Genomic DNA, 66,287 nt, shown 5'->3' on the forward strand with positions numbered 1-66,287 from the left:
GAGTGGCAGCGCTGACTTTTGGAGAACTCGGGAAGAATAGGCATTGCACATTCTGGACAAACAAGCTTTATTTCCTTGGACTTGAATTATTGAAATTGTTCGTGCGCGTTTTGCTTCTGACTATACAAAATTTAGTGATTGGATGAAATAAAACTGAGTAGGGCGGCAAAGCCAGCAAAACACGAACTACGAGATGAATTTTGGACTTGAAGCAGATAGATAACGTGTATGCTCACAAGTTGCCCACCAACTTGTGGTCTGCTTTCACATGTCCAGATAATTTTGAATTTTTTCCCTCTGAGCAACTTATAAAGTTCTTGTTAGTGAAGTTCTGAAAAACGTAGTAACGGAATATGAACACAACAATATCCAGAATGTATTCAATGCAGCACGTAGCTTTCGCGGAACAAAAACGAGCATTGAATATTGATATTGAGTGTTGATGCAGTGGATTGCACAGAGCGTTAAAACTTCTTTGAAAACACAAAGTGTTGAAATAGTTCAAATTCTAATGCAAGCGCATTGCACACTTCACAGCACCTTGCATACATGACTTTACAAATATAACATTAATATTGCATAAACTAAAAGCAATAAAGAAAAAGGGATGAACTGCACTGGGCGTTGATCAACCCATCTGGGGATGTGACTAGAAATGTGAAAGCGAAACAGTGCTTTCAATTTCAATTCACTATCCAGAATTAATTGAGGTTTATGAACACACATACAATCTTACAATGAATCGCGGTGACGAGGCGATGTGGCAGGTCGCTGTTTTTATCCTCCAGGACAAGCTTGTTACTAAATGGGTAAAAAACATGGTTGGCACTAGAGCGGCTCCGACCTGTCCATCAGTCTCCGCCGAACCTTTTACAGACTGCGCAACGCTCGCCGTACTACTATGCACTGCTATAGATAAAATATTAAATTAGTTATATATTAATATAAACAACACCCACACACAGCAAATATTAAACACGTTTCGATTCTAGAAAGTACCAGTACTAGATCCGATTTCGTTGGGTTGCATGAGCACCTTGCCTAAGTGGACTAGCTGCAGTATAGAGAGTTCGCACAGCGTCCTGCAGCAGAATCAAATCTCGTGAGGGTTTTGATCTTGCAGAGAATATGTATATATATATATATATAAAGTATGAATTTTCTGGCATTAATCAATCCGTTGGGGATTCGCCCCGATGTTCACATCATTTCCGAATCGTTTGAGGTTTGCGTGAACGTGTAACTGGAAACGACTTGCGGTGGCTAGCCGATGTGTGAAGTCAGTGTTTTTATCTTCCTAGAAAAGTCCGGTACCAATGTAACGACCGTGCAGGAAGCGGAACCTCTAACAGCTACACTACCACTATATATATATATATATAAACATAAACATAAGAAAAGTGGGGCTGCGTACACGAGTTTGATTGCTACTTGCACGTGGTGGCCCTGCTTAAACTAAACGCAATCAGGCGTTCGAGTGTGCGTATTGGGAACGTACGAGCTATATAACCCGCAATGTTATATGGCGAAAGATTCCTATACATTGCGAAAAGGTGCTGTCGTCTAGCACCCATAACCTGAAAGGTCAACTCCATGAACGGAGCATGGAATCTTTGGCAACAATCACGCTGAACTGTCGAAAACTATTGAGTGAACTCCAACAAGCCATCCTGTCTAGGCTTCTGCGATATCTCTGTGTGCCTCCTGCTGCACTGCAAGAAACACGTCGGCCTGTCATCGAAAATTACACCATATACAGCGGCGATGCTGATGAGAACAAAGTAGGTGGCTGCGCAACAACTGTGAGGAACGATTACAGGGATTACCTGGTGGAGGATTTTGGTTCAAGGCAGCGTAGAGGCGCCTTTGCACGACTGCGGGATCGCAAAGGACCTAAACTCTGGATCGTAAGTGCTCATGCACCCCCGGAAACCACTGAGAACGGCAATAAGGACGCCTTCTATGATGAACTCAATGGGTTGATGTCTAAAATACGAAGCCAGCAGGTGGTCATTGTCGGAATCGACGCAAATGTGAAGATGGGACTCGAACAGCAATCCGATGTGCTAGGAAAATGGTATTATCCAGCGAAGCGCATGTCGGATAGCGGTGACTGTCTGGTCGACTTATGACAGACGGACCTCACCATCGCTTGCACGTTTAAGAAGAATCATCGACGCCATCAGCTCACATGGCCCTTTTATCGCGTGAAGAGCAGCGCAAGCGGAAGATCAGTATTCTTAAAATTCAGCTCGACTACATTTTGGCGAGGAATATTCCTCAGTCGGATATTCGAAAATCTAGTGCTGTTTGGGACGTCGACACGGCAGGTCTGAAAGACGAAGAATGCTGGACGAAATTCCGCCAACGTGTGTCAATTTCATGTTGGAGTACGGACGAAGAAGAAGCTTAGCGGTGCGGATTCTTTCACAAAGTGGATCCAGGACGCTGCAAGGAAACGCTTCCGGTTCTATTGCCGCGGAAGAAGTTTGCCTTTGCATCTGTGGAAACAAAATGCAGGTACAATTGTATGTGTCGCGCTAAGCAGTGGTGACTTCAACCAAGAAAAGTGTCTTACAAGGAAGCCGCGTCGTCAACTGCAACAAGACCGCGATAACGAGTGGACGTCTAGAGCGATGGAGTTTGAGAAGGCGTGGGAGGTGAGGAACCCGCGGAAAGCCTACGCTCTACTAAAACAGTATAGCGGCAAAATGAAAAGATGTTCTCCTGTCCTTATCACTGCCAATGGTGTAGCTGTCGGTGAAGCAACCATTCCAATTTGGAGGGATCACTTCAAGACCTTGCTGAACCGGCAAACACCTCAGCTCCTGAACTCGAGCATGTTCGTAGGCCGACACATGCGGTTGACGAGGAGCCATCGACCGAAAGGAGGTTCTAGTTTGTATTCAAAAAATGAAGAATGGAAAATCTGTTGGAGACGACGGGATTAGCGCAGAAATGCTGAAATATCTTCCTGAGATTTGTGAGATGACAAAGATCATCTTTACAAAATGGATAGACGAGAGGATGCCTAACTCGTGGGGCACGCTATCATTATTACTCCCAGAGGAATTTGTCCGTCACGGACCCTAGAAATTACCGTGGATTCTCTTTGCTGCGTGTTATATACAAAGTATTGGAGCGGATTATTCTGGACCGACTCATCAAACATCGCGAAGAAACAACGCGCGACGAGCAAGCTGGTTTTCTTCCTGGCCGATCTACGATTGACCAGGTGTTCATCGTCAGGAAAGTGATTGAAATCTGGCAGCGGTGTTCAAGGCCAATGCAATTAGCATTTCTGGACTTTGAAGCCGTTTTCGACTCTCCGAGGCCATTTTTCCAGTGCGCTCCGCGCCGATGGAGTACCAGGAAGGTTTGTTGGCTTGCTTGATGACATGAATCAACGAACAACTGCTGCAGTTCGAACACCAGCCGGATGTACATCACCATTTGAGGTGGTAACTGGAGTAAGACAAGGGGCTGGGGCAGGACCCTTTCTGTTCAATTTCGCCGACATTTCGACATTATGCGAAGAACAGTTGATCAGCGCCCTGTCGATATCATCCTGGCAGGATGCCCCTTGACCGATCTCGAGTACACAGACGATGTTGTTATATTCGCGGGAAGCAATACGAAACTTCAACATGTTATCAACCTTTTATCGACACTGGCTGCAGCCTATGGACTACGTCTACGCCTGATAAATGCAAGCAGATGTGGATCTTTTCAAGACCTCGAACGGGAATCAGCGTGGACGGACAACCGGTAGAACTCGTCGATGAGTTCTGTTACCTGGGCTGTAGTACGCTGAAGAACAACGGCAGGCATAGGTGCGATAAGGAGAAGCCGGACCCTCCTCAGGTGAAGGGGGTTTAGCTCGTTGGGTGCAGCTTAAGTGAAGGGAGTCCTTTCGACAGCCGTCCAAAAGTGAAGGGGTTAATTTCGCCAACCATTTAAAAGTGAAAGAGGTCTTTTCCCCTACCGTTCAAAAGTGAAGGGGTCAGCATATAACTCCTTAACGAAATGCCTGTGGTCGACCCCCATCACCAACGAAGTCAAGCTGCGAGTCACCTATCCGCACTACCTATCCGCACTTCGATCCGTACATCATGATGTACGGATCGGAGACTTGGGCAGCACCATCTACAGTGGTGAAGAGGCTTGATTGCACGGAACGAAGGCTGCTTAGGCTACTTGGCTACTTTTGGCCTAGGGTATACCACAATGAAGATCTTTACGCAGAAATTGATGTGGTATACCGGCGGATGACACGTGGAAGATATGAACATCTTGCACCGCCATCGAAAGTGGCTGAAGTAAATCGTCTTCGTTTCTTTGGTCATATATTAAAGAGACTGGCAGATCGCCTTGTTAAACGAAGGAGGAGTTTGTCGTGTTCGAGGTAAAAGAAACCACCCTGCCGAAAACGGAAGTTCTGGACTGAGGTGGTGAAAGAGGACCCGAGGACACTCGGCGTGAATAGGCAGTTCAGGCGAGACGTAAGGTTTCGCAGAATATGGAATAGCGAGGAATGGATTGATTCTGTGCAAGTCCTCGCAGAAGGTCGAAAAGGACGGGCAGAGCTGTGTTCAAGGACGGCACACCTCGGCGAATCGCGTAAGGCGATGACATCAGCTCGCCGATTAAGTCAAGTAATTCATTTAAGAGAAGTGAGACAAAAATAAGAAAAAACATCACTCATCGATAATTTATAGCCCTTCACCGTTATGCAATGCATTTTCGCAATAAAATATAGCAGATATTTTGACTCAGCATTTGTGAGCCGAAATAGTTGAAGCAGAGCTATACAACGTGTGTTACTCGACCAGCAGTTTAAATGAAGCTGCCAGGTAAGACAGAGAACGAATTCCAGCGAAAATTGAAGAGTGTTGTTTTAAGTAGGAGGAGACCGAACTCTAGCTCTTATCGTCGAAATTAACAAATTCCTGTAGATGCGCCGGAACATCAAACCCGACAGCTTATTTATTTACTGATAATTGCATAAACTAACGAAGCCGCTATGTTCCCAGAAAACTTGTATGCATCCGCTCGGTTCAACATACTACTCAAACACTGCAATGAGAGAGGAATCGTTTGTTGGTGCGTAGACAAGGAGGAATCCAGATCCAGAGCAGATACACTTTTCTTATATAGTGTCATAAATTCCCGCCCTTAATTCACTGAGAATCACAAAGTGTTTTGCTTGTCTCACTCTCACATCCTCTCCTCTGGAAGGTATTTCCTGTAAAAAATGTTGGTATTTTTTACAAATTTTTTTCATAACCTCGCCAGCAGTTTGGAGAAACGAAAGTAGGATACATAGAGTGATATTCATGTTCGATTCCGTTATAGTTAAGGAAAACGCATTTGAGAGATGATGGTAGATGTATGATACCAAGATAAATCTCCGACTCGATTAACCCGTTCACATTACACATCATCGCATTGCCCAAAGAAAAATTTCCAAAAAATTACCACTCTAAAAATTTTGGACAACGGCTAACACGAATAGTAATAGATAAGTTAGAATTAGTAGAATAGAAATGGGTAAAGAAAAGAATTGGTATGTCTCCACCCATGGACTCACTGTAGATTTAGGTAGTGTATGAACCTCTTACTGCACTCATCGGAAAAAATAGGTCGAACTACCGTACAACGAAGCCTAATAATTTTTTGTAACTAGCGATTGCGTAAGTGAGTAATTTGAAAAACGCTATTAGCCTTTCGGTCGCTATAAACGAAGCAGCCAGAAATACTGATGCACATATGTATGTAGCTGCGAAAGCACAAGAAAAATTGCATTACTGATCTGTGACTGATAGGCACCAAAGGAAACGTCTGCGATAGGTAGTAAAATTAAGGACGGGGCAAAAAGAACATGCTTGGTATCGTTAAAAAATGGGCGGATGTGACACCTGTCGACAGCGCGAGAATTGAGCCAACACGGGAGAGCAACATAACAGGTTCCAACACTCAAACAAAGACTAACACTAAAAGCTGAGGATGTTCTTCTGTAATCCTGAAGAAATAACAGAGAAATGTGATGCGGCTGACTGCACTATACACATCTCAATTATGTACAATTATCTAGAATAATGAAAAGACTCTCGGATAAAGGAAAAGTGCATCACATCTAGAAAACAAATAATTGCCTAGAATAGAATATCTAGAAGATGCATTGAATGCTCAACTCTTGTTGAATATTGTCATAATTGGAGTTAACTCAGGATCGAATGCAATATTTTGGCGGGAGTTTACAAACAGTCTTTTTGGTAGTATCACAAACCATTTTCATGGTTTCCCATTATTTTTTTTAAGTGGGAAATTAAAGCAAAGGAGAACAGCAAGAAAACATCGGACGAAAATGAACTTTCCCTTTTCAACAGGAAATATGCCCCCAATCAGCAGTAAATCATTTGGGAAGAGATTTATTAATGTATTCGTTCCTTTCCTCGACGTTCCTGTAATCACAAGACTGCTATTAATCCGGCGCTTCGGCTTCTTAGATAGTCTGTGGAATACCCCAGTATTAAAGTGCAAAATCAATCTTACTGTACGAGGTACTGTAGCATTTTGGAGCTACAACATGCTTGCTATTAGATGCCACGTAAATGAAACACTAATTAGCTTTTCGAGGAAACCAACTCGCTGTCGGCGCAGATCGCAAGGATTTCTCTCGTTTAGACTGGAAAGGTGTCGCAAAAACCAGTGAGCTTTGACAATTATGCAAATATGATCGAAAATAGACTTATTAAAATAAGTTAAACAAAACATAAAAATAAAGATAAGAACGACGTGGTACAGAATTGCCGCAGAATCACAATCAACAACATCTTCAACGCAAGTGTTTTGTTATTTCACAGCAGAAAATCAAAGACATTTTTGGCGAAAAGAAAAGTATGGAAAGAAAGTCACGTATTCTCTGTAAAAAGGAAGAGAAAACGTATTCTCTGTAAAAATGAGAGTAGAAGAAAACGCCATATGCACATGTTTCTGGTCGCGATATGATCTGAGAGAGACCATCAGTAATTCCTTTTTACAGAGAATACGTGACCTTTTGAATGAGAGCAATCGCAAGCAGGTGCGAATCTGCTCAGTCTTGTGTTCCTGCCCGACAATTTTCATTCATAACACGTCGAGTATCAACGGTTCTAATCATGGCTTGCTCACGCAAGTGATTGAAGGGCTGCACGCGATTTCATGAACCTCAAACGATTCTGAATTGAAGTCGAACGAGCAGGCTCACCCTCATAGGGTATCGCGTCCTTTAACGTCACGTACATCACTAGGCAGCCAACTATCTAAGCCAGGTATTCCACTGTTTAGTGGTCTCCGGGCTTACAGTCGTTACAACACGACAGTGTTCATCAACGCAATGATCTGAGGATCAGTTCGGGTTGGAGACAAGTCATCCGTATGTCCAACGACAATATTCCTGTACCAGAGCATCAGCTTTCTGATCACCCTCTTTCTCTGCTTACTTTATGCCATATATGTGCATATTAATTTATTCACTTTCTACTTCATATAGGTTATAACTTATGCCCTAAGTTAAGTTATAAGTCAGCAGAGGAGGAGTGTGATAAGATAATGAAGGGTGTAGTTCAGAAACACATAGCACTGCGTTTAGATGTGACAGATTTACTCACGGTTATGGTGAAAGAAATAAGAGAGTCAGTGTATTCAACAAACACTGAGTGAAATGATTCGGGTCAAGATGAGGATAAGGGTCACCTGAGTTTTTGTATATGATTACTACCGCTGGTGAGAGCTACAACTCTTGTGGCTCGACTGCTTCGTTGAGAGATTGCCAAAAGAATCACAACGCAGTGAGGAGAACGCATAGTTAAGTAGCACATTCGTGAATTCTAGTTGGAATTCAACAAATATGATTAAGATGTATTTTTTTGGACATTCTAGAAGAAAGTCAGCGAAAATATGATTGGTGGAGCGGAACAAGGATGTCGAGGACGCGAGGAACGCGTTGAATAATAGTCGACGAGTATATGAAAGGCAAACTCGGTAAACTTTCGTGTTTTCGAGGAGCCAGCGGCTGCGGCGGAGCCTACTCCAGTAGCACAATGCGACGATTCTCAGAGTTAGAAATGTGATCAGGGAAGAGCAAATCCTGAGTGAAACAGCATTCCAAAATGCCCTTGGAACTATCTTTCAGAACTCTTTTTCCGGTTCGGAAAAGGAATCGACGAGTTCAGAATACGTTGATATTACGACTACATTACGACTGCAGGCCGTAGAAGAGAAGGTTAAGCCTATCTTATACCCGGCAAATGCAGGTAAACTAACAACACTCAGATCCTTCAGAAATTTTTAATTCACTTTCCATCAGGAATAGCAATAATCAGAAATAACACTCGAAATCTTTGAAATTATTTCAGTTCTGGTCCCTTCTCGGTCATGCGCACATCCTAATCAGAAAGAAGATTTGAGAAATACTTTTGAGAACTGACGTCGGAGATACCAATGTGCTAAATCTCCACCCGACGCGTTATTTCTGCCGAAAGGTCCAAGATCAACTGAGTTGTTGTTGGCGTATTCGTTATTTTTTAAAAATCAGTGTTAGCTTAATGATGAAAAAGAAAACGCTGCATTCAAACGAAGGCGAGCGTGAAAGAAGGCATCGTAAGAAGAAAGAAGATATTTGATTGACATCTGATATGGCCATATATCAGATTGCCATATATTCTTGCTTAGTTTTCTTGAAGTAGATAAAAATTTAGAATTTCGGATGGGTCGTAAGCGAAAGCTTCCAACAAACCAGAAAGCCGATGGACCTTTCAACGAGCTACTAGATAAACGAAGTTGTTGCTGATCTCGAAATTGTATAGTGTGTTGACAGCTTTCTGCAGTAACATGATAGCGGATGAACTTCGGAATGTTCGGGATCAACAGCCCTTCTGGTTGCGGGACGTGAGTGCTTGCTTTTTGTTATCGCCAGTATTCACTTTTTTACAGGCAAAAACGAACAATGAAACCCTACCGCCATCGATGGTTTTTGGATCCAGTTTTCGCAAAAGTAGCCTGAGAAATAACCTGGAAAATAATCCAAATAAGCAATAAAATGATCTCTGGATTTTTCTATTGTAACTTTCAGCCGTAATATTCTACAAATCCGCATTCTGAATCTATAATGCATATTGGTTCTGAAACAAATTATATGGAAAAAAGTCTTATATGGAAGACATCAAAATGAACTTTTCTGGTCATGTCTTCCAGACAAACACTGCTGTAAAATATTGATGTTGGCGCTGCTTTCGCTCGTAAATTAATGGATTGAGGGCTCATCCATGGCCGCCTTTTTTCAGCTTAAAAATTCCTAAAGAAGTAAAAAGAACTAATAAAATATTGCAAACCACCTGAAAGAACATTCTTCGTTCTATAACAGGACACAGTTTCGATTTTTTAAAAGAATCTGGTTGTTGTTTCACTAAGTCATTAAAATTGAGCAGACAAAACGGAGCATTTTCGACACCAATTGTTTTCTCGCATCCCACCTAGACGATAAGGACGCTGAAGCCGAGATTAGTGCTGTTTATGGAGAAGGAGCGATGCTCGAAAATACCGCCCGTGCTTTTTCTTCATGCTTCGAAGATGGAATTTCTACCTTAAAGCCTAAGCGAAGTAGTTGCTAGCAAACTCTGCGTTGTTATACCTACTCTCGTTCTTAGTGTCCCTCATCCACCGTAGAATAGGTTTTTTAACGCCTTATACTCTTTATGTGACTTTTGTTGTTCTTTTTCTTCTTGAGATTCCCCCCCCCCCCCTCCCCTGATTTAATACCATCAGTGAAAAGCACACGAGCTGCTTTGGCGCCTTTAATGATTCAGTCACATGTAAAGAGTGGAGCGTGTCGAAGATACTTCGTTTTTTTCGTTCTACTCGCAATTTTAAAGATCCGAAAAAACATGCTGATACCAAACGTCTCAAATCAATACCCAAAGTTGGTTCAACACTACTTATATTATAACATCTCGGCTAGAATTTTGCATTCTTTAACAACACCACTGGCACACGATTGCTATTCGATAGAGTGAAACAATCAGCAACAAATGTCAGTCAAGCGCAACGAACGCCGAAAAATTTCGACAAAACATGGGAAGAGTATTCTATAAGGAACAAATGGATCTTCATTCACGCTCCGGGTAGCAAATACATCCCGCTTACATATTGTGGTACCTATTTCAGAAATACGACTCGACTTCATAGCTAAACAGGAGAAGGTGAAGTACTGGAAAAGCATCCTATAAGTCGAGCTGGGAAAAACGCCAAAGAACATTCACATTTTAATCCAGGAGAATAATGAACACAAAGAACAAGACTTCCGAACCCCTTTAACACTACAGTTTTTAGAGGAAATGTGAACAGCAAACGTAAAATCAAAATAGTAAACTTTAAATATCTGGTTTCACGGGAAGAAAAGGGCTGAGAGTTTTATCCCTCCTCAAAACATGGATGTATTCGCTACTGAAAGTAAATGTCAGTCGATTTGATATGACTTGCGTAAAAGAAAACGGCTGAGCAATATACCAGAAAGGGGCTGGAAATCACGGAAGATTCGCTCACTGTGTGTTTCAAAGGAAGACGTGATGCTCTTCTTTTCTCTTCAGTCAGCAGAACATCGAAGTAACTTTCGAGTGTAACAGAAGTAACAGAGCAGAAGCGTCCGCTCTGAAAGACTGAAGAAGAAACGGAGTGCAGGTGGCGGTTGACGGAGAGAAGTGCATTCAAGAAATGCAGCCCGTGACTGAAGGAAAAACTTAAAACAATAAGCGAGATCTGCTGAGGTTTGACTTTTACTAGGAATGAGATCACTTCAGTAAAAGACAGCGCTCGAGAGAATTTTTGAGGTTGAGGTCTCTTCCGTATTTAGAAGCAGACACATGGACTACAAATATCACAACAAAAACAACAAAAATTCGAAAGATCGAGAGCACTTCGAGCCATGCGACGCTCACGAAAAACACGTCCGAAAAGATGATTCACCTGCTCACATAAAATGACACTATGAACGCTGCCTTTAAAGGCATAACCCTACGAATCTGGGGTGGTGCGGGTTTCAGTTGGGTTACGCCTATACGGTGTCGTAGATTATGGAGAGGAGAGTGATCCCGCCCATTTCTTCCTAATTGCCGTAAAAAACGGCTTGGAAAATACGGCTTCGAGCGATCCGGCGCGCTATTTTCTACGAGTTCGATTGGAGCGCGCCAGCCTTGTGCACGCGCTGCATCTTCCGGGCCGTTTTTCACGGCAATTAGAAAGAAGTGGACGGAATCACCCTCCTCTCGATAATCTGCGACCCTGTATAGGAACTCTTCACCTGATATCCGTACCACATCAGATTCGTGAGGTGACACCTTCAAGAGTACTGCCCAGAAGGATTGTATGTAGCAAGGATTGTATTTTTCTGGCAGGAAACATCACTTTGTGGACTCATTTTTTAAGGCGTGTTTTCGCAAACGTCGTAGTGCTCCGTTGCATGTGTAGATTGCGCGTTTTCACTGTGATATTCGTAAAGGATTTTGCAGCCCCGATCTAGAGATCCAAAGCCTGAGTGGTGGCGGAGAGATCACACCTTCAAAAAAGTTCTCCAAACCCTGCCTTTTAATAGTTAATTGTTAATTTCTATATTATGTATTTTATGTTTAGATTATAACACAAACGCTTTTTAATAAACACTGGTCACAACAGTTCTAATCACGTCAAAGTCAACTGGGCATTTTTATAAGATAGATAAATAAAACATGAATTATAATGGATGTATTCAAAAAACCGACACCGGAGCAATCATTGGAAGGCCACATTCTGTTCTTACCAGGCGTAATTTATGGATGGAGAACTTCTCACGTCGAACGAGCGTTCAATATTGTGAAAGGATGAAATTGAAACAGTTAAAGAAAAAGGACATGTTTGCTCGGACAGCTTTTCCTCAAGACAAGAGCTCTCGAAGTTCCTCGTTGGGAATCTCCGTCACGAACAGCTTCTAGTCCCGTAGGGCATATAGCGCTTTATCACTATGTAGAACCATTTCGAACCTTATATATATATATATATTTATTTATTTATTTATAAAAAGCTCGAAATAGAATATATACCTTATATATATACCTTTTATTTTTATACTTACATATTCGTAAAATAGGTATATACAGTTTGAAGTGTGTGAGGGTAAACATCAACCTTCAACCGTAGAGTTAGTAAATATTATTGGACTTATATTCTTGGATTTTTTCTTGAATTTTTTATTAATTTTTTTGAATTTCTGTATGTCAGTGGTTATTTATTTCTTACATTTTCTTGGCAGATGTGAGCCTCTAAGGTTAGCGGCAGGTTACACCAAAGCATATCATTTTTTAGATCCCCTTTTAATTCTTGCACATTCTTATGGCTCTTAGTTTTGTAAGGAGGAAAAAGAAGCCATGCAATGAGTGATGACAGGAAAGCAATACTCTCAAATTACAGCTCGTGATAGAGAGAAGTGACCCCTCAAAGAATTCGGTTTATAAAGTTCCTACAGAAAATTCTCCAAGAATTCCGCTCAGAAAGTGCTTGGTGCTTGCATCCCAAACAATCCCGATATCATTTTCTTCGGTACGTAATTATGCTCCGAAACAAAGAAAAACGTCAGCTCAGATGGATGATCGATCTGATTATTTGGTTGCAATACTAATTGGAAATTGAATGAAATCAGAAAAGCTCTAAAAACTCGGGAAACAATTCGTAGGAATCCAAGAGAGAAGAAATTCGAGTGCGTGAGAAGTCCAAATGCAGGCTACATATTATATTATAGTAAGCGAGGATGCCTAAGTGTGGAGTGGATGTGTTGTGACATGGACGGAATCGTAGTTTTAATTGGAAACGGCACACCAACAAACGGATAGGATGCTCTCGTTCAATATCTGCTCGAAGCTCTCAAGCATCCCACCTGATACCCCAAATTAACAAGTTATTGTCGTCACCCGAATCGTATGCGCAGAGATATACGTTGTGGAGATGGAATCATTCTTCATTGGAAACATCAGGATCGTGAGTGTGTGCCACTTCTGAGGTAACTGGAAGCAGAGCAACACTGACTCTTTAGGTATCCACCCACAGTGAGCCAGACTTGAAGGAACAAGATTTAGTACACGATGTATAGCTCCAATGTAGATGTCACAGCGAGGTTGTAGAAGAAATCAAAGGCTCGAGAACTGGAGGTGAAGGATCGCACCTGTTGATTCTTGTGTTCCGTTAATGTTCAAGTTGCCCATCACTTCAAAACCACCTTTTCAGTTACGGATTATCAATTTATTCCTCAAAGTTTTCTAAACGCTATCAAACTTAGCTTATAGAACAATATATGAGGTATTAGAGAAACAGTAGTGGCTAATTGGCAATAAAAAAAAACTAAGTAAAAAGCAAGAATGTATCTCATAAGAAAGGACAGAAAAGGATTGAGGCGCTTTCAGAAATCGACAGTGTTAACACTGGTTTCCCAAGACTACGAGACATTTTTTTGTATGAAATCCGATCGGAAAGAGTAATTATGCTGAAATAATAACTAATTCAAAACTTTTTTAAAAAAATTTTGGTTAGATAATCATAATTGCGAAATAATACTGGTAATTCTCTCGCCTGGGTCTTCTATTAGGTTTGAATTCAATTTTCACTTATGCTCAGCTTCCTAAAATTTTGAAATATCAAAATATTCTGAATAAAACATTGAGTAGATATACTAGAGTCTTTAGAAAAAGAAGTTGTGGCATTACGGATATCCTAGCAGGCAGAAGCCTAATAGTCCTTGATGTAGCGTCGATGCTGCCGAAATTTAACACTATTCACACACACGAGGTCACACGGCCCGTGCAGAAGCTAATGTCATAATTCATCTCTTTCACCGCCGAGAAAATGTGTTTCGGAATGGCAGTTAGGAAAGATTTGATCTAGCTTAGAATCATCTGTCCTATACATCCTTTAATGATCATGCATAAATCAAATATATGAATTAGATGGTGATTTCTATCTATTTAAAAAAATACATTTCGCACGTTTATCTTCCCGGAGTGGAGGAACTGTCGAATAGGCTTAGAACAGCTGTTGTACAGCGATTACCTACCAGTAAATAGAAAAGTTATGAGTAGCGGTTGCTTACAGAGCAAAGTCCGACTTTTCTCTCTTATTTCTCCGTTTTGAAATTTTCAGTCTTTTTTTCGTATTACAACGCGATTTTCTTACATTTTCCGGTAATGACAAATACTATAAGTGCTCGTGCACTCGAGATAATATGTACTGGTTTGTTACGAAGAACAAAGTCAGTACATCTATCTAGAGACGATGGTCCTTTCTTTTTCTTAGCGTCCTTGAGAATTTAACATGACACATGTAAATCCAAAGTTGCAAAATGCTCTTCATGGAAGAAAATTCAGGAAATAACTGCCAGAGTATCTCAGAAAACATCTCTTCAAAACGACTGGAAAATGAAGCATGCTTCTAGTTCACATCACTAGACATGTTCATTGACCCTGCTCACTGAAAAACTTCCTCGCTCGAGAAGTAATTTGAAGGCATTCAGCCGATCCTCTTCGTGACGCTTAAGAAGCATTCAATTCGGATTACTCGGACACTTGATTTCTAACCACGGAAAAAGAGTAGAGGATTTGTTTTCACGAGTATTTCACCCCAGAACCAGACAAATATTTCAAAAAAAAAAACGAAAAAGTTTGCAAATCTCCCCATAACTCTAATATGTTTGTCTGGATTTGTGTAATACCAATACTCATTGCGTGGAGTTCTCCAAACGTTGATATTTTTATTATGGATAGGCGAAGCATAGTTCAACCGTTCAGAAAAGGCCAACTTTGGAGTGTAAAGTTTGAAAGGAATTCCAGTATCCTCTATTCTTTCTGGTTTTTGTTAACGATACACCTGGTATCTTCAAGTTAGTAAATAAGCAGAAATCGTTACTGCTATAATCAGTAGTCCAGATCCTACATGGATCTGCAATCAGTAATATCGCAACAATCTGTAGATATTGCTCAGTTAGTCTGATTTATTGTTTTTTTTTGTTTGAGATTCTCAAACAAAAAAAAATATAAAGGAATGGAATGAACTTCTGACAGCATACATAAATTTCAATGTGGTGACCCATTTGGTTGACTGATCAAAAACAGGTGTTATTAAAGCAACTTAACATTCTCAAAAACTTGACGGAATAAAAAAAAATTAATCGACTGCGATGTGTACAGCATATGTGCTCAATATTAGAAAGAATTCTGCACTTTGATATTACTTTGAATGAAATAATTCTCTTCTAAAAATACCGAATAAATGTTTCAACTGGATGTTTTTGTTAGTGTGTCATAAGAAGTGTTTATACTTCGTTAATTCTACAACTGAAAATTTCCAAATGGAGCTCTTTTAATACCACTTTTGTAGACTTAAGATGGTTTCTTAAAAGCGTAGCTTTTTGTCGAAAGTCTTTGGGTGATTTTTAATCTACATTTCATGACAATTTCAAAGATAAACTCATGTATAATAGTTGGGGACATGTAAGAATCGTAACTGAGGCAACAGAGGAAGAGGAAAACGAATGAGACCGTTTAGCTAAAGGCTTCTAATCTGATCAGAAAAATGAAGCTATAAGAGAAGTTTGACCAAAATTCGCTGTTACTCGAAAGGACGTGTCTCTAAAGAATTGTCCATTATCGCACACCCACTCAATTTGCGAACATCAGCTGTGACCCCTCGCCCAAGGGCAAAGGCTGTCCACAAGCTGCACACACGATCAATGGACAACTCGAATCGAAGTGTTGGAGATGTATGCAACTATTAGTTTACCAAGTTCTAACTAAGGTGGTGAGGATTTTATTCTGTCTCTTCTCTTTATTCATTAGTCAACTTGCTGTGACGACATTTGTCACATTTTTATGGATGTCAGTTCACTTCCGCAAGTCAAAATGTGGTATTTGTACAGAACAACTCTTATTTGTTACGCCTTTTCCTCTCCTCGCTTCACTGTGAAGAAGATTATAACTGCAAAATTCTGTGGCTTGAAGCCTACAGAAGTTCAACAGTAAAATAATGTTTCCGTTTTTTGACAATTCCTTGTAAAACACACAAATAGTAGCTCAATAAGTTGACCGCCATTAATTCCCACATGAACCACTTGCAGGTGCTGATGTCATAATTCTTCTCTCTTACTGTGGAGAAAATGTGTTTCGGAAAGTTAGGGAAAATATGCTGTAACCCGTACTCTCCTTTGACAAAAGGTTTGGAAGAAGAGCTGAAGGAAAAACCTGCTGGTCTTTTCGTAATCTGCGTTAATCCAGTGCCCAGTCTTGCAACTATTTTTATTCCACACTACGACCTGAAGACAATGTAGACGAGAAAATGGAACTATTTTCGAGCGCTACTGCAACCTTTAGAGAAAGCTCCAAAAAAGCTTTATTGAACGGAGAGTGAATAGAGTCGCCTCGCTTCTGAAAGCGAGGCATCTCACTCGAGTTCTGTAAAAAAAAACGCTGTTGTTAATTATCTTACACACCCGGGAACTTCCAAGCCTTACTCTGTTTGTATGGAGTGAATAAAAACATACTTATCTTGGAAATTTTACTTGGGTTCATATTTCTAGCCTCAGTACTTATTTCATTTGATGAGATATAGCTGTTATAACGAAATGCATGAAAATCGGTGGTGTAAAGCATTGGTCCTTTTGCTTAACTATTTCAGCCGTCTTCAGTATCGATCCTCAAGCTCCGATAACATGCATGTACACCCACAAACTGGCTCATTCAAGACAAATACACAAGTTGTAGAGTGTGTGATGTTCGGTAAAGCGGATAAGTCGAGAAAATAGGGCAGCGGATGTAGTTCTCTCTAACTTCCAATGATTACTATCCATCACCAGAGACTTTATCTCTATTCTACTTGTGTTAATCAATCTTTTTGAGATGCGCCAATGCGTTCGCTTCAATTAAGCATCGTTTGAAGTTTGTTAATGCGTGTTGGCCTGTTCAGTGAGTTGCAGGACCCAGCTGATGTGTCAAGTAAGTCAAACAAGTCTGGTACTCCTGAAGAATAAAAGGTTTCGTTGTAGGCGTCTTTAATCAACTCTGGAAATTGCTGCCATGATTCGCCACCGGTACGGTTCTTCAAATAAGATCAGAATCTTTATAGCACTTGTAGGTTACGAGCGAGATGGTGGGCCACTACGGTGGGCCACTGCTGGTATGGTAGATATTACTCACGATTAACGTTTGATAAGAGGCTAGCACTTCTGCGAAAAAATATCAAAGCTAGAGGATTGCAGTATACGTAGTTTCAAAAAAAAAATCGAATCAAAGGAACAATCACAGAAGGGAATTACCTCAGCGGATTTCATAACCATAAGAAACAACAATTTTGCCAGCCAAAGCTTACGATTCCCCTCTTTGTTCAGGTCCGCTGTAAACGGCGTTTACCGGTTAGTAACAGCTTTTCATTTGAGATGAAAGAGCAACGAAAGAGAAATGAAAAAGAGAAAACCAAGATGTTCACGTACTAGGCCATAGCATTTCGTATACCATTTCGTTTGGTACGTACCATTCGAATTCCTAACGTGGACATTTAAATAGGATGACAATTGCTTTCTGGTTTCTCTCCAGTGAGTTTTATTCGTTCGGGCTGTCGATTCAAACAGTAAATCCATTTGTCCATCTCCGCTTCGTTGGCATAGATGACAAAGCAATAGTCGATGTACCGAGAGTAGAACAAAAGACGGAATTTCAGAGCAGATGTTCCAAGTTTGGTCATAAAGAAAATAGCTAAGGTGTAAGCCATTCTCTGCCCCATAAATGAAAATCGGGACTGGACACCATTAGGCGCCCATAAGATACGAAAAACTCGATAATTGCTGGCTGTATCTTGAATCCACCCCAAAAACTCTGAAATAAGTACCATGGTAAACGTCTTTCGATTACGCGGGACCTCGTGCCATATCTCGGAAGACTCACTTCAGTTAAAGGCATCACTCCACGAATATGAGGTGGTACGGATTTCAGGTGGAGCATTCGTATACGAGACCGTAGATTGTGGAGAGGTGGATGATTCCGTCCATTTCTTCCTAATTGCAGTAAAAAACGGCCCTGAAGATGCGGCTTCGGGCGTTCCGGCGCGCTATTTCCCACCAGAAGTTCGATTGTAGCGATTCGGAAGATGCAGCACGTGCACAAGGCTGGCGCGCTACAATCGAACTTCTGGTGGAAAATAGCGTAGCGAAAATAGCGGAACGCCCGAAGCCGCATCTTCAGGGCCGTTTTTTACGGCAATTAGGAAGAAATGGACGGAATCACCTCGCCATAATCTACTATCCCGTATACGAATACTCAACCTGAAATCCATACCACCTCATATTCGTGGAGTGATGCCTTTAAATACGTAGCGGCTACACTAAATGCTCATCTCGGATGGAAGAAGTCTAGCAGTGACTGCTGACCGATCGATTACGAGAACGAATATTTCGAAGGTCCCGTGTAAGGGCTCTTCTGATTTGAATGAGACCTTCGAAACATTCGGCCTCGCAATCGATCACTACTGGACTTCTTTTATGGAACGTGAGCATTTAGTGTGGTCGCTATGTAATTGACTGAAAAAGTGGGCTTAGAGTTTTTCTGCTCAGTTGTCGAGAGATTTGACAGTTTAGATTGTGAACTGGACAGTCCATTTAAGCTCTGAAGTAGGCGTTCGCCAGAAAGGAGCCAGTTATATCAATAAACATTCCCTTGTGTAACTCATAAGAAATCACTACGGTATGTTACCATGCCTAGGTTCGTTGAACGTCGAAAATTCCTATGAAGTAATGTTTGACTGTTGGAATAGAATGTTAGAATTTCCACCTGTTGGACATCTCGGCAGTGGTATAGGAGGACACTACTTTTTGCAGGGCCTTTTCGACTGCTCAACTGCTATCATTGTCGAAACGCAATTCAGAAATAATTGCATGGACAAATCGCGTTCAGGTTAAGAAGATAACAAAATAGAACTAGGAGAAAATTGGGCAAGATGTAGGAATGAAAAAATGTGCAATATCAGATACAGTGACCTTCATCTTTTAATTTTCAGAGAGTTCTATACAACTGTTGCCTTACTATGCTGAAAACAAAGCCAAATGTGCGAAAGATTTTTCCTTGAATTTTAGACAATTTAAGTAGAAAAACTACAATTATTTGCGTTTTTGAAGTATCTCTCTATCTTACCACTGCTTAAACCCTATTAAAAAACGTGATGTGGAAGAAATTGGGTATTCATAGAAATAGAAGCACTCGAATATTGGTACAAATGCATTTGAAATGGAGAAGCCACCGTAGAAAAACTGTTCCTATTTTTTCAGTCAAATGTTTTTGTGATTACAAATCAGTACAAAACAAACAAACGAGAACAACTAAAATGACTATCCGATACAACGTTAAAGTTCCGGTTCAGCGTAACGTTGAAGAAGAAATATCGTATTACTATAATAGCGGGTATTTCCTATGAGAAATCTTAATAAAATTTCACAATAGACATTTGAACCACTTGTTTTCTTCTGGAAAGATTAGCAAGAACTAGTAATCCATTTAATTGAGACGCCTTTCTACTTTTTCTTCTTATTCGTGTTCTCTTCCATTCTAATCTTTTGCAGTAATCTCCATTCTTCAATTGAGATCAATTAATGAAAGTTTGTTTGCTAGACTATTATCAGAATTATCGTTTCCCTACAATCGGGATTTGCACCTAGTGCATCTTACTCTCCACACTATTTTTCTGCACACACCCATCAGCGTTTTGCAGTCAGGTCCGGATTTGTCAAGTGTCGGTGTCAGAACAAATGTGTGAATTGTCGGGATTACAAACTTCCTTTGAATTACAATATCATGATGAAAAAAAAAGAAAAAAGAAAAAGAATAACTCAGGCTTAAAGCTCCGGATTTTAGCTTTTCCCTTATGACTTTAACTCTTTATGACTTTAGTTATCTTTGAGTGAAGAGTTTGAGTTTAAGTGAAATGGAGGAGAAGCTTGCAAATGAACCGTAACACAACATTTAGCAGATAGCTGTCGGACTCACGCAATTTCAGTGAAGATCACAAAAGTTTGCTATGCCTTCCCAATAAGATCAAACTGACCGCTGACAACATAGGAGTGCTGTCCAACTTTGAAACGGAGTCGCTTGTTTTGTGCTGATTCCTCGCTTAAACCTAAGATTCGTGGGTGACGATTTTCTCGGGATTTGTGGATTTAAAATAGCGACCAGTCGACTCACTCGTGTTGATTACTGGATTCATTGCGCATGGCAGACCGACGGACGACGAGCAGCAACTAATGCTTTGAGGCGGGAGTGAAGCATATAGATGGATGCTGACAACGCCTTGCTCATCATCTCTGCTGCTTCCGCCTGTCCGACTATGATTCTCCCATAAATGTCATCCAGAAGAGAGATGGTTGATTGACCTCAATGGCTGGAGCGATGAGCGAGTGAAGCTCTTAATCTACTCACATCATTTGGAACAAACCACAATTACAGCAAACATAAACTTCCGCATTTTAACACACATTCTGTTGACCAAATAATGTCATATTCCATTGACACTTAATGCATCATTCTATTCTGACGTTCTCTCGCTTCATGTTTGCTTCTAGCATGGCTTCTTGGAACACTTTACTACACGCAAACACGTAAGGGTGAGTGGAGAAAAATTCTGAGGAATTTTAATTCCTTCTAATGAATCAGAATAACTTGATAAGAACTTCCAGAGAATGTTGTCTATGATAGTTTTAATAAAACGTGGACATATGAATAGTGTTCGCTATTATATCACCATTTCTATAGATTTCAATAATGATTCACTACGAACACAATATTGTAGGTGTTATGCGAAGTAAAACTGCAAAATAGCACGCAAGATACGATGCACTTAGCAGCTCTATTTTTAGAGCAAAACATAAGAAATTCTTAGAAAATTGCATTTTGCCCTTATTACCACATGACATCCATTTTATTGCTTGGTGGAACGAGAGGGAAAAGATGAAAGATTACAAAAAAGCGATGTCGTTGTCCTCATAAAATTCTGATTCAGCTGGGCAAACAAAACTCATGACAACAGAGACCAATCTCCAATATTTGTTGCAAACAACTATTGTCCAAACAAACTCTTCAATGATGAGATCATGAGCTCGAATCCATAGACTGCCTGTTTCACTCCATGGTCCCTGCATTTTATAAAGAAAATAAAGTTTACTATGATGAAATGAAACCAACTATGTGGTTAATTAAGCGTTTAAGAAATTATTTGAGAGGAGATTCAAGTGCTACTTTGACAGCAAAGAACGCGACGATATGTTCAGAAATTCTGAGTCTGTACTAATGTTCCATAAACGAAGCACAGTTTGGACCGAAACGGGACAGAAATCACGGCATGTACACATACGAAACTTCACAAACTAGTCAACACACTTCTTCCGAAGTGAAAAAACACTTCCCAGGAAAACCGCGCGCAAATTGTGATAGCCTCATCAAGAAAAAGTGATAAAAGAATCAAAAAACTGGACGTGAAATGGATTGATAATGCCTGAATTGGGTGTACAAATTTGGAGGAATATCAACGACAATGAATAAGTGGGTCTAACTCAACTAGAAATCGGTGTAATGTTCTTAGCCAGCGGCCATCTATAGCTCACTTAATTCTGGTCGCTACTGGAGTACACTAGATTCCCCAACATTTGAATTCATCATCATCCATCTACTCAGAACTAGTACTTCTTTTAGTACCATTAAACATGCTCGTTTTTCTGGCAGCGATCGTTCATCGTCCAAATGTTGCTGGATGCTACAGGGTGTCGCTCGTAGCTAGTTTATTAACAGTGGCACAGTACCAGCACAGAAAGCTCATTTTATTGTTGGAGCGTCTGGCGAAAGCCCAACTGGTAATGAAAGAACAACCGTTAGAGGCGGCCATACTTATATTTCTTTCTCATCAGATTCATATTCATTATGAAGTCCCTGCCACGCCATTTTCTCGTTTTCTGAGCAGCTTTGCGGCAATGTTCGTGGGTCTAGTCAAAATGTAGATTAACCATAGAGTGAGAAGAACGAAACAAACTTATCTATTCTCTAGGAGCAGCCGTCTATTTTCTCAATTGGCGAATGAACGGAACGCCTCTATAAGACTTTAATCAACCCTCGTACAACAGACATGTCTCCACTAGCTGGCTTTCATAATCCCATCAGAAGGGCGCAAATGGACCCTTACGAGAATCCACTCAGAAAAAAAAAACGCTCGTACATCCAAAACTGAAGGATGTGCGAAATGAAATAGCATGCGTGCCGCCTGTTATTCACGCTTACGTGCACGCGATTTTAATTCGTCGTAGAGAAGCATTTGTAAAAACTAAAAGCTAATCGTTTTGATGACCAACGTGGACATGCCAGCAAAGCTATAATCTCATTCCTCACAATATATATGGCACTAGATCTGACCCAGTGGAAGAAAGTATGTTTTCTTAGATGGGAACCAACATCTCCAGTGCAAGTGCTATGAATTTTTCCTAGTATTTGATCACCTTTACCTTGATCACCTTGACTCCCGCTGATCTTTGAACTGGTCGAGCAGGCGCCAGTAATTCTTCCAATTGTCCCGATAACGTGCCAGAGTCGCCCAGTGGTTCTTCCTTTCGCGTGGGACACGAAAAGAATCATAATTCTCTTTGAAGGACCTCGTGAAGAAATCTGACCATCGGGTCGGCGGCCTTCCTGTAGTGCGCTTAATATCGCGGGGAAACCAGTCGTCGTCGGTCCAACGGTTGTCGTTAAAGCGTATCACGTGTCCTGCCCACCTTATATTACTTTCCTTGGCAAACGCGGCGGCGTCTCTAATCTTCGATCGCTGACGTAGGGGAGAACTTCGAATCCTGTCCCTCACTTGCGTGAAACGAGATACTCCTAGCATCACTCTCTAAATTGTGCGTTCAATGACGCTCACCGCGTTTTCTTCCTGCTTGCGAAATGCCCAAGTTTCCGATGCATGGGTCAAAGCAGGAAGTACGGTGGTGTTGAAGAGGTGAGCACGGACCTGGGTGTTCCTGGCCTTCTTCACTACATCCTCGAGGCTCTTATACGCTCCACAAGCCGCTCGTCCCCTCCTGCCCACTTCGGGGGTCATGTTGTTCATTATGTTCAATTCCCGACCCAGATAAACGTAGCTGGTGCATTCAGATGTGTTTGTTCCGTTGAGCGTGGATGGGGCATCCGAGACCCATCCGTTGCGCATGAACATGAACGTCCTTTGCAGATTCAGCTGAAGACCGATGCATCCACATGTTTCGTCGAACTCGGTCAGCATTCGTTCCGCTTCGCTGATGCTAGGTGTTATCAGTACGTCATCAGCAAAGCGCAGATGATTTAGTACCACCAACCTTCACTCCCATGTCGTCCCATTCCAACTTTCGCACTGCGTTCTCGAAGGGGGCCGTGAATATTTTGGATGAGATTGTATCACCCTGTCGGATCCTCCTCTTCACGTCAATAATGATATTCTTGTAGAATGGCGAAATTTCAGTCGTGAAGTTACTGTACAACTCTCGAAGTATCTTTACGTACTGTGTAGGGACGTCTTGGTTGTCCAAAGCTTCCATGGCAACTGAGTCGAAGGCCTTCTTCAAGTCGATGAAGGTGAGACAGAGCGGCATCTTGTACTCTCGTGATACCTCGATGAGTTTCGAAGCAGTGTGAATGTGGTCAATCGTGCTGAATCCTTTTCGAAACCCTGCTTGCTCGCATGGCTGTCCCTCATCCAAGACTTTTTCAATCCTATCAAGGATCACTCTTGTAAAGAGCTTGTAGATGACGGACAGTAAGCAGATTGGGCGATAGTTGCCGATGTCATGTGGATCTCCCTTTTTATACAACAACACGGTCTTGCTGTTCTTCCACTGTTTAGGAACCTTGCATTCCGACAGATAACGTGTAAAGAGCCTCGCCAGAGTGTTGATGAGTACTGACGGCAGGTTCTTCAGGTGTTCCGGTTTTATTCTGTCGGAGTGAAGTACGATTTCTTACCGACATGATAGCATGTCGTATTTTGGACGGGAGAACGTCTGGAATGACATGTCGTTCTCCCTCAGATGGTGAGGAGGCAAGTGGACATGGCTGTGGAAGAGATCAGAGTAGAAGTCGTAGGTGATTTTCTCCATCCCTCTTCTCGATGCACTGGTTGTTCCCTTCGGGTTCCGAAGAGCAGTCATCCTCTTCTTGCGACTGGCGAAGTCTCGAAGGGCGTGGCGGATGCTTTTCCCCGCCTCTGCAGCTTCAGCCAGCACTTCTGCTCTTCTCCCTTTAAGGTCTTTCTTAATCGCATCTCTGCAAAGCTCGGACGTGAGTTCTTGGTTCCCTGCGGCTCCTGCTGCTCCAGGCTCAGCCCTCTCAGCTTAAGAGCTTCAAGAGACAAGCGTCTCGTGGTGGTTTTAAAACTCTCAGCCTTCTTTGTGCAGTCGTGAAGGTGTTCAACGAGCCGGTCATAATCCTCGTCGATATTGTCCATTGCGGAATCTTCCCAAAAGCCGGCTAGCATATCGAAGAGATCCCATTTGATGGTAGTTCTGGGATTTCTCTCTCTGAATCTGGCGTCTTTCTCTTCTCTCCTTATGAAGGGTAATCTTCCTCGGAGGAGGAACCTTTTGTTATGATTTATATATAAGGCGTTGAGAGAGTGACGTCGTCTCGTCTCGGTCAGTCCGATGACGTCGTACTTGATTTTCTTTGCTTGCATCATTAGATCTTCGATGGCCGCTTCCGATGCAAGCGTACAAGCGTTATAAGTACAGATCATCATCCTAGTCCTTTTCCGTTTTGGTGGCCTACATGACTCTTGCAATCCCGCCCTTCCTGCTGCTACCGTACCAGACTTTCCTCCGGAATCAGGAGACTCTTTTCTATTTGGTCCGCGATTAGCCCCCTGTCCGTCACCCGGGGACGCGCCACGTAACCTCGCGACTAACCGGCTGTGATCCCTCTAGTAAGGGAGATCCGTGGCGTAAATGGTATACTTATTTGTTCTTTCATATTCTTGCATGACATATCACAAGCGGCTCCTACTATTGCCAGAAAACGTGCACACTTGACCATCTCGTATAAAAACATTTACAGTAATTATTGAAAATATACAATCAAAGGAACAATTTTTTCCAACAAAAGATCCTTAGTCATTTCCCTCATAAAACTAAATTAATCTGAGAATCGCTGAAGTTTTTTTCATTAAGCAGCAGAGAAGTGTTATTAACAACATTTTTGTAACGATAAAGCATCAACATTTGCACAGATAAACATTATTGCAACAATAGAGACTTTGCAGACAGTGGAGTCAAAACGACCTGAAGCCTAATGCAGTTGCATAGGCGGCTCGATCACAATCGCTAGCTTGCTCGGGGATTATAATTATATGATTTGAAGGACTAGCATCATGAGCATCATCAACAAATTTAATAATTTGCAAGCAAACATAGATCCTTGCCTTGTAATCAAGCGAAAGAAAAATTTGACCTATACAGCGTAGTATACTTCCTGCTCCTGTCCTATTAGGTGCAGCGCCCTGAACTGGTACTATTTTTCTCTGGGAGGATAAAAACACTGACTTGACACATCGGTAACCCCCCAATTCCTTGTATAAGCCAGCCGTCAAACTTCAAACGATTCTGGATTGAAGTGAACGCGGAGGCGCAACTCTAGCGGACTGATTAACGAAGGACACTTTAGACACACTAAATTAGCTGAGGGCCCTCAAAACTGCTCTAATCGAACTACATTTAGGGCACAAAAACCGTTGTTAACTGTATAGCCGCTTTACCAATTGAGAAGAGAATTATTCGGAGAATAGTTTCAATCGACAGTTGATCAGTGGAAATGAATAGCTGAGTCAGTCGAGGCCCTAAATCCTAAGCATTAGTCTTCGAGGATCCATGACATGTAATCTAATGCTACTAACGGGAAAAAAGGAAGATAGAGCTGGAACTGCTAATGCTTAAACGTCACCAAGCACTGCAAATGGGCTTACTGGAAGTGAATAGTTAAGTGATATCATGTAGTAGTTCCAACAAAAAAAGAACCGAATACAACCTGAGAAATGACTCCTAAACAATCTGCATTTGACAACTAAGAACGACATTTGCACTCCGAAGTACAGAGTCCGATTAGTGCAGAGTATGAGTGTCCACCCAACCACTTTTTGCCCAACTGAATTCCACTGCTGCAAAACAACGGCATCAACTCAGTACGAAATCGTTTCTCCTACCATACTTCACCAGAAATGTGTTGTGTGATTTGAATTCTCACAAATAACTGTAGTAGGTCGACCCTGTGACACTGGAGTGCGTTATCAGTCAGTTTGGGGAAATCCTGTCTTCACATTCATGTGTTTCTACAATATTGAACATTTCATAAACCGTATCCTCACAGCTATTGACCGTTTGAAATAAGTAAATTTGTGATAGCTTGCGAATCTCGTGATGATGATGTGGTATTTGGCGATACACAAGTATTCACATAAGGCGATTTATCCTTATGGTTAGGTGGATAGTGGTTCTGGCTTGTAACTGGTAGATGGTTAGCGGTTAGGGCCCCGTGGTGAGCAGCCAGTAGTGATGTGGTTGAAAGTGATTAATAGTGTGTGCGTGAACACCTTTAACTACATTAACCGAGAATATGGAAATATCAAAATAAGACGTCTATCGCACACCAAAATAGAAAAAAAGAAAATGCACGCGCCGGCTGGGGGACTTGTGCCAGATACGACACCGTAAACTGCTGAAAATGACCGCTGAAAGGGACAGAGGCCTGATGAAGTAGGCACCAAGTAGAACCGCGAAGGGCTAGGCGCAAGCCGAAAGAGCGTCATCTACGAGGGAGACGTACACTCTACGGGTGATCCTAGCTGTAGTTTATGGTTACCTAGAACTACCAGAACGATAGGTGTGCGCCCGTGGGCAAAGGTCCTGCTTGATTATGACAACGCAGCCAACGGTGTCTGAAACATGAAGATTGAAGCATTTACCTAGACTGGCCAGTGTGAGGGCGTTATGGAAGCATTTGGTGTTCTGTGGTTTTCTAGAGGAGGATTGTCCCATATCAAAAAGTTGTAGTGAAATAAACGACGGAGGTTATTGATCCCTGTCCAGTAAGATATAATTGCGGTAGTGGATAGTGATGATGGTAAAGATACCGACATGACCATTAGTACTGCAGCGGTAATAGGTTGAGATGAAGGTCCCCATGTAATTGGTCAGCTTATATGTTAAAATGGTGTACGATATTTATTGTAAAACGATTGATCGATTGTAAAATGGTGTAAGGCTCATGGCAAGATGGTGTACGATTTAAGACGGATCTGGGGTAAGATGGTGCATTATGCGGTAGAGTGGTTTCACCGATAAATAACTGGATGATGTGGACTGTCCATGGTTAACAAGCAAGGAAGGACTGATGTTAAGGCTACGCTGTTGCAGGATAACCAAACACCTATTAAACACCAAATAGGCAAAAACTTAAAAGGGAATAGTGTTAAAACTGCTTAGAAAAACTACCAAAAGATCATATAGGAAATACAGATATAAGCTAACACTATGATGTTAAGAAAGAGTAATGGCTAGCGAATAAAGGCGAAAGAGAGGTAATTATAAGACGAGCGTAGAGGGAATGGAAACGACCATGAAAAAATTTAAAATAGGACAAATTTAATAAAACATTTACAAATGGGGTGACAAAGGTGGTGACACAAGCAGTCGTAAAACGGCACACATAATAAATGCGAATACGACATCAAATAACAAAAAAATAGTAGAAGCGTGGACTGTGGCTGACGGATGCCAAGGGAATAAAATAAGAAGGATTTCATAACCTGTAGGGACCTCACTACGGCAATGGTGGTAATAGGGGAGCAAATGGACTAGAGCACAAAACCTTAAGGCCAAGTAAAAGAGGGCTGTTACTGAAGGGTATGCGCGCGCGGAATAGGAGGCGGGCTGATGCGGATCGATGCGGCAAGATGCGGATAAAACGGAAAGTAGTGGAATTGAGAGGAAAACAAGCGGCAAACATGGGATGAACTGGTAAATTTGGAAAATGGTAGCCATGAAATGGTAACATAAATATTCAAAAAAGCAGTCGAGTGGTGTACGAGGTGGGATATAGTGGAAGGTTGATGAACATTTTTATCAGCAATAAGAATCACGCCTCCTACCGAAGAAATGAATGGGCTTCACCCACCCTGATGGATGCGGTGCTGATGGATATTACGAATAAGTAGTCCTTGTGCCAGATATTCCAAATGTTCAAAATAGCTAGTGTTTCTTTATAACACTCTGAATACCGGTGTGAAGAAATACATATATAGGGAACCGCGGTGTGGAACTGTGAGATTGGTAATAAGGCATGCTTGATGGCTTTTCTTAATGCGGACTTGAAGAGAGCCCCTAGCAAACACTAGCTGCAGAAAAGTGTTGCAGGGGAATCTTTTGAGATGCAGATAGAAGAAGATATCGGAAATAGTACAAAGGAGGACGAGTTGAGAGAAGTGCGGTAGGGATTTCCTCCGACATAATACTCCACTAATAGGCCAGTAGCCCTGCTGAGCAAAGTCGGAATTCGGACTTCTTCTCGTCGCGAGAAGGAAATCATCACTGAAAGGTTCTACTCGAATCTTTTTCGTTCGTCAACTTCTGTGATATGCCCGACCATGCCCACTGGTAAAGCTCCTCTCGGAAATACGAGTCGCTATCATGAGCAAAGCATGAAACCTGGAACAGTCCATGTACCTGATTTCATATTAGCAGATTTTCTTCGGGATAGTGGCCATCCGTTTCGTGTAATTCTAGCGAAGCACATGACGTCCAATCTTCAGAAAGAAAGGATCGCACACTGGGAGACCTCACGAACCATTCTCATACATAGGAAAGGTGTCCAAGAACTGAGCAGTTCCACAACCCCCACGTCATTTTCTAGAACCGCTTTTCGTAGACCGCTCCGTACCGCTCTGCTCATATCATCAGATATATAAGGTAAACAGAAACGGATCTTTTCTGGGCCATCCACTACGTTGGATCTTCGAGAGAGATGTCGTGCTTGTCGGGTAGTATCATCTCTAGTTGGATACCTATTGGATATTACTACTTTATGGGCCAGATTTACAGGCCATGTTTTCCTGGCTATTCGATGAGACCCTTGCCGCGGTCCTGTACACCTGTCCTGTTACCTACAACAGATTTTTTCATTTTGCTGGAATGCGCTGAAAGATAGTGGATTAAGATGCTTTTGCTACTGGCTTTCCGGTAACACTCAGTCTTTCATATCCCATTCCGCAAGTAAATGTGCACATTCAAGAAAGCCAACCAGCTGTCTATCTGTCTACCCCTTGTGAACTTAATGTGCGGACACTGCTGGTTGAGAAGATTGAAGCACGTGTCTAGTTCTGCTTGTGTTGAGTAGACGACGCAACAATCATCTATGTAACAATAATACAGCAGTGGTTTACGGTCCCTTCCCCCCTTTTCTCCAAAAATCTTTTCCCCCCCGGGGGGGAAAAAAATGTTAAAAAATTTTTGTGGGGGAAAAAAAAATTTATTTAAAAATTGGGTTGCCCCCCCAAAATTTTTTAAAGGGAAAAAATTTTAAAACCCAAATTTTGAATTGAAGGAGGGGGGCATCCCAAGCGGATTGAGGCAAATCTTTCCTTTAAAATAAAAAGTTTTCGATCTTGGCTTTTCGATCTTGACCATGAAAACAATGGCAAGAGCGGGTGCCAGCCTTTCTCCCATAGCTAGGCCTCTAAGTTTTCAGTAATACTGTCCCGACCATCGGAAAATAAAGCAATTCAGGCATTCATTTATCACTGTCATGATCTGCCTAATGCTCAATCCATACATGTTCAATGAAGCCTGGCGCTACGTGAGCAGTTCGTGAACAGCCTGCATCACTAGATCGTTTGAAGCGTTCGTATAGAGTAACGTAACCTCAAAGGTCTCTACTACACAATCACGCTCAAACGAGGTACTGCGAAGATGTTTTACTAAGTTGTAGATCATAGCTATCTGCCGATAGCCTATAATCTATGAGGTAACTGCTGAGGTGGGCAGGGACATATTTGAGCAGCTGATTTAGGATTATGTTCAGCAGCCGGAAAATTCTATCTGTGGGGCTTCCGATATCGCTCTGGTCATGAGATATGTAAGATAAACAGAACGGGATCTTTTCTTGGATATAGCCACTTTATTGGCAAGATTTACAGACCATGTTTTTCTTTCCAGAAGTATGAGGGCATAATAAAATCACTTTCTAAGGAAAAAAGGAGCATACGTATTGATGGAGGATTCCTCTCCAATCTTCCCTTTGTGGACGACATCGTTTCTTTTTAAGTACCTGACTGACCTGACTTAATCGGTGGGCTCATTTCATCGCCTGACGCGATTACCCGCATCATCACTGAGGTGTGCCGTCTTTCAACACAGCTCTGCCCAACCTTCTCGATCTGCTGCTTGCACAGAATCCACCCAATCGTCGCTATTCCAAAACCTTACGTGCGAAATCTTACGTCTCGCCTGAACTGCCTACCCACGCCGAGTGTCCTCAGGTCCTCTTTCACCACCTCAGTCCAGAACTTCGTTTTCGGCAGGGTGGCTTCTTCTACCTCGAACACGAAAAACTCCTCCCTCGTTGAACAAGGCGATCTGCCGGTCTCTTTAATGTATGACCAAAGAAACGAAGACGGTTTACTTCAGCCACTTTCGATGGCGGTGCAAGATGTCCATATCTTCCACGTGTCATCCGCCGGTATACCACATCAATTTCTGCGTAGAGATCTTCATTATGGTATACCCTAGGCCAGAAGTAGCCAAGTAGCTTAAGCAGCCTTCGTTCCGTGCAATCAAGCCTCTCCATCACCGTAGATGTTGCTTACCAAGTCTCCGATCCGTACATTATGATGAAGCGAATTGCGGAGAGGTAGACTCGCAGTTTGACTTCGTTGGTGATGATAGTCGACCACAGGCATTTCGTTAAGGAGTTATATGCAGATGTGGCCTTGGCGCATCTTTGCTGGATATCTTTCTCGTACCTGCCGTCATAGATGCGAAACTCAGAGCAGGTGCCCTGACCCCTTCACTTTTGAACGGTAGGGGAAAGGACCTCTTTCACTTTTAAATGGTTGGCAAAATTAACCCCTTCACTTTTGGACGGCTGTCGAAAGGACTCCCTTCACTTAAGCTGCACCCAACGAGCTAAACCCCCTTCACCTGAGGAGGGTCCGGCTTCTCCTTATCGCACCTATGCCTGCCGTTGTTCTTCAGCGTACTACAGCCCAGGTAACAGAACTCATCGACGAGTTCTACCGGTTGTCCGTCCACGCTGATTCCCGTTCGAGGTCTCGAAAAGATCCACATCTGCTTGCATTTATCAGGCGTAGACGTAACCGATAGGCTGCAGCCAGTGTCGATAAAAGGTTGATAACATGTTGAAGTTTCATACTGCTTCCCGCGAATATAACAACATCGTCTGTGTACTCGAGATCGGTCAAGGGGCATCCTGCCAGGATGATATCGACAGGGCGCTGATCAACTGTTCTTCGCATAATGTCGTCGATGGCGAAATTGAACAGAAAAGGTCCTGCCCCAGCCCCTTGTCTTACTCCAGTTACCACCTCAAATGGTGATGTACATCCGGCTGGTGTTCGAACTGCAGCAGTTGTTCGTTGATTCATGTCATCAAGCAAGCCAACAAACCTTCCTGGTACTCCATCGGCGCGGAGCGCACTGGAAAGATGGCCTCGGAGAGTCGAAAACGGCTTCAAAGTCCAGAAATGCTAATTGCATTGGCCTTGAACACCGCTGCCAGATTTCAATCACTTTCCTGACGATGAACACCTGGTCAATCGTAGATCGGCCAGGACGAAAACCAGCTTGCTCGTCGCGCGTTGTTTCTTCGCGATGTTTGATGAGTCGGTCCAGAATAATCCGCTCCAATACTTTGTATATAACACGCAGCAAAGAGAATCCACGGTAATTTCTAGGGTCCGTGACGGACAAATTCCTCTGGGAGTAATAATGATAGCGTGCCCCACGAGTTAGGTATCCTCTCGTCTATCCATATTGTAAGGATGATCTTTGTCATCTCACAAATCTCAGGAAGATATTTCAGCATTTCTGCGCTAATCCCGTCGTCTCCAACAGATTTTCCATTCTTCATTTTTTGAATACAAACTAGAACCTCCGTCTCGGTCGATGGCTCCTCGTCATGTGTCGGCCTACGAACATGCTCGAGTTCAGGAGCTGAGGTGTTTGCCGGTTCAGCAAGGTCTTGAAGTGATCCCTCCAAATTGGAATGGTTGCTTCACCGACAGCTACACCATTGGCAGTGTTAAGGACAGCAGAACATCTTTTCATTTTGCCGCTATACTGTTTTAGTAGAGCGTAGGCTTTCCGCGGGTTCTTGTCTTCCCAAGCTTTTTTGAACTCCATCGCTTTTGACGTCCACTCGTTATCGCGGTCTTGTTGCAGTTGACGACGCAGCTCCCTTCTAAGACGCTTTTCCTGGTTGAAGTCACCACTGCTGCGACACATACAGAATTGTACCTGCATTTTGTTTCCACAGATGCAAAGGCAAACTTCTTCAACGGCAATAGAACCGGAAGCGTTTCCTTGCAGCGCCCTGGATGCACTTTGTGAAAGAATCCGCACTGCTAAGCTTCTTTCTCGTCCGTACTCCATCATGAATAGACACACGTTCGCGGAATTTCGTCTTGCATTCTTCGTCTTTCAGACCTGCCGTGACGACGTCCCAAACAGCACTAGATTTTCGAATATCCGACTGAGGAATATTCCTCGCCAAAATGTAGTCGAGCGGAATTTTAAGAATACTCATCTTCCGCTTGCGCTGCTCTTCACGCAATAAAAGGACCATGTGAGCTGATGGCGTCGATGATTCTTCTTAAACGTGCAAGCGATGGTGAGGTCCGTCTGTCATAAGTCGACCAGACAGTCACCGCTGATCTGGACTTTCGCTATTCCTTCTCCTTATCCTACATTCCTGGAGAAACTCAAGGAATACTCATTCCTTTCTTCAGAAGATCGAGAAAGTTGGGCAGAGCTGTGTTCAAGGACGGCACATCTCGGCGAAGATGCGGATAATCGCGTCAGGCGACGACATCAGCCCGCCGATTACGCCAGTAAGTCATATGTATGAATAACATTAAAACTCCTTTGGGATGGGAAAATCTTTGCAAAATGCCAATTTTTGCTCGAACGCCGAAAAATGTATAATCTTGACCAACACCTAATAACTCGGAGTAGCTTAGTGCTATGCAGATCTGCTTCCAGAACATTGTAGCCAAGGATTTTCTCTATCACGTGCTACATCACCCAGTTTCCAGGAGCTCGCAGTTTTTCCTAATTTTCGATGGGACATAGATGGGAAAAATGACATTTTGTCCCCTCTGGATTCCAAAAAGACTAGGAAGTGGGGAAAACAGCGGTTTGTCTATATGTTTGAACAAACATTCTTCTCTGGAAAACTAACCCATATTTTTCTTCTGCTCCTCTTATAACGAAGTAATTCGCCATCATTCTTATATAACGATGTGCACAGAATCCAATATTTGTTTCGCACATTAAATCTACCTCTAAACTTCTGGAAACCACGCATAATTAAATTCTTCATCTTTTAGGATGGGTTTCATGTTTCTAACTCTTTTGCAAAAATTTGACTTAGCGAGGTGTGGGACCTGTGTCGTACCATTTTCTTGTTGTAGGAACAGAATGTTGGTTTTTTTTTTCTCGATCTTCCTCAGTAATCGACCTTTGCACCTGACTCTTCTATGTTTTGTCGTATTATTTCCCTTAGTCGGTATTTAAAGATATTTCATAGATTTTAGAAAAAGAATGAGAAGAATAAAAATGAAAATGTTTGAATACCAATATTCCAACCACATTTCAGCAAATTTGCTTCTTCTACTACTTCTTCTGCTTGTTCTACTCTTTGTCGCTTCTGTCAACTTCACGTTTGTCCACTGTTCCTCGCCTAATTTTCGATTTTGGTTTTTCAAAACACACAAAATTTCCAATATATTGAATTGGTAGCAACAGAGTTGTCGCAGGAACGATGGAGGAGAATAAGCAGCAGAGATTGGGGGGAGGGGACCGTATTTCGCAATCGAGAGGGTCGTATCCCATCACCACACTTGACCTTGTTGACGACGCACTCATTGGTGTCAACTACAAGGTGAAGAATAAACCCAAATAATGGTGTTGACCATCTGTTTTTTAAATAAAGGATCATTTGAGGTTTATGAGCGCGTGCCTAACCTACACAATGATTTGCAAGAGCCAGCCGATGTAACAAGTCAGTTTTTTATCCCTTTCTTAGACAGCTCTGGTACCATTCCGACGAACTTATGCAAGATTTTTTTGCCCTAAAGCGTTTTTTAACCGTCTACCATGTAGCCACCGAGTCTTGCGTATAATCATCAAACCTTGCATTGTAACCATTATGTTCGTTATAAGGTTTTCATTCAAATGAACGGTGACGAATTCTCGTCACCGTTCATTTATGTTCAAACATTATTGTCTCTCTGTGACGCCGAATCGCCAGAGGAGTCACCTGTCGAAGATGTGAGATGCCTGGCAGACCGTGCCTGGGCCGCAATAACCATTTCAGCTATATAATATCGCCTGCTCTATAAGAGGGCGGAGTCAGTGTTGAAATCTTGAAGTTTGTAATAAAAGTGAATTCAACATCATTCTTTTTGTGAGAAGAACTGGGTATTTGAGGTACTGAAAAAATTAATAGAGGCTGCAAAAATTTCTGTTTTGTGAAAACAGACGAAAATTTCCCCAATCTGGTCACTCGAAAACCATGACCAGCTGTCACCCAACGTTAGCGCCTAATTCTCTTCTCTTCTAAGTAAAGGAAGAAGAGTTCTAGGCAAGTACCGAATCGCGAGACTTAAGCGTTCATTCTAAGCTGTTGATAGCTGTTCAAAAATTGGACCAAATAAATAAACAGAGTAATATTGTAAGTTTGACACTGAAAAAACCAGACATTTTCAAAGCTAGAAGCTTACAATATAAACTATTGTCAATTACAAGCTGTTTGCTGAAAAACTTCCGAGGAGATTTTTCACAACTTGGAAAGTATGGCTTTTTATTAATCTTCAGATTTCGGGGAGCACTGGATTTCGTGAATTTCTTCGAAGAAGAATGGATTATTCTTTTTGTGCACCATTTTGTACAAGAGGTTCGATTAGAGACTTGTGCGGCGCCGCATCTTCCGGGCCGTTTTTTACGGCAATTAGAAGAGATGGACGAAATCATTTTTTTTTTTTTTTTTCTTTTTTTTAATTTTTTTTTTTTAATTTTTCCCCCCCCTTTTTTTTTGGGGTTTTTTTTTTTTTTTTTTTGGGGATTTTTTTTTAATTTTTGAAGAGAATGGAAATTTCGAACCAACATATGATGTGGGGTATCAAAATGCTCTAAATAACCTCCTGATTACGGATGTACTAAACATTTTGTCCAATTTCGAGAAATAAGCGGAAATCCTATGAACACCCCTTCCTTCCATGGAGATGTATCCGCGGGATATGCCAATGGCAGGATTGCGGAGGTGTGAAAGTAATTAACGGGGCTTGAGGAAATTTTGCCCGTTTTCAGGCCACACATCTGTCAAAAGTAAATTCTCGAAGTATATTTGAAATCAGCAGCTCATTTACTTTCGAACGGTACTTTCAAAATTTAATTTTGACCTCTTCCAAAGGATTCCGACGGTTCGCGACGGATTAATCCGTCGGCGGCGGATTTTGGGACACAAGTTAGTAGCGGTGTTGTAGTCATTGGTAACTTTGTATTCGTGATGCACTGTTGATTGTGTTTGTTTGTCTTTTGAACAACATTGGCATAATTGGTCCAAAATTCAATTTGTCTTCAGAGCAGAAATGTCGCATTAATAAACCACATGTTAGTGGTAGAATCCTAATTTTCCTTACTGTTTCTTGTAATGGTGGTTGCTGAAGAAACTGTAGTGATCGTGGTGGTTACAGTTCTGTGTAAGTTTTTATGTTGTAAAAAGGTATTAATTGAAGAAAATATCAAACATCTATCTAGTACCTGTTTTTGAGACATGTGATAAGACACGAGTTGAATCTCTGGAAAGATGTGCTGAGTGAAAAGTAGGATAAAATTGAAATGAGGATATAAAAGGACTAGGTGAAAGCCACTTTACAACAATAATCAAAGCTAAGTTAAGGGTCAATCAAGTAGTAGGAAGAGGAGTTGAAATCGGCTATAATTATAAGCGTTGAGCCAGTAGACTTGCTCCATACTGCACGCATCTTCTTGCGTTGCTGCTCTTAGAATATCTAACAACTTCCCACATTCAAACAGATAACATTACAATGAGTAGGGCAGCAACACAAAGAGAAAATAGCAAGAAAACGAGGTAGAGGGCGGCAACTCCATATAACGGCTGAAAATCATAGTTTTGATCGGATGAAGAAGTCTTTTCTTCATAGCTCAGCGAATTTATCATAGTATTTCCAGTTACCTTTTTATTGACAATTCTTGGTGGGCTGCTGACAACTTTCCCCGCGTCATCGTAACGATGCGATGTACGATTTCGCATTTCCATTGCAGCTGTTTTACTGGGTGCTTTCGATTTCAAGTAGGAAAGTACCTGAAATGTAATCGAACGACAAGGAAGCATCTAGCTGCGGAAACTAACTTTGAAAAAGGTTGAGATTTACCTCAAAAAGCGCGATGCTAAGGACGGCTACGAGAACGTAGAAGATCATCACCAAGAAGCCCCATGATGCATCAGACCACAACGATACAAATGAATTCGCGGCGATCATGATTGCTACGACTAAAAGGAGGGAAACTGGCACCGATGGAGACCGAGTGATGGAAAGGAATGCTAGTAACCACACAAGTGAACTCAGACTATTCTGGTGAACACATATTTTCCGATGTTTTGCGGTTTGAAAGCATATGTTGGTAGAAGAAATTCCATAAATACGCTGCCTTCAAGGACAGGTCACTTATTTATTTGAACGCACATGTAACATTTAATTCAATTACTGGTCAGTTCACAAAAATGTTCGAAAAAAAGCCACTTTATTTCGTTTTGACGCAATTAATGCAACATGATGAAGGACTGTTTAAACTGGAATCATTTTACAAACATCAACACCATACTACGTTCAAAACACTGTTTTCACAACATTTCTATAAGCAGCATAGCAGGAAGCTATGAGTGCTTATACTCCTCTGTCTCAATACATAACGCCTGGCTTCAATTTCCATTTCGATAGTTAGCGTAATTAAAAGTGATCCGTTCTTATCCCTACATCACTGTTGCTTTTTTTGTAATTTTGTAATTTTTTTTGTAGTGAATGACTGAAGCGATCGTCAGCTGAGTGAAAGATAGGGTCACGTCGTGGTCTCTTATAAAAATAACATAATTGTGCTATTACTATTATTGTTTCTAGATTCGCGGGGAATCATTTCTTTTTCCATGAGAAGAAGTAACTTGATTGACCCACCTTATAGAAAACTCTATTCCACCTTCTCCAATTTTAGAAAATTAAGATGCAACGAAACCCTGCTCGGATTCCGGCAGAATATTGTGTTCTTCTTTTTAGACATACTTTTCATGTACAATTGGGAATGAATACATAACTACTATGGTTTATGAGTGGAAGTGAAAAAAGATGGATAATGAAGTCAACTGTTTATGTTCTAATTTTCTAGGTCTCTTATGGCAGATTAAACCATCGAAATTTGCACCCCTTGCAGTTTGCAGCGGCACAGGACAAAAAAAGCTGCGAGATGATTTATGTAGGCCGTTTACGAGGAGAGTAGTGATATCGTTTATCGTCTTCCTGCTAGGGAAAATTCCGACCAACAGTACCTTCAATGAAACGCTTCCAGAGCCCATGTTTTTTGTCCCCACACTTCTTTTCTGACAAAGACGTAAATGGAGAACGTTTTAGGCGATTACAAGTTTTCAGATCACCTTGTAATACTTGAAAAAGGATGACGAGGAAGTACAATAAAATGTATAATAAAATTAATTTTTTGAAGGAACAGGGTGGGGAAATAGTACTGTAGATAGTTTTCTTCTACTGTGGACAGTTTCTACTCGCCTATGTATTTTATATATGTACGTTCAGTTCAATTCAGAATCTTTGAGGTTCGCGTATCTCGCATGAACGCGTCATGTCTATAGAGTGTGTCCCAGCAGCTATCCGATTTGTCAGAGAGTCAACTCAGGGTTTTATCCTCCGGAAGGTCTGGTATTAATCTATCCATCCCATCCGATGAAGGATCTCGGTTAGCACAGAGCCGGTTCAAATTATTAAAGGCATCACCCCACGAATCTGAGGTGGTGCAGATTTTAGGTGGAGTATTCATATACGGGATAGTGGATTATGGATAGGGAGGTGATTCCGTCCATTTCTTGCTAATTGCCGTAAAAAAGGGCCCGGAAGATGCGGCGCCGCACAAGACTGGCGCGCTCCAATCGAACCTCTTGTACAAAATGGTGCGCCAAAACGAATGAAGCCGTATCTTCCGGGCCGTTTTTTACGGCAATTAGGAAGAAATGGACGGAATCACCCCGCTCTCCGTAGTCTCCTATCCTGTATAAGAATACTTCACCTGAAATCTGCACCACCTCAGATTCGTGGGGTGATGCCTTTAACGGTGCGGCCTCAGCGAACCCTCCGTCCCCTGCGCTACACCCGAACCTATGCCAAGATCAATATAAAATAAAGAAAGAGGAGGAGAAGAAAAAGGACCTCGTAGTTTTTGCAGTCCTGTCTAGAATCGCTCATCTTTGCATACAACTGTAACATTGCTACCACTCTCCAAAATCATATACTTGCATGAAAGGATTTTGGTGGAGAAAAGTGACTATTGAAAGTCTTTGCATAGAGGAAAAATTTACCTGCAAAAACAATTCCTAAAACTCCTAGTGAGCGATGAGTCCAGTTGAAAATTGGTCGAGCGCCGGTATCAGGTTGGCATCGCATTAGTGCCAGTAGAGGCTGTATAATTGCTACCAAAATCGCTATCGTTCCGAGCTGCAAAAAGGGCTCTTCAAAAATATTCAGGAAAATAATTCTCTGCGAGAAGTTAGCAAGAACTCTCAACCTCACCAACGAATGTACACTTCCAGGACTGAAGTTAGCACTTGCCGAGTTGTTCACCGATGGTCCCTCCCACGTCCATTCCTTTGCAATAAAAATTAAAAGCGTTGAAAGAAGAATGAACGGGAGGGCAACAATGTTAAGTGTCCGGTGAATCTGAAACAACAGAAGAAATTCAGAAGGAAGACTCTTTCGCCAACAAAATGAAAAAAAATCAGAAAGACACGAGGATTCCTTTCATAAAAACTTGAAGGCATCATGCCGCGAAGTCGTCGATTTTGGGATCTTTCTAGGAAAAGATACAGTTACGAGTGTAGATCACGAATGTGGGCGCGAGCTTGCTCAATTCATCCTGATTATCCTAAAAATAACCTGGGCAACGACTTTCCCAAACAAATTCTCCTACAAGGCCCCTTACAACCCGACACCTCTGAGCAATCGCCGCACTTGATAGCGAGCAGTCGAAAATCAATGGGGTTCTCTCATTAACCTATTCAAGTAAAATCAATGAATAGATTGGTGAGAAATACAGACGTTATAAAAAAAATTAGATCGACAAGGTCTTTTCCCACCCCATTTCTCAAAATAGTCGAAGAGAGTTGAGAGTGATCGCACCCATACTCATGATCTACGCCCCCATATCTTTTTCTCAGAGAGATCTCAACATCGTCGGCTCCGTTATATCCTTCTTTTAACACGAAAGCAGCTCACATGGAACCACCACTTCAACCCGCACGGCGATGAGGAAGGAAAGTGATCGCGAAGATAACGTGCCGAGAGTATGGCGGAGACAACAAGCACCAACCATGCGAAGATCATTAACATACCTGAGTCAATCAATACTCAGAATGTGTTCAAAAATGGCATCATAGTGACGATTCGGCCGCTCACCGTGGACTCTAATTAGCCAGAATTTAGTCTCTCGACTCATTGACGAAACAGGCGCCGCATCCTCAGCCTTTTTCGGTTGAAGGGCAGGATCGCTCGCATTCGTGGGAACTGAAAGGAAAAAGCAGGTCTTGTTGAGAAATGAATGGGGTCTATTTTGGGTGGGTTACAAATCTCCACAAAAATTAAAGCCGACTCGGAAATTGTTACAGGATAGTTGGAGTTCCAATCTCTTAAAAATTTGTACTTGTAATCAAACATACGTAGCTCCATGGAACTAACACTACACACACTACTTACGTTTTGGGTCTCCTAGAACAGCAAAGAAATCGTGGACGACCTGGTAAAATCGATTTTCCTAGAGAGCTGAATTTTCTAATAACTTATGAAGGATTTCAACTCACAACTTTTTTTAGAGATTCATGAAAGCGTATATGGCCTGCACAATGACTTGCGTGGCCAACCGATCTGTCTAGTCGGTGTTTTTAGCATCCCAGAGAGGTCTGGTACCAATTTATCGACCCAGGAGGGATGAAAGGCTTGGTTGGCCTGGGGCGGCTTCGAACCACCGGTTGTGGTTTTTTTGTGCAGCGAACCTTTTACCAGTGCGCTACACCCGCCCATTAGTTCTGTTAGTAATTGAAGCAAAATGATCTACATTGCCATTTTAATTATTTCGAAAAGCGAAATCCTCCTAAGGCACAATTTTTAAGGCATATCTTAAAGCGTATTTTTCAAAGCATCATCTAACAGAAAATTCTAATCTACGGTGTTCAAGATGTAGAGGACCTTCAGTTCTTCTCACCTTCTGCTTGTACGTCCCTCTTTCTCACCTCAGCTACATTTATCATCTTCTCAGAGATATATGGATAGTCAGGTGAGTTGAACTCTAAGCCGTGGATCCCCAGAGCTGAAAAGTAATTTTTCAAAGCATCAAGAATGAAATTTTGGAAGAACTTTAGGTAAGATCAGGCGATCGAAGTTAACCATGTGTGGAAAAATAGGATACAAGGATAAAAAGATAAATGTAAGGAAAAATGCGCTGTACATCGTGGATTATCGGCCTTGCCTCTCGCCAAAAATATCACGTATTTCTTGTTCAAGTCAGGTGCGAACTTGTTCTCTCCCTGGAAAAGTTAAGTAATTCGCAGTGCATTTGAGTTTGAGGAGGTGAGCAGCGCGAACTCACTGTCGTACTCTTCTGCCTAAAATGACAGTACATTCCATCTTCTCCCTTGTGAGCATGTACAAGCTTCAGGTTTTTCTCTTCTGCAGCCTGGAAAAATCAAATCGGATGAGGAAGAAATAGCCACTGCGAAGGTTACGAACATGCAATAAGATGCAAGGAACCGAAGAGGTGAATCCTGAGAGTTTAAAACTAAGAGATCCTGGAGAAATAGAACTGCTTGAGATAGATAATAGCAGCCAACGTTTAGTCGTGGAAACAAAGAGTAATCTTAAAAATATAGAAACATTTCTAACCTTATCGTCGTTGCTTTCTGGAGGAGAATTACTCTTGCCAACGTTGTAGGAGAAATGAACAGTTGGTTCTCCTCCATCGGGAAACACACAACCCGTTACAGGATCATCTCCCTTTAAAAATCTGCATATAGCGTTTGCAAGGAAATTGGTTCAATACTTAGAACATTAAAAGATAAAACAGCAGACCATATGATCATCTTCGGAAAATCCAACGGCAACATAGTTGTTGGAGTGGACATCATTCGTGCTAAAATGCAAATACTTGGAGTTGTCCACATAAAAAACCTCCAAAATCATACAAGAGGAGAAGAAATTAGCGTCCGATTATTTTCCTCACTACAACAAGCGGCACTACAACAAGTTTTTTGAAAAAATAAGATGTTAGCGCAGACTACCTCTTTCATTTTTCTTTTTCCAGAGGAAAATTACCATAACAAATGTCCATGACAGTGTGTCCGTTTCACTCTGCTTTTCCTACAGCTACATTGAATTGAATTCACTTTTATACAAGTTCTTGTCTTTTTCACTGCTAAGAAACAACTAACAAAAGTGAAACCTTGAAAATAACCGGTTTATCATTTCCCCAAGTAGCATTCCATGAATTACTCATAAAGCGATTGTTGGTGTGTTCGGCGACGCATTGTGTCGGCGCCGATTGTGTTCAGCCGCGTAAGCGCACCAGCCGCAACGCTCTTCTCAACTCCTCTCATTCCACTGTTTTACCTCGACCAAATGCACACCGCACTTGATCGGACGAACAAATCCGTGGGAAAGATAGCATAATACTCAATTTTGTTCCTTAGAAAAACCCACACTCTCGTCTTTTCACATTTTCTCAGGATAGAAGACGAGGTTGAAATGCACTATTACGTGCGTTATTACTATGATTCAGTGCGCTATTACAGTTCGTGGCTACCGTAGCCGTAAGGTGAACTTAATCTCAGTTTAAGGTGAACAAGAACACCACTTTGGCCAACATATGCAGCTATGCACGATCCATGAAAATGTCAATTATAATAAGTAGGCAGGTAGGTAAACGGTGGACATTTCTCTTTTTGTAAACCGAACCATCTCTTCTTGCACGTTTCGCCACGATAGAATTTGATTGGGTAAACAACAGATAAAAGGATTGTGAGCGAAAACAAGTTTCGAAGGATTTTTCGTTCGTTCTATTACAACTTGTGTATGGGAATGCGCAAGGGCATTTCTTGATATTTTCAGCTTATCCCATTTGGATTTGAAAGATTTTGTTGCTGGCAACTTGATGAAAAACCTGCCTAACTTGGAACTCTTAGAAAACACCAGTACCATAGCATTAGCCAAAATCTGCACTCTAAACGTTGCTTACAAAACACTTCACCAACTTTATTTACTGCATGCAATGAGGATTGATTACACTACGTTCTTTTCACTTTGTCTGTTTTTTACCGTTACTTTCAGCATTTTAATTTTTTTACTGATGAAACCCGTCATATCGCTTTATTTTCACAAAAGTTTCCGCTTGAAACGAAAGCTAAACTGCACAATTCAATCATTTATAAAGTTGTGAGCTCTTTTTGAGTAACTTCTGTTCCCAGTTAAAGTATTCTGCAAGTAAATCGCCGCACATTTTCATAGATTGCTTTGAGTGTTAATAGTTATTATACGAATTGCATCATTATTGAAGTGACCTCGAATGAGACAACTGTTACTGTTACACAATCTTGCTGAACTTTTTCAGGAAAGACCAGCGTAACCGGCACGTTAATGGATAGTAACTGATTTGATGCACATATGATCATAGCCTGTTATTGAAATTTGAGGAAATAACCGCAGTGGAAAAGTGTCAAAATTCCACAATACGCTTTAAAATAAAATCCCAATTATTTTGCGGCACCTTCATCGGTTACTCTGTGGAGTGCGCACTAATTCATCCGGAAGGATACGAGAAGAAAAAACGTTGGCGATTATGAGAAATCGACCCGATCCTTAAAATTTTGTCGTTTTTTTCGGCTCAAAACAACAACAATAGTCCTCCGTACACAACTTGTCAGTACACACCGACGGGTTTTTTTGTTTTCACTAAGAACGTACCTGAACATTTCCATATCAACCCAACCGTCTTCACTCGCACTGTAGGAGAACAACTGTCTACAATCATTTCGATTCTGAAATTTCGATATAAGCTTGAAAAAAGGAAAGGATGGAAAACCCGGTGTAGGAAAAACAAATTCATGTGAACTTGCCTCACAACCAGGCGGTACAAAGATGCATTTTTTCTGTTTTCCACACGTGGAATTGTCGAAATGGCCATTCACAAGCTGAATAAGCGGCATCTGTGTTTCTCATGGATAAACACGGAATGTTTCACTGCTTCTCCTTCTCTCTATCCCTTGTAAATCTAGTTTCAATCGAGACAATAAGAAAATTTCCATAGAAGCCTGTCATGCCATGGAAACGTGGAGCAAATGTGGGAGTTTCAAAAAGAATCCTGCAATCCAGGCAATTTAAAACGTTCTGGGAGAATCCCCTCATGTTAGATTTTTCGATTCAGATTAGATTCTCTCCACAATCGCCAATTTTTTAAATTCATAGACGCAGAGTGCAGCGGCAAAAACTCAATGACCTATCTGATCGCTTGCCGAAGGTAATTGACTATTTTGAAGGCGAAAATGTTGATTGAAATCCCTTTGTTGTTATAGAAAAGATAAAAATTCAAAAAATGTGAAAGGAAACTTAGGAGCGACAACCTTGTAGAAGACTGTACTACTACTGTATCTATCAAATAGAATTTTTGACCTCTTAGTTTCCAAAATCTCCAGGAGTGTTCTCGCATCATTTTTACACCATAGATGCAATAAGATGCTGAGCAGGCAAAGACTATTTAGGTAGGACAAACACTCAACTCCCGCACCTCCCATTCAAAACCAGGACAATCTTGGGAAAAATCTTTTCAAAAATAGCAGTGATGAAGTAGTGAAAGTACTTTCATGCACTCAAATATGAAAAATTGACACTTACCGGAAAGACCAAAAACAAGACGAGAACAGACAGATTCATCCTGAAATTTGAAGGATTATTGATAGCGAAAGAGTCGAGAACAAGAATGAGTCGGCGGAATGAGAGTAACACGTTGGGAGATCATCAGCATTAAATTGCTGCTACAACGTCTAGTTCCTAGGACATCTAGGTTCCTAGGCATGGGAATAAGCAGAGGCGAGCGAGATTCGTCAAACCTACCGGGAGAGGTCTTATTGGTGAATTCTGTTTAAACACAGAGAACATAGTGACCAGTTTACATTAACCAGATCGACGCAAGGACATGCAAGTGTGCACGCTTTTGGATCTCAAAATCGATGAGATCACAGAACCTTTCGACTGTGATGGATAACTTATGTGTGACAGAAGCAGAAGAAATCTATCCTCATCACTCAATGAACCTTAAAAAAGTATGGGAGGACGAAACCAACTAGTCACTTTTTTAGAAGTAGCAAAGATCAGTGGAAATAGCGACAGATGTGATGGAGGGAACGTGTGCACTTTAGCATTTCTCAGCACACCAGTCTGCTTACTAACTGCCGAAAGATAAAAAGTCAAGATGGTGTGAAAAGGATTTCGAGGTTACATGCAAGGACAAACTGTGGTGATTCTGCCGATAGTTTGACATTAATTTACCAGGCAGCAGCAGTACGGAGAACAATTGTGATACGTTGTGGGAAATTTTCAGAACTATTCTTTTCTGATTCCATATTTATATGGAGTCTTCTTCCACTTGAACTATCAATTGTCACTGCTTAAGACTCACTATTTAAAAAAACATGGAAGAAGCTACTAGCTGCAAAGTTCGAACCTCAAAATAATCTTGAAAAAACGACATTTTCAAAGCTTTTCAAAGATATTAGAGTCTAATGAGACAGTCTGTGAGAATTATGATAAATTCCTTGAATTGAGTCCTTTCCTTAATAAACACTGGAAATCACGGAGACGAAAAGGTACGTACATAGATTTGCACATTACACGATAAACTCGTTTAACAGTAAATGAGATCAAAATGGTTGTTGAGAAAATTGAACATACCGCTACGTCCACAAAATCATTTTTAAAGCAAGATCGGAAACAATGGGAAGCATACGTAGGAAGTGAGATTTGATTTTTTTTATTCATGAAAAAATGTGTAAACTAGTAGCCAAACGCTTTTTTACTGATACAAAAACGACGAAAGGTTTAAGTAAATGTTCTGAACAAGAGCTTTAGATGAAACGCACTAAAAAAGCTATCACTATGTAGTAATTTCATTTTCTAAACTAGCTTCAGGAAATCACAAAACAACTTTTCACACAAACTGGGCAGCTGCTACTCGTAGATTTAAACATTGCTAAAGAAATGGAGCTAGAAGAGGTCTCGAAAGAACAAAACGACAAAAAAAAACTGGGTTTTTTTTCAAAATGATTGATCTGCTGGTTTCGCTCCGATTGAAGAAAATTTTTGTTTTCTTTGTTTTTTTTACCAAACAATAGATGTAACTCCACCCTGAAGTGTGTTGGTTCAAAAGGCAAATTGAGGAGAGTTGAAGTTGAGAAGTGAAGAAAGCGAAATGCATATTTTTTATTTTCTAAAGTCTTCCGCTTCGTTCCGTTCTTCAAAGTTTTTCATTGTTACTGAATTTTTGAAGAAGAATCGTGAAGAATATTTCGCAAAACGTCTGAATGCAAGAAATTCTCGCATAAGAGATGCTTTGATGTCGCTAATGTAAATTTCTGTTTACTTTGAAGAGAAGTGTAGACATAGAACTAGTTTTGTAGGGTAATTAATCAAAGAGGCCATTTGTTGAGCAAAAGATTTCGCCAGCTTTCTCATGTTTTCTTTTTCTATTTTAATTAATAAAAACAATAGCTGAAATTGTAATAAATAATTAATTCTTATTGGTTAAATCTCATGTGCATCAAGGATTTTAGTGGCAATTTGTGAAAAAAACTAAGTTAATAATCTTCACACATTAAAAGACACGCTGCATTAAAGCTGGTTCAGAGCAGCTAAAAAAAACCAAAGAAAACTGAAGCGTTGATCTCGCTAATTTTAGTGTAACATAAAAAGGTTCAAACAGAAGTCAAAAGAATTCCAAGACATACTGGACGTCACATACGCATATACATCAAGAGTAAGATCAAAATGTGCTGAGAAAGAGAGAGAGCCGCCAACCCAGATTTGGCAAACATCAGAAAAAACAGTGTTCTGATCGATTCTTTTTTTTTTGGAACTAATTAATAACACTTAATACTTCTTCGTTGTGAGAGAGTTTAGTTTTACACAAGAACTTCAAGCACCATGAATCATAAAAACATTTCAGAAATGCAGATCCAGGCCTGATTCAATCCCTATTTCTCGACATACTCGTTCATCACGTAATGCGATTGCTAGAAAACAAGGTTTGTATTCCGCAATTCTCTGCTTCCACAAATAAGGCAGGAGGAATGAGTGGACTGCTTGTGAATCGTAGCTAACGATTCGCTTTCCAGATTTTAATGAAGTTATGTGCTGCGAAACAACTGAAGCACATCGCAAAGAACAAGTTTCAGATGCAACATACACAGCAAGGCACTTCATGGGCGCTGCGCTAGCAGATCAAGCGCTACCAGTTTCACGGAATGCGCACTAATCATGTGCAAGAAGTGACGGAGCATGAGAGTAGGAAGCTCTTAGGGAGAGGTTTGTAACCTAAGCGCTTTCACGTGAAAACGTTATCCGGTGCAAGAAGAGACTCGTTTCGCTTTCATTGAGTTACCTGATCGTGACGAAGCTGCGCACTCGCATATTTGAAGAAAAATGTGGATGAAATGAAGAAAATTCAGTAGGGTTGAAGTTGGAAGTTAGACTTGATTGTGAGAAAAAGATGAATCAAACTATCTTACAAAAGTTCTTACTGCCGCTCCTGAGTTATTATTTGATTAGAATTTTCAATATTAATTGATTACAGATTTTATTAGTACAAAATTCAAATAAATTTGAGGGAGAACTTCCTTCGAAATGTGAGATTCATTTTGATTAACAGTACTCTTCACGAGCATTTTTAAGTTGTCCCCGATAGTATCGCATCCGAACCTTTAATTTTACTGCTCTTTTTCATGTCATGAAAAACTTTGTAGAGACGTTTCTTCAAAAAGTTAGACAGAAATATTTCGATGTGTTTTCACTGAATTTCTTCATATTTCAGCAACTTGGTCAGTTTGTACCTGCTAAACGTCTGCAATTCACTGCCTTTATGAAGGTCATCATGCGAAGTGGTTTAAATTCGAACAAATTCTCCTGCGGAAAAATGTGTTCATTCCAGTTTCGAACCAGTTCACAATGAATGCCATGAAAGGATAAGGAAAAAGTATCGTTCGTTCAATGAGTCTTAGGTATAAAAAAATAAGTTTTAAGGTAAGAACGATGGAGGTACTTTAATGTTCATAAGGTCACTGCACTCAATCCTTGCTAGATGGAAAGTTCAGGTTGATTTTATTTTTTCTTTTGACAATATGACACGTTTTCTTAAGGGGAATGTCGGGGAGAACGGGAAACGCAGCCAATGCACATAGGTGCAGGGGAGAAATAGAAATTCTTCTTGGGAAACCACCTGTCGTAATTCCTCTATGGCACAGACATTCTGCCCATTTAATCCGCGAAAATGAAACATTTTCAAATAGCTAATTCTCGAATTTCCTTATTGAGCATGGTCATATTTCGAATTGTTTACCTCCAATTACTTGACACCGTATTCCCTGAAGATTACGTAACGGTTGGGGGCTTATAAACAAATAGATAACGAGCCTTCGCATAGGATGATGGAAAAAAATTCGAAGAAAATAAAATTGGGCGTACAACGGTCTACTCTTTTCTAACTTCAGTAAAACGCTCACAAAAAACACAAAGAAGAAAGAACTTGAGCGAAGGGAACATTGAGGAGTGCGGACAAACCACCGCTGAGTTAAAGCTACAAGCAAGGCGTGTTTTTCTATGCTTTCTACAAGAATGAATGATTTTCTAGTGCTTTCGAGCATTTCAGGATGTTTACCAGAACATTCTTTGTGACCACACATACGCGTAACGAAAGCACAAAAGCAAGAAGCAGGTGTAGCGGTGGGTAAGCAGCATCGAACATTGTGCCATGTTCAAGGCCGGACAATTACTGGAGAGTGACGACGACATCGATCGTGTCCCGAAATCGTCACCACTCAAGCGTGGAAGCGAAAACTACCCGGGTGGAGGAGCACGTGCATGTCGGGCATAAACCCATAATCTGCAGTTCGGTAGGTGAAGTTGCGCTAGCATCTGTCCGGAAATGAAGAGAAAGGAACATGCAGAGAAATGAGATGAAAGTACAGAAGAAGTAGAACGACATCTTTTGGTGCTTGTTCCTTTTGTACCCTGGGGTTCAGAAACGCCAGTTGGTAGACTGACAGCTCACTAATTGTTCTATGCATATTGTGTTCACTCTGAGTGGATCACGAAAGGTCTCCCTAGGTCCACCATTGAGGAAGGGAAGAGGAACAAAAAGAGTTTCACTAAATTAAATTAATTGATTAAAGTGACAGCAAAACAATGAACTGCACAAAGGAATGCTTGTCAAATGCAAGATTAAGACGTCAAATATCTATGGGAATAAGGTGGAAGATGTCAAGTTACACAAATACGAAGAGTGAATAGTTTCTAAATTTGGAGCTGAAAATCCGGTTACTGAGGAACAGAACGGATCCTTAGATGCACGTGACCCTACGCATAGTACCTTGACTCCAAGAACCGCTCATCTGACCAGAATGTCAAAAAATGAGAATTTATCAGCGGTCACTGTATCCCTACTTACTCTATTTCTCGTGAAAGCACTTATTGCTATATTTGTATTTCATGGTTTTTTGACCTTGACAGCCATGGTCCACGCAGACTGTTGAGTCACGACTCACGAACGATAATCGTGTAACAAAGATTGAGAAAACTGGCGAAAGATTCACTTGTGAAGGTGTTTTCGATAGCGATGAAGGTCAACGCAATGTGTTGATCGCACGCATAAAAAACTCCTTTTCAAAAACCGCAAAATTCTTCAAGAAAGTAAAAGGTGTTCGTTATTTTTCGAAAGCGAAAAAAGCACTGCTCGGCTCTGAACAGCTGAGTGCGACTGATTCACAAAAGTGAAAAATACGTCTGAAAAAAAAGAAACAGACAACGTAACCTGGAACTATGATGGTTTTCTTCGCGTAGGTTTACCGCTGAAACTCAAAATAAAAAATTAAAGGCCTCGAAGGCGATCCCGTGCGCTGGCAGCATGACTAATGGATTCTGGTGCTGAAGAAAAAGGAAAACTGCTAAGTAGTCGCTTATCATTTGTTTTCATTCATTTTTTTTTGTTTTCTTGTATGTGCTCTACCTGTTCTGTACCTATGTACCCAATAAAAAATCTGCAACAAGAAAGCTCAAAACGAAACTTTTGTTTCTGGTTTTTGTTGCATATACTACGTCACTTTTTCTCTTGAAAAAACAACTCAAATACTAAACGTCCTAAAACCAAATACTACCTCTACAATATCGCAATTTTTGAAAAAAAAACAACATTTAAAAACAGTTGGAAGCTTTTCCTGCTTTAAAAGTTGAAATTCAGGTGAATGCGAAGTTATAAATATAATTACTGCGTTAGGTAATTCCGAAAAGTAGCAGCCATTATCGCATTTCACAGAACTATTGTTCACAGCGTCTGAAGCTGTTCAATAAAAGCACTACGTACTCGCTCATGCTTCGATGAAGAAGGAACTGGATCCTAAAGACGAGAAATAAAGAGAAGAGAAGAAAGAATGTGAGCTCATGGTTTGAATGCAAATCGCTGCGAAAGATCTTCTCCCGGAATTCAAACATTAAACAAAAAATCTTCTGAACACACTAGAAACGATCTCAGCGAGTTAACAGTGTACTGAAATACACATTTACGTAGTTTCGCAAGAATCTAGTTTTTGACGACTTCAGATCGTTTTCCCATAATTACGACGACAATGCACACCAAACCAGTTATGAAGAGAAAGAGAGGAAGTAATTCAGGATAACTTCAGGTAAATTTAAAGCGATTTGAATTACGAAGTAGCAGTTTCGAGAGTGGATTTGCGCTAGGTAAATAAATGAACTATTTTTCCTTCGCCTATTAGCAAAAAAAAACTACTCGTCAGGAGAGTTTCATCGGAGAGAACACAAATGGAATAAAACGGTAGAGAGATGTAAAATGAGGAAAAAGATAAAACACACGTATGATAAAAGATGTGATCTGTAGAGGTTCTCCATGCAACTTTGAGGTTAGGTTGAAAGGCTGACCGATATGAAGAAGAAAAAAATCTGAATTCACATACGTTTTTCCCACGTATCGACTGAAAATTTCGGACGCTAGGAATCCTCTTTTATTGGTGTATCCATATTTCTTCTATAAGCTGAGTACCTTGTCCGAACAAAAACTTTTATCGTTGAGGATCAGATGTGAGAAAAGTAGATCAAATTGAGGAGCCATAAAGAACTAAAATCTCTGAAAAATTTGAGGTATGAAACATCATGCACCAACGCTAATGAATCTTTACGATCTCTTTGGAAGGAGGTGTGGTTTCTTCGCGCAAGTTCGTAAACCAATACACAGCGCTAAAACATAGCATCTCTTCAACGCACTGGCGATCTCACTCGTCACAATCATTTCAAAAACTGGATTTGCTGACAGTTGTGATAGATGTCGTAAGCAACTTCCGTGATTAGCTGTACGTTAATAAAACCCTTCACAAATAGGAGTTTACACGACCAAATCCGTCACTGAAAAAAGCCACCAGATTTGAATAAAAAATCCTGGGTCAGTGCAGTGTCCTAGTCTGATCCATACGACGATATGAAAAAGTGCTAGTAGTAACTTGAGTATAAACCCAAATAATAATAAGAATAATTTTTACATCTAGTTAAATAAAAATAACTGCAACCATAAATCAACAATAGGTACACTGAAAGCAACTTGAGCGCCGAAACGGCCATGAAAAACACTTGAAGTAGGGCAGTGGTCCTTATTATTAGTTAATTGAGGAAATCGGAATGAACTGGATCAAATTTCTCCAAAGAAATGATCAGCTCAAAACTGATTCGAACCGAAAAGGATTCTTACGATAGTTATTATGCTTGTCTAATGTATGTACTATCTTACAGACCCAAGCAGTACTGCAAACACACTATTTTACCTGATCTGAAGAAGTGCGAATAATTTTTTGAAATGTTAGAAAATGGATAGAGAATGTTGCTCAAATTTCCGTGCAAGAGATTTTTCCACCGTTTCTGAGGGAAAGTTCGTGACAAGCTCTTAAAATTCGTGGTGTAATTCACTGAAGATGCAATATAATATAAAACTATAAGTCTAGTTATAATAGTGTAGCATTACCACACCCCAAATTGATGTAAAGGATAAAGGATAAAGTCACTGGCGTAGCAATCCACTTGGGATGCGCCAACGCGTTTTACTGGAATTCGTAATCGTTGAGGTTTTGGAACGCGTGTTGGCCTATACAATGACTTGCGGATGATCAAGTCAGTGTTTCTAGCCTCCCAGACCTCCTCAACTCCGCAGGGATGAAAGTCTTGGTGAGCAGAGGGCGGATTCGAACCATCGACCGTGTGGATACAACCGACCTCTTACCGACTGCGTCACGCCCGCGCACCCCCATCCCCCCTACCCCAAATTGATGTATGCTTGAAAAACGCACACTCATATGAATTGAAATCTAGGATAGGTAACGTTTAAGAAATGCACTGGGTCAGTTCCTCGGGCAGTGAAAGGAGTTGCGTTCATTTGAGGAAGAGGTATGTGAGTGCCGTATATAAAATATTTTACCTCACAAACATATTTTTATCTAATTGCTATTTACAACAACTTAAAACCCCCAATAGAGACCTACATATTTATTTTTCCGAAGGTGCTCTGACGATCACATGTCGAACAGAAATGGAGATGGCAACTGCGTAACAGTCTCAACTAGACGAGATTCATCACCAAACAAACTGCAAGGACTGCCGCAATGGCGTACGACAGCGCAGAAGAAGGTGGAGGCAAGAGAAAAAGGTTTGAAGAATAGAATTTCAGGGGTGTTACTCAAGCAAACAATGCTAATATGCAGTGAAATGCGGTTGCATTCACGGCAGAGTTTTTTCGTTGCTGCTGAGACTCAATTAATATGAAGTATCAAACTAAACTATTGAAGAATTGGGGACTGAAATTGAAAAAATAAAAAAAAAAAGTAATGGATTGGATGATTAATTAATTGGAAAATAAAAAAAAAATAGAATTCTTAGTGTCTAGGAGAGCAGCTGCCCTAATTTTCTGGGATTTCGTCAAAGGGAAGCTGAGCAACTACTACTTATGTGAGTAGAAGTAGAGGAAGCATGCGACGACACACTGCAGCAGTGTGATATCGTTCAATACATAAACAAATAAATGAACAGTGCGTGAAACATGGAAAGGATTATTTTGAAAGTGTCTTGAACAGTTTCCTTGATTATTCGCTCCGTCAAATCTGTAATGACTGGGAATGGCACGAAAATACAGAACTAAAGGACTTATTAAATGAGAGAGTATAAAGTATTCTGCGTTTCGAAAACGTCTAACGCACATTCAGGAATTAATAGAGCAAAAATTGTTCATTGTTATCCACAGCAATCCTACAACAATTGGTAAGCTCATCTTTTGAAGAGCACTTAAAAGCTGAAATGACTTCCGAAGCCAAACCACTCAAGAAAACATTAAAGCCCGATGAAAGAATGTAGGCAAGGAATGTAAGCCTGAAAAACGTGCAAATCTTGTTTCTCCGCTCTAAGAATATTCAATCAAATTTTTTTCCTTAAGGATCTATTTAAGTTAGGATGGAAAGCCGAGGAAATCCTGAGAATCAAAAGAAAAACAATTAGGGTGCTAGTACATTACAAAGAAAAACGAGATTCACCAAATCCATCATGTAAAGTGACGCTGAAGGTACAGTGCTGAGAAGGTCATCCGAAGCAGACCAACATTGCAGCTTCTTCGGAAACCGGTAACGAAAGAAAGAGCGAGGATTAAGTAGTGAAAAAATGATAGATGAGAAGAGATTTAAAAAAAAAGACTTTACAGCCGTCATTGCCTAAGGAAGGGTGAGATTGATTATATTGAATGCTCGCTGGCCCCAGGAATGATTGAGGTGTGTGCACTACTGACAGCGATGAACATTTGTAACTGTGAATTAAGCTAAGATCGACTTAAATTATTATTTCACTTTTTAGAAAGAGCGGAAGATTTATTTACTCTCTTGTTTTTCTTTTTTGTTTTTTTAGATTGCCATTCAGCGAGACAGGAAAGCCAGAAAACATTGTGTTCCAGCGTATTTTTCAATGATTCTTTTGGAGAGATGAAAACGTAGACGACGATGATTACCGGAAGGATACTACTTAGAATAAATTCCAGTCACAGGCGGGCGCAGATATATAGGCGATAGCATGTTTCCCTCGAAGATTACTTTTTACTTAGATTGATTGAACACATTCCAGGAACAGGTATGCAGAGGTGGAGCAAAGGGGAAGTGCGGAACCGAGGAAACTGTCCAAGACTCATTGCTTTTCTGTTCAAGACTGCCGGCACAAAAAAAAACGTCCCGCGAAACGCGATGACGTTCTACTCAAAAATCTCAAAAATCTAGACCCAAAGATTCCTGAACTCATGTTCTGAAGTCCAGAAATATTTGAGAGAGTTCTTCCACACCGCCGAGGAAAAGTTCCTGTTTTAGAATCTCCCAAGATTACTAGTCTGAATTTAAAGGCATCACCCCACGAATCTGGGGTGATGCGGGTTTCAGGTGGGTTATGCCTGTACGGTGTCATAGATTATGGAGAGGAGGGTGATTCCGTCCATTTCTTCCTAATTGCAGTAAAAAACGGAAGATGCGGCGCATGGACAAGGCTGGCGCGCTCCAGTCGAACTCGTCGTAGAAAATAGCGCGCAGGATCGCTCGAAGCCGTATCGTATCAAATCACCCTTCTCTCCATAATCTACGATCCCGTATACGAATACTACTCCTGAAATCCGTACCACCTCAGATTCGTGGGGTGATGCATTTAAGAGAAGAAAGAAAAGAAAAGGGAATCTAGAACCAAATTTCCAGGATTATATTTGTATTCTTTAGGAATTTTCCCTCAATACTTCGTCAGCCATTTCTTTTCCTCAAGTTTTCCACTAAAATGCATTCGTTTCCGTTTTTTTCCGGCAAGAGTGAACCAATAAACAACTACAGGCAATTCAGATAAATAGAATCGAAACCTGAGGTACATGCACTATGCACGATGAAGGTCAACGGTGGTTTGATCTCGCCTGTAACTGCCCGGATGCAGATGAACTAGCTGACGAAATCGACGAAAATGATGAAAATTGCCATAAAAGACCATTTATGTATAATGTCAAAAATTGCCCATAATGCTTCTCTTAATTACCTCAGAACTTTTTTTGTAGCCCATCCCAAGTACATCCGTTGAAAGAGTTAAGTGGAGCAGGAATTTTATTTGCAAAAAAAAAAACACCGTGACCTAAATTTCCACGAAAACTAAACTAAATAACGCTCAGAAGAAAACACGAAGCACTATCGAAAAAGTTGCGAAAATATGTGCACACCATTTCAGCAAAAGCGTTTTCTGCTATCACAAAATATCCCTGAATCGCATTATTTTTACGAAGGAATATCAGTTAACAGATATTATTTGAAATATTTAATGCGAACTGATCAAATCCGTGATTTTAACTCTTTTTAGCTCTAGAAACTTGTCACAGAAGCATTTCTATCGAATTCGGAAAGGTCAAGTTTTAAGAATACGTGGAAGGCGGGTGTAGCGCAGTCGTCCGCTGTGTGCACGATCAATCGAAGGTTCGATGCGCCCTAGTGCTCACCAAGCCCTTCATCCCTCCGGGGTCGATGAATTGGTACCAGACCTGTCTGGGATGATAAAAAGGATTAAAAAAGTGACTTGACACATCGGCTAGCCACCGCAAGTCACTGTGTAGGCCAGTTACAAGTTCGTAAACCTCAAACAATTCTGAATTGAAAGAAACGTGGGGGCGCATCCAAAGTGGACTGATCAACGCTAGACGCTTTATCCTTTATTCTTTATCCTTTAGTGAGCAATAAAGATTAACCGTAAGTGCAAGGAGCGTCGAGAAAAGTAAAAGAAACGTTTTTGTGTATGTCAGTTACAATTTTTCCTCAACCACAAACTATCTTCATTTTGCACTTCTAAAGAGGATTGTCCAACCGATGGCGGCGGATAGCTGAAGTTAACATCAGTTAACTAAGGTTAGTTAACAACTGAACTAAAGTTAGCTAACTGGTTGACTTTGGTTAAGTTGTTAATCTGCCGACTACGTCAGCGACAAGGACCTGAAAACCTCAAAAAATCATTTTGTTTTTTCTATTTGACGTGAAAATAACATTATTTACCGGCATTTCAAACAACAGCAATTGTGCGTTTAACATTACACTACCAACAAACTGGATCATTTTCATCCAATCACCAACAAGTAATTCCGATGCCGAGCATTACGTGCAAACAATTTTTCTTTGCAAATTTTTCGTAGCTTGTGAAATAATCTGAGAGGAAGATCATTTTCGTTGAATGGAAACGTTTCTCGCTGTGGCTTTGTTAGAACCTAGGAAATAGGAAAATTTGGAACTTATTCTCACATGCCACTCATCCATTTAACGAACTTTTCTCCTCTTATGCGTTTGTATACCTGTCGTATGCCGATTTCTAATATGAGGAAATCCAAGCACATACTAATTGGATATTAGATATATGGCACATAATGCCTTCAAGTATGGACAAACTGACAGATAAATAAAAGATGCACATATATCATATATACGCAAAATTAGAAAATAGAAGCTAGGATTTTCCAAATTGAGATTGTCTTGGTCTAAAAAATATCTGAATCTTCCAAAGTAAGAAAAGGCATTGTAGAGAAAAGAGGGAGTGAATACGAAAGAATTCTCAGTCGCATCGCCTTCACAAATGTTTTAAGAGCCACAAAAGCAGCCAACGTTTCCAATTCTTTCACGCACCCTTTGAATCCAAAAGCATTGGTGAGTTCACGAAGAACTTTTCAAGAGCAACCGTACCTACCCTTCAAAAAAGTCTACATTAATCTCTGCTATTAGTTTCGCTGGATGTGCTGCACACTTCATCCACCCAACTACACCAAGCTTACACTGAATCGTGACTTTCCACTAAGAAAAACTGGACGACAAATCGCTATGTTCCCCTTCGCCTCGTGATAACTTCTACGTGACGTTTTTTACGAGGATAATTTTTTTCAAATTACATCTGTCCTTCTGTTGTTGAGTTCCGATATCTCAGTCTAAGTATCTCAGTCTAAAGCAGATGAAAAAAATGATTGTTAACTTGGGATTACGTGCAAGATCGTGCTTTAAACACACCCTGGCTTTTCTTGAACATATTTCAACCTCCGAAGAGCCGTTATTTCCACAACAACGAGGACGATTAAAAACAAGCGATTTGATGATGGTTTTACGTTGCTATGAAGCTAAGTGAGCCTTAGTTAAGAATCAACGTACCACTGCACCTGTCCAGTACTCTGCGTAAGGAGTTGTCATTTCAGAAAAAGATTGCAATCCCAATAAAGAGCATGGTTGTGAGGAGCAAAAAAAAAAACAAAGTAGATCTTCTTGATTTCCTCTGGAACTCTAAGCGAGTCTATACTGCATTTCCGCCACGTTTTTGTAGATTTTTCCAACGATTAGATTGATATGGTTTTAACTCGGTAGCACTGTAATGGCGTGTGTCTAGAAATAAACATATTTTTACTAAATCGCATAGTCATTTCTGGAAAACTTGTGTGAAACTCGAAGAAAAATGTTGTGCGCATAGGTAAGAGGAAAATACGAGGACGATTTTGTTCAATTTAAAGAGTGCATGAGAAATTTTGAGGTGGCGAAGTTAGTTCTTTACGCTTGGCGGTAAGCAAATGCTAAGGCTCCAAATATCGGACTTTTTTTTAGTCTTCTTACATTTCGCAGTATTCCGTAAACGGCACGTAGCCACGTGAACTCATGGTGGTCGAGAGAAACTGTCGGAAGCACCACTGCTCTTTTAATGAAAATCCCGTGGTTGACAATAACGTTGATAACATTGCCACTCAACCGAACTGTCCCCTTGAGGATATTATTTTGCGACAAAAAAGACTCATTTGCTGCCAGACGTGTCTTTTTCTAAATCTAATCCGTAAAGTACACTGCCCTTTTGTGTTCAAAATTAGTAGAAATTAGTGGAAGTCTTGCGAATTGCTGCGACATTTATGTTCAGCGCTTTTAAAAACGATTCGAAATGGAAATGTGCTTCACAGAAAGCCTTCTTTTTGATTATTTTCGTTGGAAATACCACTAGGAAGAACTTTTTCAATGTTTAGTTTGTAGCACTATTTTCAGTTCTTTCGGCCAATTTTTGAACAACATTTTAGCGGCTAGGAGAACAGAGCCAATTGCGTGTCGTTTTCTTCTGGATTGCACTTAAGGAAACCAATTTTTGTTAAGGAAACTGCAGGAACTTGTAGATATCCTCAAGCAACAAATTTAATTTGAGCAAAGAACTCAACTTAAGGAGGCAGTTGCACCTCGGGAATCAAGTTCAAGGAATACTTTGTACCGACATTTTCGTTCAAATTTGGTTGCATGGAAAAACGCTGAACTTCAATTGAAGGCATCACCCCACAAATCTGGAGCGGCACGGGTTTCAGGTGGGTTATGCCTATGCAGGGTCGTACATTGGGGGGAAGAAGGTGATTCTGTTCATCTCTCCTTGTATCAGCGGAAACAGACGACCCCGGAATGCTGTTTCTTATGACAGCTTCTGTTGCAATGCGCAACGTTTGCGCCCCGCCCCGCCCCGCCTGTGGTCGATTCGTCGAAAACCCATTTGGAAAACAGGGGGTGGGAGCAAGGATGGCACGCTGCAATAGAGGACATCGTAACAAACATCGTTCCGCGATCGTCCGTTTCCACTGATACAGGGAAAAATGGACGGAATCACTCTCTTCCCCACAATCTACGACCCTGCATAGGCATAACGCAACTGAAACCTGAAACCTCACCTGCAAATTGGTCATTTTTATCTATTTCATCATCCGTTCTATTTCCCAGTTAAATTCTGATTTTTCCCTCTATAAAACACAAGATCAAGTGATCACAGAACAAAGAATGACAGTTACTTGTTACAGTAAAGATGATTGATCGGAACCTCAATGCTGCGAAGGAGCAAGGAGTGTGATGTGAAGAACGATGTTCATTTCAGTTTCGATCTCCTTGTTTCAACGCATTAAGGTAGCATACAATAGCAGCGTTGTGTTGCTTTCAAGCACTGAGACAGGGATTGTGACCTATATTCAGACATGCACGACTGATGACGCGCATGAAGAACATGACGTCTGGGTGGAACTTCCTTACGACGACTGGAACGACTCTGAATTGAAGTGAACGTGGGGGAGCATCTCAAGCGGATTGATTGACGACAGACACTCTATCCTTCATCCTTTATTAAAAGAAGACTCTATGTACGTCGATGCCAATTTGAGCAATGATTAGATCATCCAAGATCAGTTGCACTTTTTCAAAATTATTTTTTTTTAAACATTCAATAACATACGACTAAGAAGATGATGTTCATCAGGGTGTAGCAGCAGAAAATCGCAGTATTTCGAAAGGAATATCTTGTATTTGTTCGGGTGATTTTGAAAACTATAGACGATATTTATAAGACCCACGAATCTCCTTCACCAGAGGGATCACTGCCGGTTATTCGCGAGGCTATATGGCGCCTCCCCGGATGGCGGATAGGGGGCTAATCGCGGACCAAAAGCGACCTTGTGCCTGCCCTGAAACCCAGGTGGATTCAGGAGATGGACTCTTTGTTTCTGCTGTGTCAGGATCGGCTCATACTAATACTATCCGTATCCCGCATGTTGTTCCGGCCAAAAGCCTTCAATCAACTGACTGGGAGGTGCAAGGGAGACGGTTTGGAGTCGCCTCCAACAAATAGGCTCTACATGTCCACTCCGGGAAAATGCAACGTTCTCCCAAAAACTTAAGAGACTAGATTCTTGCAACCTCCCTTGGGTTTAAAAATTTTTCGCATGTTACAGTAATAAGAGAGAGTCTCCTTATTCCGGAGGAAAGCTTGGTAGAGCACAGGAAGAAAGGGGTTGTAGGAGCCATCTTAGGCTATCGAAACAGGAAAGGACTAGGATGACGATCTGTACTTATGACGCACACCGCTTGCATCGGATGATCCACTGAAGATCTGATGATGCAAGCCAAGAAGTTAATGTACGAGGTCATGGGACTGACCGAGACAAGATTCCACCCAATGAACGCGGTGTATGATACTGGAGAAGAACTGTTTTTAGGAACATGAGATAGTAGAGGAGTTGGTGGAGTTGGCGTCCTTGTCAACACAAGTATGACAAGGAACATCTACTCTTTCGAACAACTTATTACTCGAACGTCTGCGGATGAGAAGATGTGGTCCAACGCCAGCTTTGACAATCTCGTCGCTCACGTTCCGACATCAGGCTACGAAGAAGAAGAAGGGAGTAGAGGGTGCCGTGCTGAAAATGACCACTTCATCCTCAGTAAGGTTTTGCATGACGGATGTCGCTGTTGTGCCAGAGTTTTATACGGGATCAGACCATCGCCTCCTCCGGAAAAGATCTTCGCTTATTCGAAGAGAAGAGAAAGCCGCGAAGTCCCAGAACTATCACTAGTTTTCACATCACATCACATCTTTTCGCCACGCTAGCCCGCTCTTGGGCAACGGAATAATCGACGAGGAATACGATCGGCTCGTTGAACATCTCCACAAGAAAGGCTCAGAGATGTAAATCCACCAAGAGATGCTTGTCTCCAGAAACTCTAGAGCCGATAAGTCAGCGTGGAGCTGCGCGAGCAGCAGGGAACCAGGAACTCACGTCCGAGCTCGCAAGGCTTTGCAGAAAGGCGATAAAAGAAGACCTCAAAGAGAGAAGAGCAGAAGTGTTGGCTGAAGCTGGAGAGGCGGGAAAGAGCATTCGCTACACCCTTCGAAAATTCGCCAATCGAAAGAGGAGGATGAGTGCTCTCCGGAATCCAAATGGAACAGCCATAGCATCGAGAAGGGGATTGGAGAAAATCATCCACGGAAGGGTTTCAAAAAGGATTCAGCAGGATTGACCATATCCACCACATTCACTGTATCGAAACTCATCGAGAGTACAAAATGCCGCTACGTCTCACCTTTGTCGACTTAAGGGGCCTTTAACTCAGTTGAGACAGTCATGGAAGCGTTGGAAGCCTTGGACAACCAGGGTGTTCCTACTCAGTACATAAAGGTATTTTGATATTTGTACTGTAACTTCAAGGCAAAAATTTCGCCATTCTACAAGAATATCATCATTGACGTAAAGAGAGGGTCCGAAAGAGTGATACAATCTCACCTAAAATATTCACGGCCACTCTCGAGAACGCACTGAAAAAACCTAATGGGACGACATACGAGTGAAAGTTGACTGTCGGCAGATTAACGATTTACTCTTTACTAATGGCATTGTGCTGCTAACATTGTAGCATCAGCCAAGTGCAACGAATGCTGACCTAGTTCAACGAAACATGTGGATGCACCCGTCTTCAGCTGAATTTACAAAGTACGATGTACATGCGTAGTGGATGGGTCTCGAATGCCCCTTTCATGCTCAACGAGCATATTCGAATGCACCAGCTACGTTTATTTGGGTTGCGAACTAAAATAAAGAACGATCTGAGACCCGAGTTGGGCAGGAGAAAAGGAGCGGCTTAGGGGGCGTATAAGAACTTCGAGGATGTATTGATGAAGGCCAGGAACACCCGGCTCCGAGCTCACCTCTTCAACACCACAGTTCTGCTTTGACCTATGCTTCAGAAACCTGGGCACTTTACAAGCAAGAAGAAAATGCGGTGAGTGCCATTGAACGCTCAATCGAAACAGCGATGCTAGTTTCTAATTATGTTTCTTCTGTAAAAAAGGGTTTTTTGTCTAACTCAATTTTTTCCATCCAGTAATCGTAACACACACAGTTCGTCGCAGATTTATTATAGGTGTGTAATTGCGCTTTCAAGGTGCATTTGATGCCTTTTTTGCAAACGAAAGAATTCAGGCAAAGGAAAAGAAATTGAAGTTCTGTTTTAAGGGAGAAGAGGTAACACAAATGCTTTCTTTTTTCATCACCGTGCATCCAGCTAGGAAATGCAAACAAGGTGATCGTGAACAAGATGACTTTGATACTTCGATTTATGCAAAAATCGCACTCGACCTGGTAAGAAAGTTAAATGAAAAAATCATGAAGTCTGATCGACAGTTCACTTGCTTTAGCAGAGTGACATGGTCTCCAACCAATATCAGATCATTGCAACAGCAAAGATCGCAAACTTTGACCTGATTGCGTAAATTCAGAATCACTGATTTCAAATATTTAATTCTACTGTAGATCCTTTCTATACTCTAAAATTCTGCAAACCAAATCATCGAAGTACCTACAAGGGGACTGAAGTGAAGCCGTTCTAAGGAATTATTGATGCAAGCGCATGAGAACTTTTCTGGCTTCTCCGACGTGACCTAGGAGAATTGATAAATAAAGTTAAAATAAATACGTAACAATAATATAAAAAAATAGAAATAATGTAAAAATAAATAATAATAAAGTTAGAATTTCCAGATCAACATAATTGTCTAGATTCCAGATCAACTGGATTTAATTAGAACAAAAATTGTGTCACAAATGAAATTGCTTATTCTTTAGGATCTGTGATCGTGATATGAGAATATTCGGTCACCGCGTACACATTACGTGATATAATCATCGACGACAACAATTTTCACACGTACATCCAATTCGCACCTTTTTTACAACTCGAAGCTATGGAGGAGCTAAAAGTTGGAGGAAACGAATGTTATTGTGAATTTTCAGAAGAAAAACACAAAAAAGCCACAAGAGGACAAGAATTCTCGATGATGTTTACGATGTGCGCGGCTACCACAGCCTTATGTTATGTTGTTATGGCAGTTATACTAAAAGAACGAGTTGTTAATGAACGATTGTCATGACGATTGATTGAACGCGGCTGCACAGTGGAACAACATCGTGGCCGCAAATCACTGAACCAGCCGATGTGCAATCAGTCTGGAATTTTGAACCATTCGATTTTGTTGCACCCTTCACCTAAGGGCTACGTGCTTCGGTACTCACGATGTTGAAATTTCTCCACAAAAACAAAGTTAGGGATATGGATCAGTGTGAACGCGGTCACTTTTGATTCTTCCTAATTGATTGAAAAACGGCCTGCGAAACGGCAATTCCGATCAATCTTTCCTACGAAACACCTTACAACGCGTGAATGTGTATGAATGCAGGCACACGAGTCGCCTTCTCGAGCGAGCGGTCAAGCAGTGAAGTGTCGACGCTATCTCTGCCTCGTCGTTAAATCACATACAACTGAACTCTTCTTAATTTAGAAAACTTAGAAAAACGTGCTCAAATATTTTAGAGAATATAGCCAGAATATTGCAATAAACAAACAAAAAAGGATTTAGCAACAAAAGAATTTTAGCAGAGGTTTTGCTCGCTCACTTCAGATAATATATTGTGGAATAGAGAACAAAAGATAACCAACGTCACCTTACCCATTCTTGATTACATCATCGAAAGCGCTATGCTCATTCCGCGTTTTCAGGATTTTTTCCAATCAAAACGACAAGATCATGTAAAGTCATTTACTGACAAACCAATGATTCACAACAGCATTTTGTACAATCGTTATTGATCGATAAGCATTATACCCGCTCCGGGTTAACCGCAGCATAACCGTTAACTGTTATGCATGTACGTCCTGAATTTCTCTAACAAATCACTATCGAATCTGTTCAAAATTCAGAGACTGTCGAAGAAAAAGAAATTCACAAAGAGATTCACATAATAGAACTCTGAAAAAACTGATAGGTTTAGATTTCGTGCAGGATAGCTATCCTTGTCGTGTGATTTGTTGCATTCTTTCATCGGAAGAACGATCCTCACGTTCGCTTGTGGGCACCGGCAAAAAACCCTTAGTTTTCCGCATTGGCGTTAGTGTGGCGAACAACTGAAAACGTGAAAATGCGTGTGTTTAACTACCTCGAACCAAAATAATACAATTTGCAATTGGCTAAAAAATCATTAATTAGAACTAAGTTACTATTACACAGAAACTCGGAACGTTTTCTTTATTAAGAAAAATTCACACCGATTTTTTTGTTGGCTTAGTGATCGGTGCACCGCTATGATTTTCGCTTGACTGAGGGCAACACATGCTGAACGTTTGAAGAAATTCTCTGAAATAAAACTCGTATCAGATGTGACGATAAATGTACGTTTAGAAGTGACTGTATTCATTGGTATGGCTGAGCTGCAAGCGGAATTCATCAAACATGGTCACCATTTCATTACTTGGAGTCTCTGGAAACCAGGAGAGAATTACGACTAAATTGGTTTTCTCACCTTCTGAAGACGTGGGACATCAGAGCACATAACACAAAATTTACTGCACTATTGATAAGCGATAGAAGGTCGAAGAAGTTTCCGAGTGGGTTCGTGATGTACCTTAGACGAGGGTTTACGCCTGAAACATGTTCGCTAGCACTTATTTATGGACATTTCCGATTAAATTTTTAGAGCTTTCTAAAAAGCCATACAGAAAACCGTTCTCGGGAATATAGCTCTGAGTATTGCTTGAATCTAAGCGTTTTCTTAGCTTTTGCTGGCATGCTGCCTACCAGCCTTCACTTAGATCAAGGCGTACACATGTGCTGCATTCCTCAGAGGCGAAGATTTTACTGTCCTCGTCAGTTTCAATCTGTCTCTTCTCAGTGAAAGTAAGAAGTAGTCATAGACGAATGAAACCACCTTAATTAATAGAAAATGAGGAGGATGAATCTTTTCCTACGCATGAAAAGCAAAGAAATCTTGAAGGAAGATTTTTTTGTACACGCTTTCCTTTCTTTGAAGAATACGCAAAAGGAAGGCTTAAAAAGTCTTGGCTCTCCTTTTCAAATTCACGGTTCGGTAAAGCAGTTTGCCCTTTTTCTAAATCTTCCGAAGGGTCTTAAAGATCGCAAATGGGATTAACAATAAAAGCTCAAACAAGAGTGCAGGACCTTGTTCTGAATGATATTAAAGAAGTCTGAGTGGTATTTATTAAAAAACAGATTACTTCGCAGCTGCTGTCGTCAGTAAAATGTTTGGCAGTTCTAGGCGAAGGTGCTCAAGCGGTCCGCGATCAACTAATTTGGAGAGAAGTTCAAGAAGTTACTAACAAAAAAGCTATTTTTTTCGGTAGGAAACTGCGTTCGCTGCCCTCATTCCATCTTCAGACAACATCTTCCCACGTGATCGACTTTTTTTTTTTGAAAAAAACGATCCTCGGAAATGCATGTACTTTTCTACTATGAAATACTACTTTTCCATTTCGGAAGACATTACTTCTTCACTTTGAGAAAAGAGGTCAGTTAGTGCAAATGTTAACAGAAGAGTGAAATAGAGCATGTTCTGTCCATATGCGTACCATGTCCATGTGGATTCTCGAATATAAAGTATTCCCGAAAAAGAAAAGGAGATAAAACCAAGTAAGAATTCATCACTCCCTTTCCAGTCACTATAATTTGTCAAGGAAAAATAAAAATAAGAGGGGTTAGCCAGAAGTAATTCATCAGGACAAGTAAAAATGAAAGCGCATTTAGGAAGTAAGAATTTTAAAATTTCTTCGACTCTTCCATCAGGAGGCTTTTTTTTTTTTTTTTTTTTCCCCCTAAAAAAACATTCTGAAAATTAGAAATTCGTAGAAAGTTCCAGTTGACTATCTATGAATTATTGAATTATTATACTCACTTGGGACATGATATTTTTAGTAGAGAGGCAGTAATGCAGTACAGTAGAACTTCCTTGAATTTCTCTACGTGTATTTATTTAATGTGAATTACTTCATTTATAAAAAAGGAAGATTCTCAGTAACATAATAACTAACCAGAAAACAGAATGTTTATGAAGAATATAATGAGTTTAATTGGTTGTTTCTCTGTGACTTTACTGATGGTTGGACGGTTTCAAACATCTATTATGCATTTCGCATTATTTCCCTTTTAACAGAGATGCGTACTTATCGTAATCTTATTAATGTTGTTTTAACCGGAGTGTTCCTAAAGTTCTTACCGGCGGCTAATCCAAGTATTCCCTGAGGCAATTCGGTGACCAGGAAAACCGCTACTATTACTGTAAGCATTGCAGTAGTGCGTTCAGCCTAAAAAACTAGGCTTAAGGAGTCTTGGTATTTAATAAAGGTCTTATGAAACTCTTCAGTGCCTCTTCTCCGGCAAAACCGTGGCGCTCACCTGTGAGTTCCCTGTAGCAACGCCACCACAAAGTCGCGACCTCCTCTCCCTCGCTTCGATCAGCATCCGAACAAGCAGAGTCATAAATACAGTGAGAAGTACACATGGAATCAACTTCAGGATACAAGCTGCAAATCGCAATTTTCTCGAAGACACTGAACAGCGCACAGCGCAGGGACTCACCAGCCATCCAAAAGTTGATCCGTTCCCAGTCGCAGTTATACCATGTAGGCTGTATCAGATCGTATAGATAAATAGTGCTGGAATCGCTC

At 41.0% G+C, this 66,287-nt stretch overlaps 15 protein-coding genes across 21 annotated transcripts in view; 4 read left to right on the forward strand and 11 right to left on the reverse strand.

Moving 5' to 3' along the window:
- Window positions 1-1,604: 1,604 nt before the first annotated feature.
- Window positions 1,605-3,587, forward strand: RB195_006014 (uncharacterized protein; the record flags this gene model as incomplete). Of its 3 annotated transcripts, XM_064178871.1 has the most annotated exons (5): window positions 1,605-2,109; window positions 2,166-2,330; window positions 2,392-2,748; window positions 2,799-2,892; window positions 3,347-3,587. In XM_064178871.1, 5 exons carry the CDS (start codon window positions 1,605-1,607, stop codon window positions 3,585-3,587), a joined length of 1,362 nt encoding a protein of 453 aa, XP_064035873.1. The 3 variants fall into 3 exon arrangements, with proteins under 3 accessions (XP_064035873.1, XP_064035874.1, XP_064035875.1); XM_064178870.1 differs by lacking the exons at window positions 1,605-2,109; window positions 3,347-3,587 and having other exon boundaries at window positions 2,192-2,330; window positions 2,521-2,660; window positions 2,786-2,899; XM_064178869.1 differs by lacking the exons at window positions 2,166-2,330; window positions 2,392-2,748; window positions 2,799-2,892; window positions 3,347-3,587 and having other exon boundaries at window positions 1,605-2,132.
- RB195_006015 (uncharacterized protein) lies at window positions 3,404-3,649 on the reverse strand (the record flags this gene model as incomplete). The annotated part of the gene is made up of 1 exon (XM_064178872.1): window positions 3,404-3,649. One exon carries the CDS (start codon window positions 3,647-3,649, stop codon window positions 3,404-3,406), a length of 246 nt encoding a protein of 81 aa, XP_064035876.1.
- Window positions 3,650-4,112: 463 nt separating this feature from the next.
- Window positions 4,113-4,409, forward strand: RB195_006016 (uncharacterized protein; the record flags this gene model as incomplete). Its single annotated transcript, XM_064178873.1, has 1 exon — window positions 4,113-4,409. The coding sequence occupies one exon, from the start codon at window positions 4,113-4,115 to the stop codon at window positions 4,407-4,409; it is 297 nt and encodes a 98-aa protein (XP_064035877.1).
- Window positions 4,410-17,601: 13,192 nt separating this feature from the next.
- RB195_006017 (uncharacterized protein) lies at window positions 17,602-17,826 on the reverse strand (the record flags this gene model as incomplete). The annotated part of the gene is made up of 1 exon (XM_064178874.1): window positions 17,602-17,826. The coding sequence occupies one exon, from the start codon at window positions 17,824-17,826 to the stop codon at window positions 17,602-17,604; it is 225 nt and encodes a 74-aa protein (XP_064035878.1).
- Window positions 17,827-21,043: 3,217 nt separating this feature from the next.
- Window positions 21,044-23,349, reverse strand: RB195_006018 (uncharacterized protein; the record flags this gene model as incomplete). Of its 2 annotated transcripts, XM_064178876.1 has the most annotated exons (3): window positions 21,044-21,220; window positions 22,577-22,678; window positions 22,990-23,349. In XM_064178876.1, the coding sequence occupies 3 exons, from the start codon at window positions 23,347-23,349 to the stop codon at window positions 21,044-21,046; spliced, it is 639 nt and encodes a 212-aa protein (XP_064035879.1). The 2 variants fall into 2 exon arrangements, with proteins under 2 accessions (XP_064035879.1, XP_064035880.1); XM_064178875.1 differs by lacking the exons at window positions 21,044-21,220; window positions 22,577-22,678 and having other exon boundaries at window positions 22,963-23,349.
- A 40-nt stretch (window positions 23,350-23,389) lies between these two features.
- Window positions 23,390-23,695, reverse strand: RB195_006019 (uncharacterized protein; the record flags this gene model as incomplete). Its single annotated transcript, XM_064178877.1, has 1 exon — window positions 23,390-23,695. One exon carries the CDS (start codon window positions 23,693-23,695, stop codon window positions 23,390-23,392), a length of 306 nt encoding a protein of 101 aa, XP_064035882.1.
- RB195_006020 (uncharacterized protein) lies at window positions 23,390-24,837 on the reverse strand (the record flags this gene model as incomplete). Its single annotated transcript, XM_064178878.1, has 4 exons — window positions 23,390-24,038; window positions 24,066-24,432; window positions 24,477-24,619; window positions 24,680-24,837. 4 exons carry the CDS (start codon window positions 24,835-24,837, stop codon window positions 23,390-23,392), a joined length of 1,317 nt encoding a protein of 438 aa, XP_064035881.1.
- Window positions 24,247-24,837, reverse strand: RB195_006021 (uncharacterized protein; the record flags this gene model as incomplete). Its single annotated transcript, XM_064178879.1, has 1 exon — window positions 24,247-24,837. The coding sequence occupies one exon, from the start codon at window positions 24,835-24,837 to the stop codon at window positions 24,247-24,249; it is 591 nt and encodes a 196-aa protein (XP_064035883.1).
- A 6,537-nt stretch (window positions 24,838-31,374) lies between these two features.
- On the reverse strand, window positions 31,375-31,746 carry RB195_006022 (uncharacterized protein; the record flags this gene model as incomplete). Its single annotated transcript, XM_064178880.1, has 1 exon — window positions 31,375-31,746. One exon carries the CDS (start codon window positions 31,744-31,746, stop codon window positions 31,375-31,377), a length of 372 nt encoding a protein of 123 aa, XP_064035885.1.
- On the reverse strand, window positions 31,375-32,945 carry RB195_006023 (uncharacterized protein; the record flags this gene model as incomplete). Of its 2 annotated transcripts, XM_064178883.1 has the most annotated exons (5): window positions 31,375-31,798; window positions 31,872-32,077; window positions 32,253-32,341; window positions 32,392-32,594; window positions 32,671-32,945. In XM_064178883.1, the coding sequence occupies 5 exons, from the start codon at window positions 32,943-32,945 to the stop codon at window positions 31,375-31,377; spliced, it is 1,197 nt and encodes a 398-aa protein (XP_064035884.1). The 2 variants fall into 2 exon arrangements, with proteins under 2 accessions (XP_064035884.1, XP_064035887.1); XM_064178882.1 differs by lacking the exons at window positions 31,375-31,798; window positions 31,872-32,077; window positions 32,253-32,341; window positions 32,392-32,594 and having other exon boundaries at window positions 32,655-32,945.
- Window positions 32,246-32,605, reverse strand: RB195_006024 (uncharacterized protein; the record flags this gene model as incomplete). The annotated part of the gene is made up of 1 exon (XM_064178884.1): window positions 32,246-32,605. The coding sequence occupies one exon, from the start codon at window positions 32,603-32,605 to the stop codon at window positions 32,246-32,248; it is 360 nt and encodes a 119-aa protein (XP_064035886.1).
- Window positions 32,946-32,987: 42 nt separating the features above from the next.
- Window positions 32,988-33,227, forward strand: RB195_006025 (uncharacterized protein; the record flags this gene model as incomplete). The annotated part of the gene is made up of 1 exon (XM_064178885.1): window positions 32,988-33,227. The coding sequence occupies one exon, from the start codon at window positions 32,988-32,990 to the stop codon at window positions 33,225-33,227; it is 240 nt and encodes a 79-aa protein (XP_064035888.1).
- A 3,183-nt stretch (window positions 33,228-36,410) lies between these two features.
- Window positions 36,411-44,592, reverse strand: RB195_006026 (uncharacterized protein; the record flags this gene model as incomplete). 2 transcript variants are annotated; one of them, XM_064178886.1, is made up of 17 exons in its annotated part: window positions 36,411-36,500; window positions 36,579-36,707; window positions 36,778-36,896; window positions 38,982-39,117; window positions 39,193-39,339; window positions 39,895-40,010; window positions 40,075-40,182; window positions 40,372-40,411; window positions 40,476-40,510; window positions 40,877-40,981; window positions 41,120-41,198; window positions 41,261-41,347; window positions 41,554-41,664; window positions 41,740-41,800; window positions 43,627-43,700; window positions 43,779-43,853; window positions 44,554-44,592. In XM_064178886.1, the coding sequence occupies 17 exons, from the start codon at window positions 44,590-44,592 to the stop codon at window positions 36,411-36,413; spliced, it is 1,551 nt and encodes a 516-aa protein (XP_064035890.1). The 2 variants fall into 2 exon arrangements, with proteins under 2 accessions (XP_064035890.1, XP_064035889.1); XM_064178887.1 differs by lacking the exons at window positions 40,372-40,411; window positions 40,476-40,510.
- A 15,456-nt stretch (window positions 44,593-60,048) lies between these two features.
- Window positions 60,049-62,046, forward strand: RB195_006027 (uncharacterized protein; the record flags this gene model as incomplete). Its single annotated transcript, XM_064178888.1, has 5 exons — window positions 60,049-60,220; window positions 60,496-60,699; window positions 60,876-60,955; window positions 61,790-61,915; window positions 61,972-62,046. 5 exons carry the CDS (start codon window positions 60,049-60,051, stop codon window positions 62,044-62,046), a joined length of 657 nt encoding a protein of 218 aa, XP_064035891.1.
- Window positions 62,047-63,617: 1,571 nt separating this feature from the next.
- RB195_006028 (uncharacterized protein) overlaps window positions 63,618-66,287 on the reverse strand; it is a gene marked incomplete at both ends in the record, with an annotated part of 13,847 nt that continues 11,177 nt past the window's right edge. For both annotated transcript variants that reach the window (XM_064178889.1, XM_013440388.2), the window contains 6 exons: window positions 63,618-63,734; window positions 63,876-63,963; window positions 64,130-64,250; window positions 65,837-65,924; window positions 66,016-66,143; window positions 66,199-66,287. The exon at window positions 66,199-66,287 is cut by the window's right edge and continues 65 nt beyond it. In XM_064178889.1, the coding sequence (XP_064035892.1) occupies window positions 63,618-63,734; window positions 63,876-63,963; window positions 64,130-64,250; window positions 65,837-65,924; window positions 66,016-66,143; window positions 66,199-66,287 (631 nt within the window). The remainder of the gene's footprint in view (window positions 63,735-63,875; window positions 63,964-64,129; window positions 64,251-65,836; window positions 65,925-66,015; window positions 66,144-66,198) is intronic.

The sequence above is a fragment of the Necator americanus genome, chromosome I (genome assembly GCF_031761385.1).
Source record: "Necator americanus strain Aroian chromosome I, whole genome shotgun sequence".
Classification (NCBI taxonomy): domain Eukaryota; kingdom Metazoa; phylum Nematoda; class Chromadorea; order Rhabditida; family Ancylostomatidae; genus Necator; species Necator americanus.